The sequence below is a fragment of the Mya arenaria genome, chromosome 11 (assembly GCF_026914265.1).
Source record: "Mya arenaria isolate MELC-2E11 chromosome 11, ASM2691426v1".
NCBI lineage: Eukaryota > Metazoa > Mollusca > Bivalvia > Myida > Myidae > Mya > Mya arenaria.
This window is the reverse complement of record NC_069132.1, coordinates 23218887-23280190: the sequence shown is the minus strand read 5'-3', so window position 1 is coordinate 23280190 and position 61304 is coordinate 23218887. Positions and strand designations below refer to the sequence as shown.

Genomic DNA, 61304 nt, shown 5'->3' with positions numbered 1-61304 from the left:
GGCTAGAGTGTGGCGGCAGCAATGAGTCAGGCTAGAGTGTGGCGGCAGCAATGAGTCAGGCTAGAGTGTGGCGGTAGCGAGAAGTCGGGCTAGAGTGTGGCGGCAGCGAGGAGTCAGGCTAGAGTTTGGCTGCAGCGAGGAGTAAGGCTCGAGTGTGGCTGCGAGGAGTCCGGCTAGAGTGTGGCAACAGCAAAGAGTCAGTCTAGAGTGTGGCTGCAGCGAGGAGTCAGACTAGAGTGTGGCGGCAGCGAGGAATCAGACTAGAGTGTGGCGGCAGCGAGGAGTCAGCCTAGAGTGTGGCGGCAGCGAGGAGTCAGGCTAGAGCGTGGTGGCAGCGATGAGTGAGGTTAGAGTGTGGGGCAAGCGAGGAGTCAGTCTAGAGTGTGGCGGCAGCGAGGAGTCAGTCTAGAGTGTGGCGACGAGGAGTCAAGCTAGAGTATGGCTGCAGCGAGGAGTCAGGCTAGAGTGTGGCGGCAACAAGGATCAGGCTATCATCAACTCTGTGGAGTTTGGTGTCAATTGATCCCCAGAACTAATCATATGCGTTATCGGTGCGTAGTTTCCTTAATGTAGGCACGGTCACATGGGTAAGGTCGTGACCTTCAGAACGGCTGACATGTCTTTGTGTTGAAGAGCCTTGCTAAGGTGATCGCTGTGCTTCAACAGTTCATAACCAAGTGTCACACCATAGAGAAAGTCAAGTGAGGCCATCTGACTCTTCACAACAACAATGCGAGCTCTGGTCTCACTATCTTTTGTAGTCTCATATAGGTGGTATCCCATACTTTCTGCAGAACGGAATAATTGTCGAAGACACCTTTTTTAAACACTCCGCCCTAACAGTCACAGCACTCTAAATCCATGTGTGTAGGGGCTCATCTAACAGTTCTTCAAATTGTCCGTCACGTTTGGGTGAATCTGCACACGCTTAGATATCTCGCGTACTGCGTCCAGTGAGTCCCGCAGAACCTTACTGCCTCGTTTTGTATCTTAGTTCACTACATGTGATTCAAAACTTTAAATGTTTCACTATATGTTACGTAAGAATTTGTTATTGCCCCGAATAGCGGCCTACCGTTATCAGAACGTATGTCCGTCCATCCGTCCACACGGTCTCCGATCTATAACTGAAGAACGCTTAGACACAGGGACCTCAGACTTTTTGTAGGTAGGTTGGTCATGATCAGCAAATGATTCCTTTTGATTTTGATGTGAGTGTGTCAACGTCATGATCGTGGAGACCTAAAGGTGAAACCCCGTTTCCGATTTATAACTCGAGAAAACTGGTTCCAATGGATTTCAAGAACGCTCGATCACAGGGACGTCAAACTTGGTGAGCAGGTTGGTCATGACAAGCAGATGAACACAAACGCTTATGCGGTCAGGGGGTCACATGATCCCTATTGTCAGTGGGTCAAAGATTAAGGTAAATAACTGATGAAGACTTTGTCCTTGGAACCTCATACTTGATAGGCAGTTTGAACACTACCTGCGGATGACCCCTTTTAATAGTAAATACCAGGGTTATAATACAGTACACATGATCAAGCCATTTACCCTACATCACTCACCTTAAGTTATCCAATGGTAGTTCTTTTGTTTCTTAGTTCTTTCAATTCCAGGTTTTCATTAAAAAAATGAATCAAGAAAAATGACTAACATTATATGAATTGTTCACATACATATTTAATATTCAACTTATAATAACATCCGCTCAATCTTGAAGTTACTTATTATATATGTGTTATACTTAGCTTTTAAACATGTTAGCAATCAATAGTTTCAAACTGCATGGGAAGGTTGTCATGAAAATACATGTATGTTAGATGCTTAAGGCTACCAGCCAATAATATAGGTCATCTGTCCAACACAACGCCTTCAGGGGGCATTTGTCACATCTCCTACCCCAAATATTTCATGCAAATATTTTGTTGTATTCCCAACCCTACAAAACTCCACTGTCATGTTATATGTTATTACGTACACCAACTTACTGAATAAATGATAAAGCAGATTTAATACAGTGTATCAAAACAGTTTTATGTATGACTTCGAAGTGTTACATATACTGTATAATAAGATTATTGCATCAAACCAGTGACCTTTGTAAAATATATGAAAAATGCAAGCATGGTAACCATCATATATTTGAAAATAAAAATGTTGTTGAATGACCACTTTAAAATTGAACTGTTGTATAACAAGAAGTGAATAAAGGTTTTATAACTTTTAAAAACAGAAACATATTTGAGCTTGAATATTGACAAAGATGCCAATGTAAAATAGGCAAATTAACATACTGAGCTAATTAATTTATAAGCTCATACAAATTGCTTGCTTCATACTTGGCCGATATATTTAGTTTTGCATTCACTGATACATGTTAGGGCCAGTGAGAGGTCGAGTACTGGTTTACCAGTCTTACAGATAATCCAAGGCCAACACTTATTGGTTGTTATATTTGAATATCTATATAATCTGTGTGTATAGTCTTGTGTGGGCCGTACATTCCTTATTGAGAGTCTCTCTACACAGAGATTTTTAGGCTACCGGGCTTGTTCCCGTTTATTTTCTAGTCAGCAAAATGAGGATTTTGACAGTATCTATAACTTACTGTATTTAAAACAGGTTCATACATAATTATACTAAAGCACAATGGATTAAGGCAAACAGATGATTAAACAGTGATAAAAAAACACTCATCAGGTTCATCTGTCTTCGTTTCAGACAAAAAACTTTAATTTAATATAACATTTTATTTTGCAATTCAAATCACAATGTCACATGTTTTTCATCCATAGTTCACAATTTCTTACTTAAGTGTCATTTCCATTCTATACACAATATTGAATAGAAGATATAGAAGTTTCCTTACTTTAAATAAATTTAAATTCTCACAATAGGTTCTCTTCCTTGTAAATAATTGTGAATCTCCAAAGTATTAAAGTTGATAGTTATTTATAATAATTAAACATATATATATATATGCAACCACTCAAACCATGACTTTAAATCACCATTTTACTGTTTTTCAAGAACTATATGAACCACAATGAGAATGTTTACAGATAAAGTCCCTCTGGGGAGCCCTCGTTTTTCCTGTAGAGGACGTTTTCCTTTGCGTTCTTGAAATCTTCGTTAGTGACTTTCATACGACGCTCACGTAAGGCAAGCAGACCGGCTTCTGTACAGATTGCCTAGTAATGATAAGACACAGTATTTTTTATACTTAATTCATCAATACAATGTCATTTTCATGGATAAAATTTGGTTGATTGAAATCAAATATATTCTTCAAAATTCCATGGACTAAGGTATATCAATATATTCATACAAATACATTTTCATTACCATAAGCAAAAAATGTTAATAATCATGAGAATATTTGTTTTCATTTCTTTCAAAGTTTTTTATATTTTTATTCTACATCATGCTTCAATTTGTAAAAAAATCTGTCCCTTATAACAGTATCGAGCTTAGCTTACGGATTCTGTTTTTGTATAAATTATGTAATTTTCACATTCCGAGACTATTTAAGAAATTCTCTTTATGATAATCGCCAATAATTAATTTTTAATTTGTAAACTGAAGAACAAGTAAGTAAATTGTTTAGATGAATTAAGAGACTTAAGTTTGTTACATTGAAGACTGTTCAAGAAATTGCGTCCTGGCGCAAACTTTTATTATAAAAGCCAAATAAAATTGTCGGCATAATTAAATCACATAGGAGGATCAATAATTTCAAAGATCTCCATCAAAACGTTTTTGGTAACCATGGTGTGACATTTGTATACCTTGATATCAGCCCCAGATAGGTCATCTTTGGCCATTACGTAATCATCAATTTTCACATCATCAGCAAGGGTCATACGGCTGGTGTGGATGGTAAAGATTCGCCGCTTGGTCTTCTCGTCCGGTAGAGGGAACTCAATTTTCCGGTCAATACGGCCAGGTCGAATGAGGGCAGGATCCAGAGTCTCTATTCTGTTTGTGGCCATAATCACCTGAGGTAACCGGAATATTAAATCATAAAGAATCTTCAGCATATTAAACACAAATCTTGGATATAGAATAGTTTTAGCACTATATTTATTACTTTTCTTTTTTATTTGTCTGTCTTGGTTCTATGCCTTGAGACATTAGCATTTATAACTATTATTTAAAAGTCCATGAACTTATTGATCAAAACTGAACTTCAGTCCTGTCAAAACGAAGTGAAGAGTAGTTCACAGTGTCTGATAAGGTATCTATAGATATAACGGCAGCAGTAAGGACTGCATGTTTTTACTCCTGTATTATGAAAAAAGAAGACTAGGATTTACAGAGACTGGTCATCTGCAGAATGGTTAAGGTATATGTTCAGAAAACACTGTTGTACCCACCTTGACGTCTCCGCGTGAATCGAAGCCGTCGAGCTGGTTAAGAAGCTCCAACATTGTCCTCTGTATTTCTCTCTCACCTCCAGAGTTGGAGTCATATCTGTAAATGTAGCATTTCGTAAATAGAATGGCTTTGAACATTTCCACAAACATTTTTCTTTATACTACATGTAATTTGGTTGTATAGAAAGGCCACACAAGGCACATTACTAACTTTTGCAAGTGTGAAAACTGATTAAATACCAATTGTTCAGTGTCTGTGTATCACTATATGTACACAGTTTTCTTAAATTTTATAAATCATGAATAAAAGACCCTAAAATTAAATCATTAAACTATTTTTGTTTAAATATTATTTGAACAGGACGCATATCACATAATTGTAATGTAACTTATCTCACAAATAATTAATAGTATATGTTTAACTGCAATATAATTTCAATAGCTGAACACACGAACGAGTATCTATAGGCTGTAGGATAAACATTTGCCAGTTAAAAGCTGATTTTACTTGTAACCTTTTGAAGTAAACTACTTCTTGAGGTAAACATTTAACAAGACGAGCTACTTCTTGAAGTAAACATTTAACAAGAAGTGTTTCCTCTTTAAGTAAACATTTAACAAGAGTTTCACTTAACAAAATGAGCTACTTCTTGAAGTAAACATTTAGCAAGACGAGTTAATGGTTTCAGTAAATTTCTATCAAGACGAGAATCTTATAACAAGACAAGTTACTTTTGGTAGTAAATATTTAAGAAACTGTTCAGAACAACAACGTTAAGTTCCATACAGACCTTTTAGTACCAATAGCATCTATTTCATCAATGAACACTATAGATGGGGCATGCTCCTCTGCCACTCGGAACAGTTCACGAACCAACTTGGGACCATCACCCTGAATAAAAATAACACAGTTTCTTTAACTAATGTGAACTGTTTAAACTAATAATCAATTTTAATGAAATGCCATCACCCTAATCCCTGTAAAACTTGTCCTAACAAACATTTTTGAAAGTTTTAGAGGGACTTGCTAATGTTTTGGCCCAATTTTTTGTCCCGGTAATGCATATAATAACACGTATCAGTATATTACATCTATTTCATGTTTTAATTATTCTGCTCTTAGTGGGTTTGTGAACCCACACTGGTACACTCAAGGAAAATTAGAAAACTGACAACAACCTCTAGCCCACAAGGACTCATGGATAACTTAACCTTTAAGCCTTTTGTTGAATCTCACATTACTCATGCTTTACAAAAACAATGTGGATTTCAAAGATAGTATTTGAGCATATATCAACATTTTTTGAATGGTTCCAGTTGTCAATATCTTAGTTTTAACACTCCTAGTGATTTGCCACACTTTATTTCGTCATGCAAAAGAAACTGAAAGTGCATTTTACAAAAACATGAGCAACCCCTTCAACACATTTGGTCTGATCATTTTCAAAATTTTCATTGTTTGATATTCATTATGCATTATTGAAGCTAGATTTATTCTGAAAAATCCCCTAATAAAATAGACTTATAGGCACTAGTGTATTTTGTTGAAAACCATTACATATTTCTCAAAACAGTACATGTCAAATATAAAAAGGTTTAACACATTTCAACCTTTTTTTAAATAACATTTGAATTTTTGTTTTTCAAAAACCTTGGTTCTACAGTTAGTGAATCATACAATAATATAATAAGCAGTGGTCGATATTAACACAAGCCCGCAAGCCCTGCACTTCTAGTCTTGCTTTAATTCTGAATTTTATATTGCAGGGCAAGTTGATGCCAAGCAATAGTATAAGAACTTGTTCATCGAAAGGTTGATTTCAATGACAGAATTAGGTGTATAAATATCTTACCAGATATTTTTGAATAAGTTCAGATCCAACAACTCTTAAAAATGTAGCACTTGTTTGATTCGCCACAGCTTTTGCCAATAAAGTTTTGCCTGAAACAAACAATTAAATGTAAGAACAACGAATTATGGAGTTTTTGATAAGCATGTGCAGATATCATTTATGAAGGAAAAAAGGTGATGGTAACTCATGTATCTTTAAAACATTCCTAAAAATGCTTAATAATCAACTTTATCACACCACAATAAATGTTAGGAGACACTATGACAGGGTCAGCATCATTTTCTTGGAAGGATAGGATAACTCAATACAAGGAAATCAGATTTCAGGCCAGAGCATGCAACTTGAAGTCATCATGAAAGTAAACCCACCTGTGCCTGGCGCACCATACAATATAACACCTTTTGGAGGTTTGATCCCCATCTCTTCATAATATTCTGGATGGGTAAGAGGCAACTCCACTGACTCCTGGAATAGGCAATATGTAAAACAGTTGAAGTGTGTCACTTTGTGTTAACAGGTGTAAAACATAAACTGTCTTGCTGCTCTAATTATCTTTCCATCACACGCAATAAATGACATTGTTCATTGAATAAATCTAAAAATTATAATCAAAATCAATAATGCTTTCTCCAAGTATTTCAAGTGTTATTCAATATTACAGAAAATTCCTTAAAATTGAAATCAACTACTGCAGAATTTAAATTTATTTTCAATACTTTTGTTTAATACAATGATTAACACTTAATCAACTACTGTTGAGGCTTTATAAACAAGTTGTATGACAATGGGTGTATTTACCTTGATTTCCTGAATCTGAGTGTCGAGCCCCCCAATATCAGCATATGTCTCCTGTGGAGCCTTTTCCAACTTCATGACTGTTACCATAGGGTCTGTGTCATCTCCCAACACTCCGACAACGGCATGCACCTGCAGACATATGTACAGCATGTTTTATCCCACATTAGCTTATAAGTATCTATCATGTGTTTCCGGTACGGATAAAAAAATCTGACCCGAGTGCACACGCGTAAGCCGGTAACAAAGCTTGCCGAGTTACCGGTCACGCAGCGTGCCCGAGGAAAACATGATATATTTTCTTCCATACCTAAAATTATGAATTTGTGGAAAAATTGACGTAAAAAACGAACTTTTGTACATTTCACCAAAAAGCGCGTGCAATGTTGTGTACTGACATCATAAATCGCAGTAATTTTAATCACCATCGAGGTCAAATAGTTCCTTTAAAAATCGGGCTTTTACAATTATTTATTTTCAATTTTAATTAAAAGTATTGTATACTCAAAAACCATATAATAAAAGAAATAAGAAGTGGCGCGTTGTTGCACATGACTCATCTTACATGGGGGGTGTAAGATGAGCTTTTCCAGCACCAGTCACATGACCAGAAACACACGTCTGGTATGCGAGAATTACATCTAATCACTACAACATCACTGAAATCACTTTCTAGTTTTTGTTGTAACATATGTCCACAAACATAATAGACATTATTAAATTATAAGACTTCTCAGAGGTGGTTATTTATGCAATACCCATACTTTACACTAGGCTATGTTAAGAAAGTCACAACTCTTATTTGGAGTTTGAACCCAAGAATCTGTTGCACTCACAAACATGAACAATGATCCACCAAGAGAACAAACATTCATCTGTGTCTTCTCAAAGGAACTAAAACTATAACTCAACAATTATTAAAGTCAGGCCATGCTATACATGTGCAGCCACTTGCAACATGTTAACCAAGTTCCATTCACATTCATTCAATGGTTTCAGGAATATCTTTCAAGGTTCAGGTTCTAGCTTAACAATGCCAGACATGAAATACATTCACTTTCTCTCATCCAAAAATAGACAAGCTAAATAATATGAGTTTGAATCATACTCTTGAAATCTAGGACTCCTAAACTACTGTCTTTTACACAGCTTGTTTGATACCTTGTGATTAAGTAGAACAGAGCATCCAGGCTCCAGCTGGTCCTTGTCAACAAATGAGAGAATGGATACATAGTGCTCACTGCCCACAGAGGTGGACACGATGGCGTGGTTGTCGTCAATTATCTCCTCCAGATTTCCCACGGACATTGGAGACCCACGCAGCTCATCAACCTTTGTCCTCTCTTCCTGTTGAAAGAGACAAAAAATAGTGAGGCAAGACAAACCTTAGAATTGTGCAAATCCTATTCATTCAGTCATGGCCAAACATGTATACAGCTTCAAAAAACATCTTTTCTTTAGACATTGCTAGAAACAGCCCTTGACTTTCACAAATTCTTATAATACTATAACTTTTTATTTATGCTTATAAATCTACTAAGGCTTTTCTCCAAGTATTTATATATAAGCCTGAATGATTACTCTAGCCTGTGTTACCTCATGTTTCTCCTCCTGGGGCTTAAGTCTTTCCTGGTTTCGGATGAACTCTTCCTCCATCAGCAGATAATCTTTGATCCGCTCCAGCTTCAGCAGTTTCAAACGACACCGGGTGTGCGGTGTCACTGTGAACAAGGGTGTTTATTAATTTCGGGATATACATTGGTAAATGCTCAAAACAACTGCAATCTAAAGACATAATCTGAAAAGTTAATTTCTAATGCATGGAATTCTACTTGTACTGACTTCATCCAATATTTATACAAAAAAAATGTTAAGTTTACTCTAAATATTTAATAAAATGACATTTTCAATAGGAACAAGAGTAGTCATGGACATATCTCCCCAAATTGAAGTACAGAAAATGAGTCATGGTCTTATTATATTTTAGTAAGTTATGTGGTTATCAATTCTGACAGTAACTTGTATTTTGGAACTTTACATTAAAAGTTTATGGAGCAATATGATATGGGTATGCGAAAATAGCATTTACTATGAGTATAAAGATAAACAAAGGGTTATTACTCAAAAACATTGTTCCTGTGCACTGCACTTCTCCTAAATATGACCTATCTATGAAAGAAAATTTGAAAGTCAATTCATAAAAGACTTTTGGAGTTATGCTCTGGACATAAATAAAGTATTAAATGTAAAGAACAAAGGGCATTTGTTCAAAGCATATTGCTGCTAAAGTTATGGTTCTTGTTCACTGCACTTCTCCTCAATATGATCTATCAATATATGAAGTAGGAAGCCAAAATCTCAGAGACTTCTGGAGTTATGCTCCAGACAAAAATGCTAGGAGCTCATGCACACTCACCTACCCTTTCTATGCCCTTTTCACATTTCCCTTGGGGATAATAATAATATATATATATATATATATATATATATATATATATATATATATATATATATATATATATATATATATATATATATATATATATAAAGAAATAGCAAATACCTTGTGGTAATTTGCTTGCTGCATCTGGCCCCTTCATTTTCTTCTTTTTCTTGCCAACACGTGTTGGAATTGGTGGTTCATATTTCTTCTTCTTTTCCTGCAAAAGATTACATTAGATATTTGTAATTCACAAAACGAAAGTTTATTTTATGGAAGGAGCCATTAGTTTTAGTATAGAGAAAGCTTTAAACTACAGGGCACTTTTTAATGCCCTTTTTGAAAAAGTATATTCATTTCTCAAAACAGTTGAAAATTCCCTTTCCCAAACACATAAATTCTACAACAAATTTTTTGTCAAATACCCCTCTTGTAAGATGGAAAGTTAAAAGCCAATATTTATAAAGCTTTAACAGAGACCTGAAATAATACTGTCAGATATATAATGCATTCTATACTGAGCAAAAAAATTTGAAGTGTAACCTTTATCTATGAAATGCCTGAGACAGCTTTTGAGGCACAAATAGTTTTTGGAGTTATATAGAAATTTCTTTTATGGTTATGGAGAAACAAAGGTATTGCTAAGAAATCAAAAAAGGCAAGTATGACCTTCACCTTTCAGATGAGGGCATGGATTATGTAAGACACAACTTCCCACAGTTATCAACTATTCTGTGAAATCCCATTAGTTTACATACTTAAATTATGACTATGAAACATGATTGAAAGGACAGCTGAAACACAGTCAAAGTCAAAAATTATTGGGATACATTGACCACTCAAGATGTCTTTGACCTTCAAGTACAAAGCTGACACCTTACCATGCTGCTTTACAATTCTTTGGAATTTGAAAAAAATACCATTGAAGTTAAAAAGTTTTGGCTGAGACTGTATGTCACATTATGTATAGTCCACCATGCGCATTTCATACACATGTTTAAGCAGGCAGATGGAAGCAATCCAAATACATATGCTGAAACTAATCCTATTTTGACTTACTTTATCATCTTTCTTCTCCCCTCCTCCTCCAGAACCACCAGACTGTTGCTGACCCTGTAAAATAGGATGATTATATGATGCAAAAATTAAGAGATGTAAAAAAGAGTTCACGAAAACCTGCCCCACCAACCAACCCTGATAAAATTTGGTCAAACCTTAGTTATATTTCCTAAAAATATATAAAACTTCACACAGTTTGACAGCTCGACATTTACATGGTTCATACAGACTTGTCATCATCTAATTCCAGGACTTTTCCAGGACTTAAAAATATTTTTTCCAGGAGTGTATACCGTGTTCGATATAAAGGTGCTAGTGTTGGTTACTTTCCCTGCCTGACATTGTTTAAGAGCTGAAACATTGTTATTTTGATCCCTCGACATGTTATTTACATGCTTATCTCCCTTCGCATGCGATTTCAGTGCAGCTTCTCCCATATTTGATATGTCAAACAGCTTATCGCAAACAATACAAAGCGCTTTTGTCTTGTCGGCCTTAAATGGACGAAGCCATCGTCTATAGTTTTCATTCGCCTCCCATTCACTTCTAAACACATTTTCCTCGCGAAGACATTTTTATCGGATTATCGGAAGTAAACAACCGGAAACATGCTATTCTGCGCGCGGCACTATAAAGGCAGTGTTAAAAAACGGGTTTAAGACCGGGAAATTACAGCGCTTTTTACGGCGTCTATTTCGTCCGATGGTCAGCAATGTAAATATTCATGATTATTTTGAATAGACAGTGTTTGTCCGACCAATTTCAAGGAGAATTATAAATTTTCATGGGAAATTTTTATTATTCAAGGACATTTCAAGGATATTTCTGACAATGTCATTTTCAAGGAGTTTTCCAGGACTGATGCCGAATTCAAGGAGTTTTCCAGGACTTTTCCTATCCTGTGCAGACCTTGATTTATCAATGCACCAAAACAATTGTGTACTGTTTTTGATATTCACAGTAATAGAATACTCACATTAATAAAGACTTAAAAAATGGACAAACAATAATGCACAAATCAATTGTAACCCCCCCCCCCCCCCCCAGGTCCAGGGGTATACCAGGGATTGCAGAGGAAATGGGCTGTGTTTTTAACTTCCAGAAGGCCCCACTGTGCCGGGTGAATGTGGTGGTTTTATCTTCGCGCCAACAATAGGGGGGAATGGGCCTTACCTAGTGTCCCTGGGATGAAGGGGCATTTGGCAGGATTTTACCAGCAGTTAGTCCCCATAGGACAGGGATTTTATCCGAGCTTGGGTGGACCGCATATCAAAGTCCTTGCTGGTGGGGGCATGTTTACAATTGACTGATGTTTAACTGTATCAGTATTATACTCAGTATTTCACAATTTGTGCAGATAAAATATATGTTCAAAACTTTAAAAAATGAAAAATGCAGCTATGATGTCTGAATAATGAACATAACAATTAAACGATATAGGATACCATCCAAAACTTGAAATAAATTCATCATGACTTAGCAAAACCGGCGTCGCCTATTGTCACAACGTATATACTGAGAGTATGACATTCACATACTGCAAATTGTATCGATCTTAAGAATGAAACTATTATGTGTTCGTTTTATGTGTTTTGTTATGTTTTTAAAGCGTTAGGTGAAGACGGAATATCATTCGTAGTTAAACAGTTTGCTCACCATTTTTGTAACCGGAAGTTACTTTATTCTCTTAAGAACCGAAAGTAAAACCAAAGAAAAGTTAGACCTTCATTACATTGAACCTGACTGGCGGAAAATGAATTCTAACCAATGATTTCCACTTTTTCAGCATTGTACGTTAAGAGAGCTTTGTGAATTTCTTCATTATTATTTTCATAAAATGTATAAAAATGACCAATAACTGACACTACCTACTTTCAATGTTTTCAGTATATTCATGAACTGGTACACGTCCTAGGCTGCTCAATTTAACGTCGGTGTTGGAGGTTTGCGTCGAGCAGGTATGTCTAAAGCCGACGTATAACAAGTTAATAGTGGAAAAATGCTACTTTAACTGATTGTCTTGAAAGGTACACTCACACGTCAACGCGTGATATGTATATTAGTGCGTGTGGGCGCAGTATGAAATGCATACAACAAAGAAATAGAGTAATGCATACAACATATGCAAAGAAGGGTTTTCACATTTGCATACAACATACACAAAGAAGGATGTTGAGAAACGCATACAATATAGAATAAGAACAAAAATATTGACATTGAAATATTATTGTTTAAATCAATAAATTATTATGTTTATGAGGTTAGTCAAGTGAGAAATATTTTATTAACTTTATATTTGAATTTTGCTTTTAAAACTAAAACATAAACTTTTTGTTTTGTTTGAATAGGGATAAGATCCTTATATGAAATCATTAAAATTGGTTTAATAGCTTGAAGGAAACAAACAGTTTATGAAAACTTTGCAATTGGATAAAATAAAGATTGTATTCATTGTGTATACTACAAGTATATAAGTACATTTAGGAAACAGAAACATATCATGTCACACTGATTACAATACATCAGAAACTTGTAAAATAAATCTATATAAATAATTTCTCATAAGTTTAGTAAAGCACCTGGTACTTGATAAAAGACATACATGTATTTTTAAGAATTATTGTAAATTATATGTAACAATTATAAACTGTATCCGAAATGAACAACACATTTGCATAAATATATTATATAAAAAATAATGAATACAACAGAGAGGCATGTGGGATGTAAAGAGTTTACACATGATAAATGTACATTCATTTGTTTACTTTAATGAGTAATTTTTTACTTAAATATTGCATGAAAAACACAGAAATTCCTCAGTGGTTGTTGAATTATCTGAAGGTGTGTTAACACAATATTTGTTGGTCTTTACGGGTGTGGTGAATTTGACATGCAGGCGAAATTGTTGGGTCCATTTTAAAATTATATTTCCACCGTTCTTCATCCTCATCGAAAAGTGGGAGACATTATATAGTATTACGTACTAAGTAAATGTGTTCTATACAAAATATGTGCTGCTTCCATATGTTTCAAAGAAAGCCTTTTGTTAAGTTTTTGTCATTAACAGTCAAATTAAGGTTGACCAGTAAGAAACATTTCTGAAACTAGTTCATTATAATTTCTTATGTTTTCAAGATATACAAAGCTTTCACATTTTTCTTTTTCTGGTAATGGTTCTATTTTAGGGATTTTATTAATTCAATTTGCCTCAAACTTTAATTTAAAAAATCTTTTTTCCTGCTTTGTAGTCCTTGATGTTTAATTAGTAATTTTGGCGTTAATGCAGAGTAAAAAAGTGTTTTTTGCTTTCCCGGGATTTTGTGTTTTCTTTGGCGTTAAACTTAATGTGTTGTCTAGATTTACAAAATCATCAAATTCAATAAAGATTAAGATCAATACACAGAAACTGTGTACTATATACAGATTGGTAGGGGTCACTTATCCAATAAAATTAAGGGTCACTTGTCCAGTAAAATACCAGTTATTGGAGATTACTTATGTGTATTGTCTGCCATAAGGTGTCCAAATGACATAATCATGATTCATTATATATTTTTCATTTGTCACCTAACACCTATCTTTATGGCATCCCTTAAATTAACGATGTGTGAATAAAGAACAAACAAACGATTGCATAGCACCTGCTATCATGGATAATTGGAGTATTGTCTCAGAATTTTGGGGAGTTTATAATAAGGAAGTCAATAAATGAAATCAAAGGATTGTTATTTCTCGACTCATTTTATTGGAAAGAAAACACTATAACACGATTTATCCAAGCACTCTGACAAATATTTTGTCTGACTATGTCCTATCACTAAAGCCATTGTTTATAAAAAAAAGATAAATTTATTCCAATCACAAATATTGCAATCAATATAATATGCACATGTAATAACTACAAATTTAATCTAACAGAATAACCAAATTTACTACACGAAATATATATACCTACCCTTTTTACTCATTTTTCCTTTCAATTTATAATTTCAAAAGGATCATTTTATATATTTGGGATTGTTTGTTCTGATGAATGTATTGGATACGGAAAGATCAAATGTTGTTGTTTTTTTGCATTAAAAGTTAAACTATTAAACAAATTTAACATCTGAGGTTTATCCCTTTACAAAATATATTAATAATTGTCTATATTTCTCATTTTTCAATAATGTAAGAACTTTTAAATCCTATTTTCACCTATTACAATACAATTCATCAATTCAGACATTTTTACAACTACCAAAAATGGTTTAGTTTTTCATCATATGATGAAATGAAAGTTATTAAAAGTAATTCTGTGTTTGGTTTTAGGTTTTAATTCTAAAAGCAAAATTCAAAAATAAAGTGAATTAACTATTTTTCACTTGACTTAACTTCATAAACATAATAATTTATTGATTTTAACAATAAAATTTCACTGTCAATATTTTTGTTCTTATTCTATATTGTATGCGTTTCTCAACATCCTTCTTTGTGTATGTTGTATGCAAATGTGAAAACCCTTCTTTGCCTATGTTGTATGCGTTACACAATTTCTTTGTTGTATGCATTTCATACCGCCCCGTGCGTGTGCCGATGTAAACAAACAACTACAATGTAAGTAGTATTAAATATATATAATGGTAAAACGTCATCAAACGGATGACAATTAGTATCTACTTATATACGATTTAAATAAAAATGTGAAAGAACATGTCTCATATCGCCGGAAAACTTTCCTATAAAATTGGAAGATTTTAGGATTGGGCTGAAAAAAATATGCTTAATTGAGAAGCTGACTCAGGTTTTGGAGTCAGTTAATTGTTCATACACATAAATCTGAAAAGACTCTGAAGAAGTAAAATTTAAAAAATCGCCACTGAAGGGCAAAACATCATCATCAACAACAACAGCAGCAACAACAATAACATCAAGAACTATGAGAGTTGTCTCTAAATTGTTGAACCCGTGCGAGTTCCACACTGGAACCGTATTGTACCACAATGGCAATCACCAAAATGACGGTTATACGTTTGTGATAAAGTATATGCGACTATTGTTTACAGTACAGTTAGTTTGTATTCTGCAATCTTCCAATATAAAAAACAATTTTTGCAATACCGTCTTTTCCGTATACATTCAACATAATTCTTCTCGACTAATCGGCAAGCCATTGAATTCAAATGCCCAGAAAGAACGGCTTCAGCAGGCACCCACAATTCACGGATATCTTAATGGAACTTTAGTCACGTGTACTTATCAAGGCGACTTGCAGAACCCATTTTGGAAACTCACTGGTCAACGTCATGGCAAACATACTATGCTTTCATCCTTTATTTCACACCCACTCTATCTCCGACACAAATTACGCTTGATATATTGAAGTATATTGACCGACATCACATGTTTCACCCATCAATGGCGTGTGCAGACTCGCAAAGGTTAAGGTCATACTATTTGGTCATGTGTTCAGCCTTTATTTCATGTCTGCATCTATTGAAGCTTAATTATAATTGAGTCTAGTGAAATGCTCTACCATGATAACGCCGACATGCGTTGCCGTTGTGTGTTCTTATGATGTCGCTGGACAAATAAAGCACATTACTCTTTGGTAAATTAAATCAGTATATTCTAATATCTGCCTACCAAGTTTGAGGTCCCCGGGCCATATCGTTCTTCAGTTATTGATCGGCAACGGAATTTCACCTCGGTCACCACGACCATGACCTCCGACCCACTGAAGTCAACATCAATATGGTTACGCGATAGCTGCTGCTAAATACCAGTCTGCCTACCAAGTAAAGGGTTCCTGAGCCATAGCGTTCTTCAGTGTTTGATCAGAAACCGTGGTGGGGACGGACGGACGGTCCGATTATTATATGCATCCCTTCGATCGGTACCATAAAATAAAAGTCGGCATCAAGTAAAAGCAATGTACTTTATTTTTGCACTCTGAGAGAAGAGATTTTGAAAATGTTTGACATACATAAAGGTTAATATATGCAAACTGAATGTTCCATATACAGAGTCAACGTCATTTTATATTTATTGACCCTCGTTCAAATGACTGGAACTGGAAATATTACTAATCGAGGCGACCTACAACTGAAACAGCTCAACGTCAATGTCCTAGCACTGGGTACATGTTCCATATTTCATACACCCGTTTACCATGGTTTACGGATATTGAAGATTCTCGAACCATGTGTTTTACTCATCACAATTAGGGTTTCACAAGAACCCGGACCGCCGTTCACCGTAAAGAACACTGTTCATTTGAGGTTTTGAACTGTTTGACCTATTGTTTTCAAATGTTTGTCGATTAATTACAATTATCATGTCGCCTCTTTGACCTTTTGCCTCCAAAGGCAGTATGGATAATCTGCTGATCATGATAATGTGCATATTAAGTTTGAATACTACACCAAAGCGTTCAAATGTAATTTATTGGAAACAAAAGCGCATGGTATACTTCTAGAAAAGGTCACCATGAGTCATGACCTTGCCTTTTGACATACTGACCCAAAAAACAATATTGCAGGGGCAATATACTGACCTTAACAAATGTGAATAAAAGTCGTTTAAAAGTAATTGATCAGAAACATCCGTATTTTTACTAGTAAAAGCCCACTTATAGGGCTCATCTCTTGACCAAGAACTTTTTTTTATAGATCAGAAACGAAAGAGTGATGCCGACGACGACACAGACAACGACGCCACCGGGCAAAGTAACCACTCGTTCTCAATTAGTATGTATATTTACGAGTAAATCTATGTATATACATGTATCACCACTCGTTGCATGATTATCGGCGTTCATATATATATATATATATTCCATATTCTCTGAAACAAACTACATTCGAGTTTAAAAACCTTTTATTTCTTGTGAATCTGAATAATAAAGTTAGCATGTTCTGTTATTAAAATGATGTAATTAAAGAGAAAGCCACACATTCTATTATGAAACATTAATTGTAAAAGCTCCTAATGAACACAGGTATAACATTGCACAATATATATATCAAAGATCACATGGTTTATCTTCATCTCATGATGAGCATGTGTTTTACAGAAAAAGACTCTGACAGTACACTTTCAAATAATTGACATTTAACCTTGTAGACTCGCTGATATCCCCATACATCACATTGATTCCCAGTGCTATTTTACAGGTAATTCTGAACTGATACAACACACACAAACACCTGTATGACATAGTGTACACAAAGTAGACAAAACGTTCCTAGGTAGTATTTCTTACGATTGATAGATATATTTATTTCAGTAAGAAATGCACATTCATGGACAATTAAAATAAACAACATGTATAGTAAATAAAATAATACATACATGATATTATCAATAGCTATGACAGGCACACCAAACCAAGGATGACACAAAAAAGAGAAAACTCTTATTTCCATTGTGGTCCTTTGATAAGAATAAAGCCAATGTTGTTTGTGTAACTATGCATGCAATGTTTTGTAAGTACACAGTACTTAATTAAGACCTTATTAGTATAAGCATCGAAAACAATGATTAAATTAAGAACATTTTTGTGTTTGAAAATGCAAAAAACTCTTGATGGGTCCCTCGAGGCATAAATTGGCAATAAGGTTTTCTTAGCCTGAATCCAAGTATATTGAATATTGAACAGAAGAAACTCAAAGTTAAGCTTGGAAATTGCTACAAAATGTTTAAATCTTGTGCTTGAATTTGATGATTTTAAACTGCGTTCAGATTGTAATAATTCATGCTGAATTAGGTTTCCCAATCATTGCTATATTTTGGCCGGATAACTTGCTAAATATATCCATTTGAAGTGATCCATTGTTGATATACTGGATATATATATATATTGATATATTGATAGTGAGACACTTGTATTTTAGTTACATATTGACGACATTGATTTAAAAAGAATACTGATGAAACAAATACTGATGTGCTGAACAAATCAAAAAGCATGAGTTCAAAAGAATGGAAAAACGTAAATATATACCAGCAGTGAGTAGATCTTGGATGGGAGTAGACCTTGGATAGGAGTTGATCTCAGACAGTCAAGAGCTTTGCATTGTTATAAAAGACATATCAAGTGCATCTTCAAAATCAATCAGCCTATTTTGGAACCATAGAAAACAAAGATAAAATATTTGATTTCAGATAATTTTGTTTGTTTATAACTGACAGAGAGTTTAAGTTTACTGTTTTGAAGTTTTCTATTATATCACAACCGATCAGAAAGGAATCGTGAGCAAATTTCAAAAAGTGTCCAAAATCTATTCTCCTTCTGGTATTGCTATCAACATAATAAAAGCATTTCTAAGTGCTATGGTCTTTAAAAAATAAAAACAAGCACTCTAGAAAAAATGAATTGCACATTAACATTCAAAAATACTGTACAGTTACATTTCTATGTGATATATCCATAACATAACGCTAAAGTAATAACTATATGTAAATCAAAATATAAATAGTAAATTACATTTTAACAATGCTGCTCAATATTGAAACTGAATACTGGAAAATAAGTACGCCAACATTGAACCAAGAGCTCCTTTCAGGCCTTTTTTTTTTTTTAATTAAAACAAAATGAAATAGGAAAAATAATAGATCAATACATTTGGGTCTAAACTGTGTGAATTACACAGTGTTTCTAACAAGTGATAATTGTCAATAGTGAAAAATAGCCAGGGATCTGTTTGAAAATGAGAGGTTTATACAAAAAGCAGGGTAAAGGTGTCCCTTTTCAAATTGTTTCAAAAGTCAATTATATAAATTTATATTCATTTTAAAGTACATCCTTTTGTTTTTGATACAAATGTCCGAACGAAAACCAATCTTTACAATTGACCAATAGTGTACCAGTAATGTTAAACCTCTCAATCCTAATTTCAAGACTAAACCTGACTCTCAGAACCACAGTTATCGCAAAATGCTGATAATAATTTAAGATGGCCTTATTAACAAAAAGTTGTTAATTATTTTACTATACATTTTACTGATTATTGTTCACCAATTATTGTAAATCTGGCAACCAATGGTGATAATTATTGATAACATAGTCCGGGCTAAACAATATGAAATAAGCAACATGTATGTAAAATTCAAGATTTAAGCAAGTCAGACAAGTTTTACCAGAGCAGGACATGCAGGCTTTTTGAGAATTTCTATCACTGCCCCATTAACTTGTATACTGCAGCAGTCAATCATTTAAAGGAACCCACTCATGAATTTATATGTTTGCAGACATTGAAAAATATTATTGTTATTAAATGCTCTATTTGCTGAAAAGGTTTGGTAATGCTTTTTAAAATTGATTGACTTCATGCTTGAACTTACAAAATTTGGTTCAAAAGGATATCTACCAGTTGCTGTTTGTTAATAAAAATAAGTAAAATAACTCAATACGAAAAAGCATAAAAAAATGTTGTCAACATAAAACACTTTCTAACAGTGTTTGGAATGTTATTGCTGGGTACTTAAATATTGTTTCAACAAAATAAAACCAACAGATTAACAATACATCAAAAACATTTGGCATCTAAAATCACAAGAAACTAAACTTAAGCATCGGAACACAAAAAAATATGAAAGTATAAATAGATTTAAAAAAGACAAGAGCCCCAACTATCACAAAATACGCCCATACTTTTTTAGGACACGGAATTTGGTGATGAATGGGTGTAAGTAAAGCCAAATTTATTGAACGTATGTTTATACATTTTTTTGCCAATTCTAGGGTCAATAACTTTGGACTATAGGAGATGGCTGGTTATTGAAGCTGACTGAAATATTCTGCCCATCCACATTCTGACCAAATTTGGTGATGATTGGACAAAGGCTTCTAGTAATTGATCAGTCAAGACCGATTTTAGGTAATTTCTATAATTAAAGGACGATAAAAGCTCATGACTTGAGCAATATTGACAAACTTTTCCAAGATATTTTATCATTCACATTCTGACCAAATAATGCTTCATACGCCATTGATTGGACAATACGAAATTACGATTATTTCTTTCTATCGAGTGACTAAAGACTGATTATCAAAATGGTCCAGATACTATTCCTCTACATTATCTGGACCAACTTTGGTAATGATCTGATCTGACAAAGTTATTGATCAGACAAGACCAATTTTAGGAAATTTCTATGATTAAAGGGCTATTACTCTCGAGTTCCTAGAGCAATATAGCTGGTTATTAACCCTTTGGCTGCTGATGGCGATTTTAAAGGCTTTGCAAACAGCTTGGAACCAGACCAGACGCCGAGTAACTCGGCGCCTGGTCAGGTTCCAAGCTGTTTGCCACTCAGTCAATATATCCCCAAAGTTTTAAGTAAATTGAAAGAAATTTAGAATAAACCAGACGACATTTTAGAGCAGACGACAATTTACCCAGCATGCAAAGGGTTAAACTTGTCTGAGATATTATGCACATTCACTTTCTGACCAAACTTGATGATAATTGACAAAGGCTTCTAAAGTTACTGATGGGACAAAATACTAGCGCTGACCGCATGGCTGCAACCCCACCTTCCCAGGATCTATTTTAAATAAAATCATTGAAAGTTTTAAAGTCAACATGTCAGACTTTCTTTAAATACTTTTAAATGATATTGTACAATAATAATATATATATAATCATTATATGTGAAACGTAAAAATATGACACCCAAACCTAATATATTGCACGCATCCTTTCAAATAATAGCAACAACAACAAAAATAATCCAACTTCCTACACTGATTAAGTTCTGTAGAGTGCTTAAGTTTGTGTGGTCCCTTTCTTGCAATTGTTTGGTTTGGGCCATTTTTTTTAGCAAGGTATACAATTTGCGTTGCTATTGTCTAATCATCGAATAGGAATGAGAAATTGAAATTGTTGAATGATTTATGTTATTGAACAGATGACTTCACAAAAATTACAGTCTAGCAAAGTTAACACAATTTGCAGAACCTATGTTTACATTATTACTTTGGCTAGGAAATTGGCAAAACAGTTTTATACAGTATAAATACACTTCACTCAGTGATATAATGGTTATTGTCATAGTTACTAAACTGTTAAATAACGAAACTGACTAGACCAGATATAACACTCAATAATGGGCTATACACAAATATCCAAAATATGTAGGCAGAAACGGCATAAAATGCATAGGCAATCATAAACCACACTTTATCAAACGGGACTTCATGTGATATCACACGAGGTAGCATTCTTGGTTTTCCTGGCTCATTTTCTGGGAATTCCCCATGTTTGTAGAAATGCTCTAAAAGCTGTTCTTTCTCCGTGTATCTGTCATAAAGCCAGGACAGCTGGTCATCAATGGTGTTAGGAATATCGGATACGGGGTAGGCGCGGTAGTTCACATGCATATTACAGGGTTTCCACCAGCCGATGCATATCCCATGCATGTCGAGGGCTTCCCCTCCAGGATATGCTAGCGTCATGTCTACCACCCACTGCAAACCACCCTCTTTTTTGCCATCTGGGTGAAAAACAATCGACATCATAATTGGATGATATACAGGCAAGATCACCATATAAATGTAGTCGAGGACAGAGTCATATCATTGAACATGAAACAAGCAAATTGAATGATATCCCTTGCTAAAAATTCATAGTCTGAGAGCCAAACATCTTGAAATTATGGAAGTTAAATTGTAGAGTATGAGATTTGCCACTATGGGCTCACAATTGCTTTTAATATATGGTTGAATATTGTCTTCACAAACTTATATTACAACATTGGATGCCTTTGAGGCAGTTTTAAGGTTATGACCATTCAAAGTATGAGGATGGTAGGTAGAGTTTTTAATCATGTTCAGATGATGACTGATATTTGCAGATAAACATGTATCCTCTTAGCAGCAGGGAATAAGTAAATATGACGTAAAATTTAATGACCAATATGAATTGTGACCTTGACCTTTGACTCTATAAATTTAAAATCCATAGAGGTCATCTACTGGTCATCCCTAACCTTAATGTCAAGTTTAAGGGCTATGGGTGCAGGCATTGTCAAGTTATCACTGGGACAATCTTTTAGCATTCAAGGTCACTGTGACCTTGACCTTTGACCCCTAAAATCAATAGGGGTCATCAACTGGTCAGGACCAGCCTCCATGTCAAGTCTGATTACCATAGGTCCAGGCATTGTTGATTTATCACTTGGACAAGCTTTGACAAACCTTTTCCTGTTAAAGGTCATTTTGATCATAGGTCCAGGAAGCTTTGGTCTACCGACAGGCTGACCGACCTACTACTTTAAAGGGGGGCATAATTACTTAGTTCTAGCTGTAGTGAGCAGTCATTGGAATAAGACTTTTGGATGAACGAGCCCAAATTCTTATACTATTGCTTGGCATTACATTTTTGAAAAAACCCTGCTATATAAAATTCAGAATTTGAGCAAGCCCGAAAGACATTTTACCAGTGCACGGCTTGCAGGCTTGTGTTAATTTCGATCACTGTAGTGTTGACAAAAAATGTTTTTATCAATTAAAAGGCAATTATGCTTGTGACACCAATAATAATCTGATCGACACCAAACTTGTGAGCAAACAACCACCATACTATTGCTGTACAGTGTACACACATCATGTAAGTTTCGTTAATTTCTGTTGATAAGTTACAGTTATTGCTCCAAACCAATACCTTTTTTTAATCAATCAAATGGCAATCATTTTTGTTAAGATGACTTGCAGGTGCACAATTGCACATGATTATACACACTTCATCAAGTTTCATCAAAATATGTCTATATATGTTAATATAATATAATATGATACATAGTAATGACTCCAGCCGGACAGAGGTAAAGATGAACAGCGCCAAAACTATATCCCTCTGCCTAAACCTACAGTGGCTGGAAGTATAATAAAGCTGGAAGTATAATTACATTTGGAAATATATGAAGCAATATGAAGCATTACCTTTTATCGAGCCCAGTGTATCCATGATGGTATTCATTGCTCCCACCCTGGGTAAAGCCACATGGTTGAGAATAGGCAGATTATTCTTCTCTGCAAACCTACAATGATAATATCATGTACCTTTGGTTCTAAAATGAAGAATGCAAACATTTTTCCACTTAATTTGGTTGGTTGTTGACAAGCTGGCCAGTATTTCTTGCCATACTCTTCTCAACATTACAAGGCCATACGGTAATTTTGAGCAACAGTTTGCCAACAAATATGATTATTTTTGAAATACGTATTTGATCTGTCATACATTTGTTGTAAACTAGTATGTTCATATAATAAGTATAATTGTTTTCTCGCTGTTATAAAGACAGATATCGGTATATTCTGGAAATCTCCTCCATCACCTAGATTAATTATGTGCATAAATGATTTTCTAATAAAGCTTAAATGATCTGTTTACAAACTATATAACTCACTGGAAAATGAAGATTTCAAACATTGGCATCATCTGTTTCAATACCCCTGGTGTGGTTTAACTGGTGTGGTTCAAACCCACAACCTCTTTAGAGAGAGGCTTGGAGAAGTGCCCCTTGTGTGGCTCAAACCTACAACTTCTTTAGTGGGAGGCCAGGAGAGTGCCCCTGGTGTGGCACAAACCCACAACCGCTTAAATGAAAGGCCAGGAGAGTGTAAGTGAGAGGCCTGCAGAGTGCCCCTGGTGTGGTTCAAACCCTAAACCCCTTAAATGAAAGGCCAGGAGTGTGTAAGTGAGAGGCCAGCAGAGTGCCCCTGGTGCGGATCGAACCCACTACCTTTACGCCTGAGGCCTGGAAAGTGCCCCTGGTGTGGCTCGAACCAACTACCCCTTAAGTGAGAGGCCAGCAGAGTGCCCCTGGTGCGGATCGAACCCACTACCTTTACGCCTGAGGCCTGGAAAGTGCCCCTGGTGTGGCTCAAACCCACTTCCCCTAAAGTGACAGGCCAGGAGAGTGCCCTTGGTGCAGCTCAAACCCACTATCCCTTAAGTGAGAGGCCTGGAGAGTGCCCCTGGTGCGGATCGAACCCACTACCTTTACGCCTGAGGCCTGGAAAGTGCCCCTGGTGTGGCTCGAACCCACTACCCCTTAAGTGAGAGGCCAGCAGAGTGCCCCTGGTGTGGATCGAACCCACTACCTTTACGCCTGAGGCCTGGAAAGTGCCCCTGGTGTGGCTCAAACCCACTTCCCCTTAAGTGACAGGCCAGGAGAGTGCCCCTGGTGCAGCTCAAACCCACTATCCCTTAAGTGAGAGGCCTGGAGAGTGCCCCTGGTGCGGCTCGAACCCACAACCCTTAAGTGAGAGGCCAGTAGAGTGCCCCTTGTGCTGCTTGAACCCACAACCCTTAAGTGAGAGGCCAGGAGAGTGCCCCTGGTGCAGCTCTAACCCACAACCCTTAAGTGAGAGGCCAGGACAGTGCCCCTTGTGTTGCTCGAACCCACAACCCTTAAGTGAGAGGCTAGGACAGTGCCCCTGGTGCAGCTCTAACCCACAACCCTTAAGTGAGAGGCCAGGACAGTGCCCCTTGTGTTGCTCGAACCCACAACCCTTAAGTGAGAGGCTAGGACAGTGCCCCTTGTGCTGCTCGAACCCACAACCCTTAAGTGAGAGGCCAGGACAGTGCCCCTTGTGCTGCTTAAACACACAACTGCTTTAATGTGAAGCTTACACATTTGATGAGATAAGTTGAACAGAAAGTCATCGAAATTAGGACTTCCGTGAACGACCCTGAATTTTATAACAAAGAGACGAAATATATAAACTAAAAAAATATCAAGATTCTTTTAGACATTTTGATCAGATGGTAATATTTACTTTTGACTGCTGATTCTGCGCTTGTAGAGAAAACCGCCCTCTGGGAAGAGCACTATCCACCGTTTATCAGATGTCAGGTAGCGCTGTAATAGGTGGTTATTTAGTAGGTCTAGCTGGGACTCCCTGTACTCCTTGCCCTGTAACCAGTATTGTTATTCTTTAAATGATCAAATTATTTAACGAAAGCAAAATAAAGAAGGTAAAGATACTGTTTTGAAGAGAAAAAAATAATTCTTTTTTCTTGAATTAGTAGAGCAGCATTTAAGTTCTAAAAATCACATGCACACATTTATCCTCTGACAAAAATAACAGCTTCAACTTTGTTTTATTGGGTTTCAGCTAGTGTTGTGCCGATGATTGATTATAATCGACAATTGAGCGGAAAGGCCTACGTCGACGATAATCGATAGTGAAATTTGAAAAATCGATTATAGAAACAAGGGACGTAACGCTACCGACTAATTTACATATTTCTGGTTAATGCTAGTTAATGTTGAAATGCTAAGGTGTTACTATGTTAAGTTATCTACTCATATTCTTATCAAGTCAGTTAGTCACAACATCTTCTTACAAATTTTCTTTGTAATTTAACTTCTCATGTTTGTTGTTTAAAAGTGATTTTTAAAACATGTTACCATTTACTTCTTACCATGTAAGAAATTAGTTTCCTCAGTTTTCTGAAAGAAACTGTTCTTGTAAAACATATAAAATATTCAACTGCTTGTTGTACTAGTTACTGAATGATTATTAAACAGAAATTGATATCTTTCTTTGCGTTAATTTTACACAAGTATACAAAACTAAATGTAAGTCAAAACTTAGAGCCTGTGGTCTCATGTTCTGTAATAGTAACTTTTAAACACTAAAAGATAGTCCCGTTCTGAATAAATAATGTAATTTATACAAAGAAATCTACAAACAATATTGTAAGGGAACATTACGGGTAGTGCTTAAAACTGGTGCATGCACTGTATCTGTATGCCTTAAATATGATGACCAAAGATATTTAAATAATGATTATAATCGATTAATAATCGATCACTGATGGGTTTCATAAACCGATTATCGATAGTAATTTTTCTGTCCGATTCCCAACACTAGTGTCAGCAATTACCTGCACAGAACTAAACACTAGTTATTGAAAACAGAATGCTAAGGAAGTTTCATATGATTAAACACAAATATATACTGGTAGGATTAATTGTTTTCATGTAGTATGACAGTTTTAAAACAAACAAGAAACGCCGCAATGCGACGAAACCAGGTTTTCAATGATTGACAGAAGAACTTCAGCCTGTGTCTGTTTTTCTATTTTTAGTAACAGTGACCTTGACCCTAGGGACCCCAAACGCAATCCCATGAAAGGTATCAATAAACTCTTCCTTTATACCAAGTAGGGTCAAGATATGTCAACCCTAACTAAAGTTATTCAGTTTAAACCGTTTTTTGTTTTTTTAGTAACAGTGACCTTGACCCTAGGGACCCCAAATGCAATCCCATGAAAGGTATCCATAAACTCTTCCTTTATACCAAGTTGGGTCAAGATATGTCAACCCTAACTAAAGTTATTCAGTTTCAACCGTTTTTCTATTTTTAGTAACAGTGACCTTGACCCTAGGGACCCCAAACGCAATCCCATGAAAGGTATCCATAAACTCTTCCTTTATACCAAGTTGGGTCAAGATATGTCAACCCTAACTAAAGTTATTAAGTTTCAACCATTTATCTATTTTTAGTAATAGTGACCTTGACCATGACCCTAGGGACCTCAAACGCAGCCCCATGAAAGGTCTCCATATACCAAGTTGGGTCAAGATATGCCAACCCATATTAAAGTTATTCAGTTTCAACCGTTTTTCTATTTTTAGTAACAGTGACCTTGACCTTGACCCTAGGGACCCCAAACGCAATCCCATGAAAGGTCTTCATAAAATATTCCTTTATACCAAGTTGGGTCAAGATATGTCAACCCTAACTAAATTTATTCAGTTTCATAGGTGAGATTGCCGCCCGGCCACCCAGCCACCTGCCTGGCCGCCCACCCACCCGAACAACGACGTTCGTCATTCTAATAACCAGGTTTCACTTTGTGAAAACCTGGTTAAAAAACACTTTGCCATCAAGTTGAAAGCAATAGCACTGGTATAATTCAAATGGTGTTGAATGAGATTTATCACTTGCTTCTTGATTTTATCAAACATTAACACTTCCTACAGTAGTTTGAAAGTTATTTTAAAAATATCAAGTAACGTAGAAAAGAGCTTCATGTTTGAACATGAAATATGGAGTATCTTTATCAGACGGCAGTGCATCATTAGAACCTATGCTATACAGTCAAAACCTGTTGGCTCCATATTGCTTGGCTTGAATTTCTTGTTGGCTTGAACTTGATGTATAGGACTGATTCTTTTTACACTAAGAAGGCATTCCCACATGGCTTGATATTCAGGAGGCTTAAAGTATTTTGGCTGGTCCCTGGTTTATCAAAGCCAACGGGTTTAGACTGTATTATCCTTATTACTTTATGGACTACATGTTTATAGTAGGGTAAAAGTCTAGTGAGACTTTATGTCATATGAATATTCAATTTCTCAGTTACATGTAGTTTCATTTTGCCTGAGGTGTTTATCAGTTCAGGAATTAATTAATTATTCATCACAACAAGGTTACTGCAGTGGGTTCGCCCAAGATATACAATGGTCTTACATTTGATTGCACATTTGAGACACACCACAGGCAATATGAACTACGAGAAGTTATTGTTGAACATAAATATTAATGCATAATTCAATATTGTTAGCTTATTTTCCAATGGTATATTCCACAGAGTAATATTCTGTAGTGTCTTAAATAAAATATGGGTATTAACTTTGAGGGTAATGAAGCCAAGTGATGGTCGGGAAAAATAGACCCAAGTTTGTAAACATCAAATCAATGTTGAAATTTGAAAAGCGTATTTGATCGACAGTTGTAACAGTGAGTGCCAAGTGATAAATTGTGTCATAAAAGCTTCATCTGAAGGCAATATTCTGCTATGAATGAAGACTTTAAACAAAGGTAACTACCATTTCTTCATCATTTCAAATGAAAAATTGCTCAGTCTACAAGGACCATAGAGCCTTGCCTTTGCTATTTTACCAGAGTTTGATTAAACTACGGCAATAAAACTACATGTAATGCAGGGCTCTTTAAGAAGCAAAATTTGCCCGTTGTTTCGTTTAAAATGGTGAAGAAAAAAAAAGTTACCTTTGTTATAAGTCTTCATTCAAAGTAAAATGCTGCCTTCCATTGTAGCATTTATGATGTAATTTATCACGTGGTTTAAACACACTGTGTGATAAAGGAACCAAACCTGCTGTATAAAGAAGTCCCCGTGAAGCAGGGCAGCCCAGCCAAAGTTGGTGTACATGAAGATATAGTCCATAATCCACATGATCTGGCCGATAACGTGGGATTTGGGCAGCAGGGCAGACATGACACATGGAATGTCGGCCGTTGACTGATGGTTTACTAACAACAGTACTCGGTTGTCATAGAGACTACTAAGGTCATCTCCAGATTCTATAACTGCAAATTAAACATTAAAATATATAAACAATTTCATTGGAGATCTTTTTCAAAACATGTTTGTGCTATCATTAGTCTTTTATACATGTGCTTATTTCATTTTAAAACAGAGCTAATAACAAGAAAAGTTATTTTTTCTAAATAATTAGAGAATAATTGATTATTTCAGTGTAAAATAGCAATATATTTCACTGATTGAGCACTTAGAGCCACATTTCACAATTTGTATACCCACAAGTAAAGTATTTACTTTTGGTGTTCAGAAATATTTTGCAACTAACACTGAAACAAACACCATATAGAATGTAACAAGAGATGTTTGTCCAACATTATGCCCCCCCGCCTCCTCTGTGCGCCATGTTGTCAGGATTATTTGGACAATTGAATGAAATATGCATGGACTGAAATGAAAGCTGATTTGTCATTGACATTGGATGCTTTTGAGGCAGTTTTAAGATAATGACCATTCAAAGTGTGATAAAAAGTAGGTACAGATTTTAATCATGTTCAGATGATGACTGATATTTGTAGATAAAACAGTATCCTCTTAGAAGCACTGTGACCTTGACCTTTTAACCAATGACCCCTAAATCAAAAGGAGTAACCTACAGGTCAGGCCAAACCCCAAAGCCAAGTTTGAGGGCCATGGGTGCAGGCATTGTTGATTTATCACATGAACAACATTTTCAAGGTCACTGTGACCTTGACCCGATGACTCCTTAAATCAATAGGTGTCATCTACTGGTCAGGCCCAGTCCCATATCAAGTTTGATGACCATAGGTCCAGAAATCGTCGAGTTTGTCTTCAAGGTCACTCTGACCTTGACCTTTGACCCGATGATCCCTAAAATTATTAGAGGTCATCTACTGCTCAGGCCCAGCTTCCAAGTCAAGTTTGAGGGCCATGGGTGCAGGCATCATTGAGTTATCTCTCAGACAACCTTTTATCATTCAAGGTCACTCTGACCTTGACCTTTAGCCTGATGACTCCCAAAATCAATAGGGGTCATCTACTGGTCAGGCCCAACCTTCATGTCAGGTTTGATAAATATATGTCAAGGAATTGTTGAGTTATCACTCGGACAAGCTTTGGTCTACCAACGGACCGACCGACCGACCTACCAACCGACCAACCGACTGACGGTCATGTGCAAAGCAATATACCCCTCTTCTTTGAAGTTGGGCATAATTAGATAGACAACTGCGGGAAATAAATGTTTTTTTATAAACAATCAATTAAAAACAAGAGCTGTTACAGAGACAGCGCGCTCGACTATTCCGCCGCTTTTCATTGTAAGAATTGAATAGTATTGGCGAAACATGCATGGATCACTGTATTAAGTCTAAATTCGATAAATCAAGTAGTTGGCGAGATATTAACTTATACGTACTTACATGCAAAACCTTGAACAGAATTTCTAAGTTGAATAATAAAGGGGCAAAATTTACATTAAATGCATGTTGCATTATCTAACTTGATTAATTTAGAAAGTTGAATGGCTGCAGCCCTAAAGTTTCAATGCAATACATGTTGTATATGCTGAGATATTAAATGTGGTTACATGCAAAACCTTAATCAGGTTTGAATAAAAAAGGGTAATTATTTGAATTCAAGGCAAAATAGAGTTATCTGACTTGGTTATTTAAGTAGATTGGATGGTTGAGTACCATTGTATAAAGTCTCAATGCAATACGTCAAGTAGTTGCTGAGATATTAACCTATGTGTGCTTACATGCAAAACCTTAACCAGAATTTCTAAGTCAAATAATAAAGTCCCATAATTTGCATTATATTCAAAAAAGTGTTATCTAACTTCATTAATTTAGTAGAATAGATAGTTGGAAATACATATCTAAAGTTTCAATGCAATACATGATGTATTTGCTGAGATATTGACTTAAATGTGGTTACATGCAAAACCTTAACAAGAATTTCTAAGTCTAATAATAAAGGGCAATTATTTTGCATTAAATGCAAACTTTAGTTATCTAACTTGGTTAATTAAGAATGTTGGATGGTTGAGTACGATTGTATAAAGACTCAATGCAATACATCTTGTAGTTGCTGTGATATTAATCTATGTGTGCTTACATGCAAAACCTTAACCAGAATTTCTAAGTCAAATAATGAAGGGCAATTATTTGCATTAAATGCAAAGTAAAGTTATCTAACTTGGTTAATTAAGTAAGTTTGATAGTTGGGAATAGATATCTAAAGTTTCAATGCAATACATAATGCATTTGCTGAGATAATGACCAAAAGGTGCTTACATGCAAAACCTTAACCAAGGTGTGACGCTAATGCCGACGCTCGAGTGAAAAGTATAGCTCTCCTTATTCTTCGAAAAGTCGAGCTAATAACATTGCCAAGATTGGCTTCACGATCTATTTTCACAGTTTTAAATCAAGAAACTTACACACTGGCTCAATGATGACTAACGTGTATTGCTTGTGTATAAAGTTACATGTGGACATCTTTTACAATTCCAGAGACTTGTTGCCCAACATTTAAGTTTTTGCACAACGCCAATGACAATTATATACGAAACCGAAGACCATACCTTGTTTTGTTCTCTAAACAGAAAAGAGTACCGGTACTAAGACTTCTTCTGTGGTTGATACCTACTTTTGTATCCTCCAGAGTTGGTCCACATCACAACGAAACTTATCAGCGCTTTAAAGAGGACTCTCTCGATCTGCCAGTAAATGGCTGGGCAGAGATGCCGGAGGGGCGTGAGAAAAAACAACCACACTGTGTACGCTGGAATAGCCATCAGGTTGTTGACAATCAGGTGGAGCACCCTCAACACATAATACATCAGTTGCCTTAGGCTCACCATCCTGCTGCACAATTCTGTGTTATTAAAAAAAATTGGGTAAACTAGGGTAATAATTGCGGGAATAACCACAAAGACTTTTATTTCATTTATTCAAATCCATCCTACCAGATACTATAAGTTACAGGGTTTGTAGGTGCCTCTAACATATATTTCATGTCAACAACATGTTTACATTGATCAAGACACCAACACTATCACAATATATTTATGACTGGAAATAAATTCTGGTACTGGTTAGTAACCTTTTATTTGCCAAAACCAATTATACGCAACCTCCTATGAAAAGCCAGTAAAGATGATATAATTTTAGAAGAAAAATTTCACCTTTTATTGAAATGACTGGTAATGACTAATATAATCATTTTATGGATATTGATTCCAATAAGTTTCATTGATCATTATCAAAAAATAATGAAAAACATCCTACACTTTTCAGGCAGATTTACCAATAAGCCCCGCCCCTTTAATGATGAAGTCACTGGTACTTGCGGCGGTGATATGCCTTATTTGCCTGTAGAAAATATTGGTCATTTTGTGCCGTTGTAGTCTGTAAATGCAGTCAAAATACCAGCAATTTTTTTAAATACCCAACAAGGAAAAATGGCCATAGATTTTAATGCTGATCAAATATTTACAAAGCATCTTGCAATCACTAAAAGGTACCAGTGACTTTATAGTGGTACCCCATTATGCATTGTTAAACAGAGGGGACCCCGGTTTTCAGATCCTATAACTAATAAGCTCTTTATATAAATCTGTAAATGATAATCTCTGTTTGGTGTAAAATAATGACCTTTTCTTCCTTATATCTCATGAAACCAGTTGATTTATATTTTAAAGCAATATCACCTTTAAAGAAACAAGTCTGGCTTTCTGTTGAGGCATCATTTTTTGACAGATTTCAACTGTATTCTGTTTACCTGTGCATTAATTTTCCTTATCCTCCACCTCCATATTCAATAGTATAGGTTTGTTATTTTAAGGTGGTTAAAGAAGGAAAATTGATGTGCACATGTCCTTATCCAAAATCATTTTAGTTCATTATGTATTTAAGATGAATTTGATCCGACCCCCCCCCCCTCAAATCGTCCCAAGTTTAATTTTATTACTGTATTTCATATTACAGTATAGGGTATTTTTGAATTTTGTTAAATCTCATTTTTTGTTTATGGCGATGTATTATATTGATGATATACATGTTCAAGTATGTATCAAATATAATTTTGGCTAGTTGAAATTATTTATTGTGACTTTAATGAGCCTTTGTCATCAAGCCACTGTGAAACCACTCTACCAACATTTTAAACCAAAAATAAATTTCTATTCGGAGGGAGAGGCTCAAGTCAAAAGGTTATGCCCCTAAGTAATGTAAAATCCTTGATTCAGACCTGCTGATGCATAAAGATTTAACTGTGAATGCCATTATTTAACATTTGCTAACTAATACCAAATGAGAAAATTTCATTATTAATTCCACTAGCACTTCATTATCATACATGCACACAAGCTTCAATATTACCATTGGAATAAATATTGAACCTTTTAAATGCATTATTGAAATATTTACTTGGTACAAAAGTTAGAACATGTGGACATGTTATTCACCGTAAACTGAAAACTCTGTTGAGACTGACTAAAATTTTTGTCTGACAAGAAATTTTGAGGTTTGGCGGTGTCTGGCCAATGCATGTGATATCGGATCCTGCTCACTTTTCAATGAGAAAAAAAGTCAAACTACATGTTTTGGAGAAACCTACCTATTTGTGTATTAAGTTTCATTCAAATAGCTTTCTTGTATCAATAGTAATAACGTTAAAACTGATTCACAGGCAAAAAGGGGTTGCTAGTAATAATATGTATGGTTGTATTAATATTTGAATCAGAAAGTCTCTTTAGCCCAATATTTATAATTCGAAATTATTAATTCAACAAATTATTAACATAATGAAACAACTGGCTTGTTTATTATCGAACAGTATCATTATATACATTTTGTGGTCTTATATATTTATCTTATCCGAAATGTATCGTCCGAATTTGATGTGAAATAGTAAACACGGCCAGTACACCTTCTAAAAGTGGTTCTGCGACACAAAAAATATAGCAAATGTGATCTATGTACATATTTTACTCATAAATCTTAATTATATAACTCAGTCGTAATATTAAATCATAGCATAATTACATTTCATACAAATATTCTGTCAGCCCAATTCCAGCAGCTAGGTAGCAGGCAACGGTTTTTTATCTAAATATACTTGCAGCACTGCATTTTATCTTGAACCTACATGTACTTACAATATATTCACAGTCCAAAGTTTGAATATGTACGCTTGGTATTTGATATTTTATATGTCAATCCTGCAGAAGAGCATGAGTAACCGAAGTGATTATTATCTTATCTACAATACTCTAACACCACAATAGACAATGGATTACATTGTATAACTTCCCTTTTAATAACCATAAACTCTATTGGCTTTTGCATGTATTATATCATGTATATGCTGATGATGTACACTTTGATAGCGCTTGTTAATCGGACTTCAAACAGTAAACATGTAATTTAAAACTTTGCGTCTTTATACATCTCACGCCTATTACAACAGTCTTAACATGATACAGTTTATCTTGACTTCCACTGTTGCTCGTGTAAGATCATCAGTTTCTTCCATAACCGCCTGTGAAAGATAGGATCATCCCAACCCGAGCGTATCTAGGGAAACGACGTTTTCTGAATTTCCGTAGTGAAATTAATTCGCGTAAAGATATGTGATACTTGGTGCATGGTTGTCATAGATATGAACGAAGTGTGATTCAAAATATCAGATCGTTCTTTAATGGTTCGGAGGAGAGAGCAGCATTATTTCTTATATGCAGCGTGTATTTTTTTTTGGTGCCATTTGAAGCGAGAAATGTTGTATTTAATTTTAAATAATGCCACAAGACAGGGTTTGCATGGTGCTACAGACGATGGTCTTCAACAAGAGAGGTAATTGACAGATACTTTTTTGTCTTTGCCCATGGGCAAGATAATAATTTCTTGCATACCGGACGTGTATTTCCGGTTATGTGACCAGTGCTGGAAAAACCCATCTTACATACCCCATGTAAGATGAGTCACGCGCAACAACGCGCCACTTCTTATTTCTTTTATTGTATGATTTATGAATAGTATATTATGCCATTTCAATTAAGCGCAGTCAAATATATATGTTTGCAAGACTTTTAATTAAAATTGAAAATAAATAATCGTAAAAAACGCTAGTTTTAGTTATTTAAAATTACTGCGCTCTATGACGTCAGAAAACAACGTCGCACGCGCTTTTTGGTGTAATTGTACAAAAGTTCGTTTTCAACGTCATTTTTTCCACAAATTGATAAATAAAGATATGCAAGAAAAAATATCAATCATGTGTTTCTGGTACGGATAGAAAATCCGACCCTCGGGTACGCTGCGTGGCCGGTAACTCGGCAAGCTTCGTTACCGGCTTACGCACGTGCCCTCGGGTCGGATTTTTCTATCCGTACCGGTAACACATGATAGATACTTATAATCCAGCATGGCCAAATATTTGAAGCATATGAAGCGATGAAATTCAAATTGTAGGGTGCTACATCCAAATTAACGGCCGTGTGTGATGTATCTGACTCCTTCCGCTGCCTCTGCCGAGTGACAAATGTTACCCACTTTAAAGTATCAATAGACACACCAAGTTATTTATCCTTTTTAGAAAAAATGCACCCATTACATGACCATTGCATTTATTTTGACAACGCATTGATGTTATTGATTTACTTTTACGTTTGAGTCCAATATTTGGGTGTTCATATATACGAGCTCAGTTTTCCCCAGATATAACGTTATTTTGAAATCATTGAAACCAATTATCCTTCTAAAACTTGACAACATATGAAAACAGGTACATTTGTGGCCATGGGGACTATACAACAATACGGTCGACAGCATAATTATAAAACTGTTCTCGTAATAATGCCCGACGTAACAGATGAATAATACGTGCCTAAGAGTACTCCATATTTTACAGCATTAGTTTGAGATGAAGTTTCGCCAAAATGAAACCGACATGACTCCAACCAGATGTAGTTAGACATGCATATATTGCTTTGTATACTATATTGTGACAGACATATCAAAGGCTTTCTATTGATCAAACATGGTCATTCAAGTTAACAAGCTTTTTTATAATTTTGAATTATAGGTCTTTAAAAATATGACCGGAAATCGTGACATTACAGATAAAGTAATGGCGAGTCGTTTCTTTTTTAAAACTGAAATCGAAATGACCGATTTCAATCTTTCGGGGTTAACAGCGTAATTTAATATTTTTATCGTATTCACATTTACATATTCTTCCTTTTAAAATCCTTTCAACAGAATCGCAAATAATATGGTTTCACAGGGCAACATAATTTCACAGTTTAATGTATCGGATATCGATATACATTGTATATTGATATCGGTGTACGCTCAAACATCGGCTAATTATCGGGAGAAAGGAGGAGCACAGCTAGGAGTTTCCATCATATGTCTTTATTTGTCTGACGATTTCCGCAAACATGTGACAATAGAAATATACTGATTGGCATTGCTAAGTGGCTTAGCTCTTGTGTTATTACATAAAAAATGTTTCTTAACAATTTGTTTGATAGTTTAAAGGAATATCGTTAAAATCACTTTAACGAACGGAAACTCATCGATGTATATTTAAGTTCAATCTAATTTGAAAAAGTCGTACTTTTTTTCTTTGTAAACCACATGGCAATGTCAAAACTTTAATGTAAAGAAAAATATACAATGAAGAAAAATTGAACTTTCTGAAAAAAGCAAAATCATATGCAACTTGTACAGTTTTTCTGATATTTATTACAGAACAATCATAATAATATCAGTTCGTTTCATTGGTAGAACTACTTCATATGCGCCAGCATAATATGGCATCCACTTACTTGTTTATTGTTGTAAAACCTAGGCTATTGAGCAAGAACTTTATAAACTGTATAAATACAATCTCATGCTATCAATTCAGTAGGTACCAAAGAACACAAAAGAAATACTGTAACAGTAGCATTAATTTTCACTTCATCATAAATATCATAAATAGGTTTAAATTATATTATTGAGAGCTGCAAGTTGACGCTGTCTACGGTTACATCATAGCTCTAGGTGTAGTGTTGTATTCACCTGGGCAGGGTATGTATCTGAAAATAGGAAGAAAGGACATGCATCAGAGTGAAGGGATTGACGTATACCACAAAAAAACAAGGGACTTATCTATTTACATCGTCGGATACCCTCGATACACTCTACGTTAGGCTTCGTATGTATGAAGTGTAACGGAAGAAAGTACCGTGGTTGCCGACGATGACCTAGTTTTAGTCAGAAGTAAGGTCTTGCCAAACACGCGCGGATAGGTGTTACATATATATGTGCCAAGTTAGATAATGACATTTGGAATAATGTTCATGCTATGATTAGCTATACTTGAATTTGAACATCAAGTTCTAGTTTATTTTTGGGATCTACAGAAAATGGAGCGAGGCCGCACATACACAACACATATACATGGTGAAGCACAGGGCGTTACCAAGTAACGGTTTTCTTAGACAGCTCAATCCGGAAATTTCCTAAGTTTATTTGAATAAATCGTACACTCGACAAACATAAAACCATTAAACTAATCTACTGGTTCGTAGCGTTCAAATCGTATGAAAGCAAGAAAATGAAATTCAATCCGAAAACAAAACTGTATCGTTGACTTACTTGATGTCAATCTCGACCTTGCCAAGCGGCCGTCTCTCGCAACAGCACTCCAGGGGATCCTCGGTCGTCGACATGTCCGTACTACCCATGGTGTTCTACACGAAATACAAGCGAGTTTACACTTTCTATGATAGACACAAATGAGAAGTGTGGGTGAGAATATTAATGCTGCACTCTCACAGATTACCCGTTTTAACAGCTTTAAAAATATTGTCTTGGATTCAGCCCATTTTTTATGTAAATATCATAAAACCAGTAGTATAAGTCTGCTGACAAAATATCACATCGCAGTTTTTCATATTTCCGTTCAAAAATAAATGTTTTATGGCTATAAGCGTTACTAACGCTTTAAAGTACATATAACATCATTTTTTGAACATAAATATGAAACTCTGTGACCTGATTTTTGTAAGCAGTCTTATGTCACTTGTTTAAAGACAATTACCCCAAAATTGGCTCATTCCTAGACAAAATAGTTGTCAAAACGCTCGATCTGTGAGAGAGCAGCTTTAAAGAAAGGTCTATCAGTATAAATGCCTGTCCTATACCTATGTTGTTCTACACTAATACACTTGAGTGCTTATATATATATATATATATATATATATATATATATATATATATATATATATATATATATATATATAATAGTAAATATTTTAACGTTCTAGCCTAAAGTGAGGGCGGAGCCCGAGTAAGTCACTCTATCATATGTAGTGAATGCAATTCGCCAACTCGGTGCTATATATAGAGGATAATTGTTTGTTTCAGTGTACAATCACAATAAACGTCTCAAAATGAGCACCAAAAGCTAATTTTACGTTTGGTTTTAACAAGATGAACACTATTTTTCTTATTGTATGCGTTAAAAGGATATACAATGATAGTTAATAATTGTAATTGGTTTTTAAGTATCAAAACACATGCGTGGTCAATCTCTCAATCGTGACTAATGTATTCCTGACACATGGCTGATACTCTTTCGGACCCCCAAAGCTGTCCCTTTAAAGACACTATCAATAGATTGGTAAATAAATAATTGGGATGGGATTCTTGCTCTTAACCCATGAGACCAATCAAAAACAAGTTTCATTGAAAAGTACATATTGATTAGTACAGATATCAAGATCAACGAGAGAGGGTTAGAGTGTGAGTGCTATAGTGGTACAGATATCCAGATCGATGAGAGGGTTTGAGTGTGAGTGCTATAGTGGTACAGATATCCAGATCGATGAGAGAGGGTTTGAGTGTGAGTGATATAGTAGTACAGATATCAAGATAAACGAGAGAGGGTTTGAGTGTGAGTGATATAGTGGTACAGATATCCAGATCGATGAGAGAGGGTTTGAGTGTGAGTGATATAGTAGTACAGATATCAAGATCAACGAGAGAGAGTTTGAGTGTGAGTGATATAGTGGTACAGATATCCAGATCGATGAGAGAGGGTTTGAGTGTGAGTGATATAGTGGTACAGATATCCAGATCGATGAGAGAGGGTTTGAGTGTGAGTGCTATAGTGGTACAGATATCCAGATCGATGAGAGAGGGTCAGAGTGTGAGTGATATAGTAGTACAGATATCCAGATCGATGAGAGAGGGTTTGAGTGTGAGTGCTATAGTGGTACAGATATCCAGATCGATGAGAGAGGGTTTGAGTGTGAGTAATATAGTGGTACAGATATCCAGATCGATGAGAGAGGGTTTGAGTGTGAGTGCTATAGTAGTACAGATATCCAGATCGATGAGAGAGGGTTTGAGTGTCAGTGATATAGTGGTACAGATATCCAGATCGATGAGAGAGGGTTGGAGTGTGAGTGATATAGTGGTACAGATATCCAGATCGATGAGAGAGGGTTTGAGTGTGAGTGATATAGTAGTACAGATATACAGATCGATGAGAGAGGGTTTGAGTGTGAGTGATATAGTAGTACAGATATCCAGATCGATGAGAGAGGGTCAGAGTGTGAGTGATATAGTGGTACAGAGGTACAGATATCCAGAGCGATGAGAGAGGGTTTGAGTGTGAGTGCTATAGTGGTACAGATATCCAGATCGATGAGAGAGGGTTTGAGTGTGAGTGATATAGTAGTACAGATATCAAGATCAACGAGAGAGGGTTTAAGTGTGTGTGCTATAGTGGTACAGATATCAAGATCAACGAGAGAGGGTTTGAGTGTGAGTGATATAGTAGTACAGATATCAAGATCAACGAGAGAGGGTTTGAGTGTGAGTGCTATAGTGGTACAGATATCAAGATCGACGAGAGAGGGTTTGAGTGTGAGTGCTATAGTGGTACAGATATCCAGATCGATGAGAGAGGGTTTGAGTGTGAGTGATATAGTAGTACAGATATCAAGATCAACGAGGGAGGGTTTGAGTGTGAGTGATATAGTAGTATAGACATCCAGATCGATGAGAGAGGGTCAGAGTGTGAGTGATATAGTAGCACAGATATCCAGATCGATGAGAGAGGGTCAGAGTGTGAGTGATATAGTAGTATAGACATCCAGATCGATGAAAGAGGGTTTGAGTGTGAGTGATATAGTAGTACAGATATCAAGATCAACGATAGAGGGTTTGAGTGTGAGTGATATAGTAGTATAGACATCCAGATCGATGAGAGAGGGTCAGAGTGTGAGTGATATAGTAGTACAGATATCCAGATCGATGAGAGAGGGTCAGAGTGTGAGTGATATGGTAGTATAGATATCAAGATCAACGAGAGAGGGTTTGAGTGTGAGTGATATAGTAGTACAGATATCCAGATCGATGAGAGAGGGTTTGAGTGTGAGTGATATAGTAGTAAAGACATCAAGATCAACGAGAGAGGGTTTGAGTGTGAGTGATATAGTAGTACAGATATCAAGATCAACGAGAGAGGGTTTGAGTGTGAGTGATATAGTAGTACAGATATCCAGATCGATGAGAGAGGGTTTGAGTGTGAGTGATATAGTAGTACAGACATCCAGATCGATGAGAGAGGGTTTGAGTGTGAGTGATATAGTAGTACAGATATCAAGATCAACGAGAGAGGGTCAGAGTGTGAGTGATATAGTAGTACAGATATCAAGATCAACGAGAGAGGGTTTGAGTGTGAGTGATATAGTAGTACAGATATCCAGATCGATGAGAGAGGGTTTGAGTGTGAGTGATATAGTGGTACAGATATCCAGATCGATGAGAGAGGGTTTGAGTGTGAGTGATATAGTGGTACAGATATCCAGATCGATGAGAGAGGGTTTGAGTGTGAGTGATATAGTAGTACAGATATCAAGATCAACGAGAGAGGGTTTGAGTGTGAGTGATATAGTGGTACAGATATCCAGATCGATGAGAGAGGGTTTGAGTGTGAGTGATATAGTGGTACAGATATCCAGATCGATGAGAGAGGGTTTGAGTGTGAGTGATATAGTAGTACAGATATCCAGATCGATGAGAGAGGGTTTGAGTGTGAGTGATATAGTGGTACAGATATCCAGATCGATGAGAGAGGGTTTGAGTGTGAGTGATATAGTAGTACAGATATCAAGATCAACAAGAGAGGGTTTGAGTGTGAGTGATATAGTGGTACAGATATCCAGATCGATGAGAGAGGGTTTGAGTGTGAGTGATATAGTAGTACAGATATCAAGATCAACGATAGAGGGTTTGAGTGTGAGTGATATAGTAGTACAGATATCCAGATCGATGAGAGAGGGTCAGAGTGTGAGTGATATAGTAGTAAAGACATCCAGATCGATGAGAGAGGGTTTGAGTGTGAGTGATATAGTAGTACAGATATCAAGATCGATGAGAGAGGGTCAGAGTGTGAGTGATATAGTAGTATAGACATTCAGATCGATGAGAGAGGGTCAGAGTGTGAGTGATATAGTACTAAAGACATCCAGATCGATGAGAGAGGGTTTGAGTGTGAGTGATATAGTAGTACAGACATCCAGATCGATGAGAGAGGGTCAGAGTGTGAGTGATATAGTAGTTCAGACATCCAAATCGATGAGAGAGGGTTTGAGTGTGAGTGATATAGTAGTATAGACATCCAGATCGATGAGAGAGGGTTAGAGTGTGAGTGATATAGTAGTTCAGACTTCCAGATCGACGAGAGAGGGTCAGAGTGTGAGTGATATAGTAGTATAGACATCCAGATCGATGAGAGAGGGTTTGAGTGTGAGTGATATAGTAGTATAGACATCCAGATCGACGAGAGAGGGTCAGAGTGTGAGTGTTATAGTAGTATAGACATCCAGATCGATGAGAGAGGGTTTGAGTGTGAGTGATATAGTAGTACAGACATCCAGATCGATGAGAGAGGGTTTGAGTGTGAGTGATATAGTAGTAAAGATATCCAGATCGATGAGAGAGGGTCAGAGTGTGAGTGATATAGTAGTACAGACATCCAGATCGATGAGAGAGGGTTTGAGTGTGAGTGATATAGTAGTACAGTTATCCAAATCGATGAGAGAGGGTCAGAGTGTGAGTGATATAGTAGTAAAGACATCCAGATCGATGAGAGAGGGTCAGAGTGTGAGTGATATAGTAGTACAGATATCCAGATCGATGAGAGAGGGTTTGAGTGTGAGTGATATAGTAGTACAGACATCCAGATCGATGAGAGAGGGTCAGAGTGTGAGTGATATAGTAGTACAGATATCAAGATCAACGAGAGAGGGTTTGAGTGTGAGTGATATAGTAGTACAGATATCCAGATCGATGAGAGAGGGTCAGAGTGTGAGTGATATAGTAGTACAGATATCAAGATCGATAAGAGAGGGTCAGAGTGTGAGTGATATAGTAGTACAGATATCCAGATCGATGAGAGAGGGTTTGAGTGTGAGTGATATTGTAGTACAGACATCCAGATCGATGAGAGAGGGTCAGAGTGTGAGTGATATAGTAGTAAAGACATCCAGATCGATGAGAGAGGGTTTGAGTGTGAGTGATATAGTAGTACAGATATCCAGATCGATGAGAGAGGGTTTGAGTGATATTTCAAATTCGAAATTCTGTTATATTTTAATAAAAAGGTAATCTCGGTTTTCGACCAACCGGGGAGTAGATCCCCTAATTTGATAATTTCATATTAAATCCACACGTTTATTGCATATTGCCCGCTCGGTAGTAATGAAGAGCAATACCCTAACGCATTATTATATTTCTTATAAAGCATGCCTACCGGAACAGGAGTCGTCGTTGCTGCTGTCCTAAAACAAGAAATAAAACAGTGTTACGTTATAATAATACTATATGGTCCGTATGCAAAACTTAAACTATATATATATATATATATATATATATATATATATATATATATATATATATACAGACATTTGATAAGCAAGTATTAAGACATAACGCATCCAAAGCTATAGATTCCATTTCCTTTACAATGTTGGGAAAACAACAACATTATATAAAAAGGCAATAACAAAGTAATTGAAAAAAATGGGACTAGACCATAAGGTAATTATCGAATGTCCTGTGGATATATTTATAGCAACACATATATCTTACGTTGACGTCGTAGTTGATGTTGTTGTTGATGTGGTTGATGTTGTTGTTGATGTGGTTGACGTCGTCGTTGATGTAGTTGATGTCGTCGTTGATGTAGTTGACGTCGTCGTTGATGTAGTTGACGTCGTTGTTGATGTTGTTGAGGTTGTAGTTGAACTGTAATGCACAAATACATGTCACAGATGTATCAGAGGTGACTATGAGCCGATCATTACATGTAGGTAATACAGAGTAACAGGGTCCAATTTCAGTCTTTTTAAAACTACCAATATAATTTAACCGATTACCGATCAAGACAATAAAATAATTATAATCACAAAGAAAACACCTACTTTGGTTGGTATCCACATCCGCCAAGACGGCAAGCCTGAAAAAGGGCAAACAGAACATGTACATACTAGATTATAACAAGATGGTTTGAGGTTACCAGGCGTCAACAACTTATAATCTTTTATTGATGGGAAATCCGGATATACGTTAAAGATGCACTCTGACTCCCAAATAAGATTTACCACAATTAATAATATAGTTTTAATTTTCCAAAAAGGATGGATAAATGTCGAAAACAATGGTTTTTATGAATGATATTGAGATTAATTTGAAAAAAAAATGAGCATAAAACTCAGTATTTCTTTCCCATGAGACTACAGTAGACCACAGTAAATCTTTTAGCATTCACCAATCATTTAATACTTTTGCGCTTTCTGCTATTAAATACACGGTTAAAGTATTGTTATCAATAATTAATATTTTCCATAAATGCATTATTTAGTAAGTAGTCAAAGGTTTCTCAGTCAAACTTGATGTTTGTTATACATGTGTATGTATTGATTTTGAATAAGAGTGTCACGTTAAATTGATGAGGAATCCGCATATGGGTTAACTAAATAACTTAATATATTATGTGAATACCTTTACTACAGGAGAGTTCATGTACACGAATGTAGGTCACAAGTGGCTTTTTTTAGCCTAATACCTTTTATAACGTGCAATATATACGTACAGAATAACACTTATCTGTAACTTACAGGCTTTCGTAACATCCCGATCATTTCCGTCGAAAAGACAACAACACTTGTATGGAGAAGCAGGTCGTAAAACATTGCATTAAAACCTATGAAATATTTCTTAGCAAAGCTATATTTATGTTGACAGCTCTTTCTATCATGTTATAGGTTAATGGTTAAGCATTCAATGGCCTTATTCGGCCTGCTATTTACTTCTTTATATAGTCCTGCTTTAAACTCACCAGTGCAACTTTGAGATCCGGGTTACACACGGTGGAGTCGGCCATGATAATTCCCAGGTCACAGTTTCCATCAACGTCCAGGCAATTGACGTTCCTGAAGCATCGTTGGTTGTAGTTGCCGTCTAATCCCTGTGGAGCAATAGAAAAAAGTTGTTACTAAGTTTGAATTGGCTTAGTAGAACTTACTTAAACTATATACTGATATTCTGATGAGATTTAATCGCTGATTCGCGAAGGGTGTATACCTCCAAAAGAAATGTCCAGCATCATTGTCTACATTGCAATGAATTCATAAGGTTATGGCTCTAAGGCTGGATAAATACTGGACAACTATATACAAATCAATAAATACTTGAACAATCCAAAAAAAAATAACGAGTTGTATACTATTGGCGACTGTTCCATTTACCAAATGTCTTTATTAGAGATTGATTTTTTTAGGCTTTTTTAAGTTAGAACAATTCTGTTCAAATTAGTAGATTTTTGGATTATTATTAATTGGGTTTAATTAAATTCATGAACTGAATACATTTGAACAAATTTTTCGACAGTTTTGTCAACAGTATATGTATGAGAGAGTGTTTTAAATAGAAACTTAAAATAACTGCCACGAAAGTCTTACGGAGCAAGTAGCTGAGAAGTCCCCATATATGTATTGACATTGCTGATCCGGGGTCGCGAATTCACCGTAGTATTTTGATGTGGAAAAAGCCTCGAAGTCATACCCAGCTGTATCTTCAGTTAACATACAGTGACTGCCTCTGTAAAAAAATAATTGGTCATTTTAGTCATTAACTTTTTTAAAACTAAATGTTTTGGTATTGTAATGATAAATTTTGAATGGCATTGTCAGCGGAAAACAAGGCTCATAGTGGCTTCTGTTATATTATAAACGTTTTATTTTACTTTAATTAGAAATTAGGATCGAGTTTATATAAACAAAACGACACATACTGTAAACGTAAAATTAAACCCTGCGAGTTTGCTGATACTTTATTTTAACTACAGCGCGTTGAATATCTATGAATTGACGACACAATACTTTTAATATTAATACATTTAATATTAATATATGTTAACTGTTACATATCCCATATCGTATACATGTCTTAGGCGTTACTCCAATTGCAACAAATCGAAAATTTCAGAATTGGTTCGTAAATTGAACTCTATCTTCGGTATGGTCATTTTAATTGTATCTTATATTTCATACCTTAAAAAACTCACGTTTACATCTGATAAACAAGTAGTGTTTATAAAACAGTTCACATAAAACGTCATAAACACTAAGAATTCCCTTTTCCAAAACTAACCAATCGTCAACCGATTGGTCTTATCCTTTACCCTAAGCCGGAGATGTAGCTGGCTATTGCGGCTTCATTGGCGCTTTCGAACGACCACAATTCCGCGCCCAAGCCGGTCGGGATGGGAAGTGCAGGCTGTACCTTTGACATTATGTAGTTATCGCTTGAGGCCGAGTAGTCGGCGCCTAACCTGCAAACACCCATGATTGTATCAATATATAGTTATATTCAAATATACGTTATTTACAGTTATCTCTGTCTAACACATCGGCATTCGGAACTCCTCGGCCATTTTATCGAAAACAACCTCGGATGTATTTGGACGGTTTACATACTCAAAAAGTGGTACGTTTAAGTCCGCTGCAAATAGATCGCGTAGTAATCTGAATTAGTTGTTAAACTTTATGACTTAACTCTTGGGAATCTTAATCATGTTTGCAATAATACACTTCACTGGCAATCAATTTAAACTGAGAGCAATGAATACAACTCTTAAACACTACATTTAATTAATGATATTATTCAAAAACTTACGGACTACTTCAACTGATGTACCGGCATACATCCGAGGTTGTTTTTGAAAATAATGGCCGAGGAGCTCCGAATGACACATCGGTTAATTGTCGTATTAACAAGGTTATCAAATACTGTTATTGTCTGTTGAACTGGTGAAGGTCGAGGTCTGAAAAACTCATTCCTTAAATCTAGGTGTTTCCTGTGAAGTGGCGTGTTCTTAGTAACTCGAATATGCGACTCGCCCGGAACACATTTTACATGTATTAACACAAACACATTCCAAAGTCTTACCCAAACCCTATGGCTTGTGAAATAGCCTTTCGATAGTAGAAATTAGCATCGCCCACTTCTGCAAGGCCGACCCGTGAACCGGCGGCGCCTCCACATATTGTTCCTGTCGCAGCCGCTGTAATGAAAAAGGGTGTGCACATTTATTTACGATGTCGCTTGACTATCTATATGGAGACTCAGTCATGATAGGTTATGAGGCATAGCACAGTCGTATGTATATGCGCGGCATATTGCAGTCGTGTTAGGTTATGAGGCATAGCACAGTTGTATATATATGACGTGCATATTGCAGTCATGCTAGGTTATACGACATAGCACAGTCGTATGTATATGTGGGGCATAGCACAGTCGTATGTATATGTGGGGCATAGCACAGTCGTATGTATATGACGTGCATATTGCAGTCATGCTAGGTTATACGACATAGCACAGTCATATGTATATGTGGGGCATAGCACAGTCGTATGTATATGTTGGGAATATTGCAGTCATGCTAGGTTATGAGGCATAGCACAGTCGTATGTATATGTGGGGCATAGCACAGTCGTATGTATATGTTGGGCATATTGCAGTCATGCTAGGTTATGAGGCATAGCACAGTCGTATGTATATGTGGGGCATAGCACAGTCGTACGTATATGTTGGGCATATTGCAGTCATGCTAGGTTATGCGGCATTGCCATAAAATGGCCAAGGCTACATTAGTATCTTATTTATACAAAGATTATTTAATATAAGACATAAAAGAGCAAATTACCGATTCTCCATGCTCTGGCTCCACCCGTGCTTGTTGCAATGTCGGCCCTGAAAGTAATGGGCGATTAGGTTAAATTTATTTTAATACGCAAAACAGTACGCAAATAATTTATATAGCAATCAAATATATGTTAACTAGTTTAATGATAGGTAGTTCTATACATAAAACGCAAATCTGTACCAAGCAATCATACGTTTAATCTCCTACCAATAGGCAAATTGGTACCAACCAAATAGTCTTTTAAAAGTACGCAAATCTGTACCAATCAATTACATATTAAATCTTCAAAAATACCCATACTTCTACCACGCAGATATATGATAAAACCTTTAATAATACGCAGATATGTACCGAGTAAATAAATGTTGTGTCTTCTAATGTTACATAAATCTGAACAAAGCAGTTATTTGTTAAAACTCTTACGATAAATAATCTGAAGCAGGCACTAATTCCAAAAACTATACCAATCATCTTTACGTTAATTATTCATATACTACGCAATTGTTCCGAGTAAATAGTGAAATCTAATGATGCCACGCAAATCTTTACCAAGTAGTTAAATGGTAAACTTTTTTATATAACCATTTTATAGAACGTACTTTTTATATTCACAAATACGTACCTGACCAAAGCAATAGCGAAATCGTAGGCAACGGCAGTTGATGCGGTGTATTGCGTATTCAAATATACGGTGACGTCAGTCAGCGTGTCCGCTTGGATCTGGAAATCGTTTATATTGTTGTCTGCGAACCAAGCTGTACTTAATTGCTGAAAAGAGAACACATCTTGACATTAATTTCTTGTGACTTGTACAAATACTTGTAAAAATATACGACCAAAAGTGGATTTTTTGTTTATTATGTGTATCATAGAGTTTAAGAACACATTTCTTTTTTATAATTCTCAGTCCAAGAGATCACTAAAGGGAATGAACCGCTCCAATCAGATAGCTCGACTGGCCAAAACATGCAGTCCAAATACCAGGTAACTGTGCTTTTGACATATTATTTATTATTGTAATAAAAAGTGAAATTCTGCAGGCAAGTTCAGTAGAGTGAACTGTATCAGCACAATATGCTTGAATCGAATAGCATGAGTTGTTTTTACAAAAAATCATCTTGATTTTTTTTTACCTCCGGATAGGAAATTGGCCTATCCATATATGGTAATACAATATTCTCATCAGGTGCAGAGTCATTTGAAGGGAATTAACTCCTGCTTTAGTGTCATATGACCTGTATTTGGTTCAGTGACATTTAACTTTTTTCTTCAGATTTATCAAAGGGATCACTCCTACCAACTATCTAGCATAAAAGCATAAATAACTATGAATAACTGCAGTTTAACAATGTCAGAAAAACTCGAAAGGCCTTAGTCATTTGACACCATAGCAGGAGTTCATTCCCTTCAAATGCCTGTGGTTAGTGCATAATATGTAATTAATTAATACCTGCAAAAAAACTTGACAAACAAATGAAAACAACATCGAGAAATCGACCGAACCTTGAATACTGTTACAAGCAATCATTCATGGTGTTTGAAAACTGAAGCGAATATTTCCGCAGTCATTTTTGCATTTTGGATTTTCAATATGTTCACAATTTTAAACGAATTCCGAGATATTAAAGGTACAAAATCATTTGAAACTGTTTTTTCAATACAAATGTATCCTTGATTTTTCACAACCCCTAATTGATAAAGTTACCTTTTCAATGAAGTAAAGAAAATAATGAATTCCCTTTTTTTAAATCCCGCTGATATAGTAATTTGCGTTTCCATATGAACATCGTTTGTTGTTTTCATTACTTATGAAATATGCTCTTTAAAACAAATGATGTTAGTTTTCCATTGTTCATTTGATTTACATGTATATTGTTTTCATGTACTCTGCCGATGTTTCCTGCATAGCAGCACTCTGCGATTAATCGAGTTGAGTAGAAGAAAATTAAAGCCTTAAATTGAAAAAAATATTCCTGCTATATTTGCGTATTTTTGTAACATAAATGAGAGAATTGGACTTTAGTCAGAATTAAAAATTCATGTAAAAAACATGTATGTAACAAGAACATCACGGTGTTGACATTCTTTTTATAATTTTACAGATTCCAGATTGTTGAAGTAGCGTCAAATCAAGTAATTGCTAAAGACGTACACAATAAACAGTTTTATGCGACGCATATTTTGTGTGAGATCATCCTAACAATCTATATCAATTTAGTGGTCTACATAATATTTTCTAAACTACTCTTTAACTGGGCCAGCCACTGTGTATATCTACTACTTCACTTGATTAAAATCAACAACGCTGACTGCTGATTTACTGAAATAAATGTATTTGAAAACTTGTGAAATACTGTCTTCTCAATAGACAAAATATTATGTTGACCACTTACAACCTTTAAAGCTGCACTCTCACAGATTGAACGGTTTGATAACTTTTTGTTTTGCCCTGGAACTAGCCAATTTTTGCGAAAATCCATGGAAACCAATTAGGTAAGACTGCTGACGAAAAATAGAACGCAGATTTTTATATTTAAGTTCAAAAATGATGCTTTATGCATTTTTTTTAAACCGTTAGGCCATAAAACATTCATTTTCGAACGGAAATATGAAAATCTACGATCTGATCGACGCTAAAATTTGCTCTTTCCAAAACATTTTTTTTTTTTAAAGTTGTAAAAATGGATAATCTGTGAGTGTGCAGCTTTAATGAAACGGGCGTTGGGTAGAGTGTGTACTAACCCTGTCGTTTCCATGATCAGCAAAGTAAATTCTCACACCAAGCTGCCTGAATGTAACATCAACCTGTAAAAGAGGAACGAATGTCGAATTTGTAAAATGTCAATGAGACAATTAATTAAAAATTAATAATAATAATAATAATAATAATAATAATAATAATAATAATAATAATAATAATTAATGATAATTATGATAATAATAATAATAATAATAATAATAATAATAATAATAATAATAATAATAATAATAATAATAATAATAATTATGAAAATGAACATTTTAAGTGAAATGTGACAACGGATTGTTGTATTAAAGTTATTTATTAAATTGTTTTTTTCAAAACTTTTAGTGTAATTGTGACAATTAAATAGTGTTTTTTAGCTACTGTTGAAACTTTAAAGGGGAACAATAATTAACTCTTGATTGATGCATCTTTTTAATTTAAATGCATTATTATCTTTAGCTCATTTGACTTAAATTATAAAAGAAAACACACAAATTGTGATTTGTGTATAGACAAAAAATATTAATTAAGGCTAATTGTTTTGACCGTTAGGGTCTAATTAGTTAAATATAATTATGCATTAAATAAGAAGTGTAAACCTACAAGGTGACTCTCAAGAATGAATTAGTGTAATGGAAACTCACATCTCTGGTGATTGCCTTTGCCCAGTCAAACAGGAACGCCTCCGTGTTAGCGTTGTTAAATCCCAGAGTTGACTTAAAGCTAAACCACGTAAAGAAACAAATACGAATGATAATATAATTACATGTACTTGTTTGTAGGTACAAAACGGGTCAGACGTTCGCTAAGGTATCCGCTCTGCAGAATCGCCATTGGCGATAAGGTAAAAGATGCACTTTTACTCAAATATACCAGTACCACAATTAATACATTTTTTTTTCGAATTAAGCTTAAAGGATGATGAATAAATATGAAACACAATGGTTCTTATGAAGGATACCTTGTTAAATTTGAAAGAAATGTGCAGAAAACGCGGTATTTCTACCTTTTCAGACGATAGTTGATCACTGTAAAGTTCAAATCTCTTAAGACCCACTATATTTAATGGTTGAGCGTTTTCAGCTATTAAATACACAATTACAATCATGGTATAAGTAATTAATATTTTCCCTAAATGTAAAACTAGTATTAAGTAAGTAGTTAAAGGTTTATCACCCAATATTTATGTTTGTTATACATGTGTATGTATTGAATTTAAATACGAGTGTCACTTCAAATGGTGATCCCCGGTGAACCCATATAATTTCGGCATCATTTGTAAACGAGTGTCACTTCAAATGGTGATCCCCGGTGAACCCATATAATTTCGGCATCATTTGTAAGTGTTTTGCTTATGCATCAGTCAATTGTTTCAACGCCCCCCCCCCCTCGGTCCGTGGAAACGCGGGGGCTTTGACTTTCGTTCCAGCCAATCCCGGGTAAAATCCCCCCCTTCCGGGACGAACTGCTGGTTAAATCCCCACCAAAACCCCAGCACCCCGGGGACATCCTAGGTAAGGCCCATTTTCGGAGCATAACACCCGCATTCACTCAGCACTGCGTGGCCACATGGAAGGTAAAACACGGCCCATTTACAACCGCTATCCCCGGTATATCCCCGGACGTTTTTTAATGATTTGATCGGATTAATATAAATCCTTTTTTAATAGCTAGTATACAAAATAATGTTGGATTACCACGCATAAAAAATGCTCATACTTGTACATCGAATACATTTAGACTTTTGTGACTATTAATGTACATCGTCTACACAGGCACCGGATTTTCAAAATTAATCATTTTTTTAAAAAATCAAAAAAAATCTTATAATTCCTTACTAAATTTTATAATACCGAATCGTTGAAAAAATATTGAATTTTTTTTTTTTAAAATATGCACTTTGTACTGTATAATATTAGTATATTATACAGTACAACGTGCATGTTTAAAAAAATATTTTTTAAATATTTTTTACATATTCGGTATTATAATTTTTAGTAAAAAAATGATTGAGTTTGAAAATCCGGTGCCAGTGATCGTCTAAACACATATGAAATCATCAGGAATATGTTAAGTTTCTTTTTAAAATGGTTAGTGCAAACATAAGCATATATTTTGTATTGCATCATCACGATATATATAAGTGTGTTTGTATACTAAGTAGGTCTGTGTATAGGTCTTGTTGGAAAAACTTACGGCGATATATTGCGACATTTCCGTTGCGTTTTGGTGTATCGCGATATATCGTTCGAAAAAGAAAGCAATGAACTTGTGTGATTTTTTTCGACATCCGTATCTCCCCTTTGGCCACTGTATTTCATGTTGGACAATGGATACTAGTAATTTAAAGAACTATTGTTTGTCTTTGTCAAACTCGCCCTTTTAAGGCCAATCAAAAATAATAAATCATGACGTTTTATATGCCATACAATACTAATAAACGGGAGTTTATTGTTTGTTAAATATTTCAGAAGGCATCCAGGAATCTTGATTCCAAACAATATCAAAATACCTTTACAGTATGATACAAAAAAACAAGCAGTAAAATCACGAATTCGCTGAAGCGCATCGATTCGTATCACTTTTATTCGCAACATATCGAATTATCGATTATATATCGTGCATCCCTTATATCAATTAAGGAGCTCAATTAAGGTATGAACATATACATACTCGTAAAACAACAATATGATAGTATGAGAAACACGTGGCTGTAAACAAAACATGTTCATTCTGGTAAAACCCCCACCGTATTATTCTTAAGCAGAATTTTGATTAACATGTAGATATAAACGGAAAATGTTTTATGATTAACATGTAGATATAAACGGAAAATGTTTTATGATTAACATGTAGATTTAAACGGAAAATGTTTTATGATTAACATGTAGATATAAACGGAAAATGTTTTATGATTAACATGTAGATATAAACGGAAAATGTTTTTTTAAAGATATATCACATAAATAATTGTACAGAGTTATGTTATTTATGAAATCCTACTCGCTGATATTCAGAGCTTGGATACTTACAACTGGAATACGTCTGGACCGGACCACAACAGAAGCTCCACAACGGGGGTAGAAACGGCCCTCCTCACACGGTTGTGCTCTGTCAACAGTTATATCAAACATACATTTTAATAAAATAAGCAAGTGTTGAAGCTTAAAGAGAGAAACATTTGTGTGTTTTTTACTAAAATTCATACTGTTTATTTAGTTCGATTGGGACAAAACGTGACAGCCTAGAAATAGAATGACGCTCGGGTCCGTTTCGCGAGTAATAACCCGTTCACCTCTCGGAATCTCCATGTTTTAAATGACCTTGAATGTCATTGAAGCCAGGCCAATGACGTTTAAATAGCTATTTAATACCAAACTCGACGAATCCAAGTGCTTCTCGTTAAAGACACATGTCTGACCTACTTAGGCTATCGTAAAACACCATGTAAATGACATAGGAGAACATCCAACAAATAGTTCAGGTTTTGGACACGGTTTAATAAAGCAAATAATACGGAATTTTAGATTAAAACACCGTTATAAAACTTGAATGTTCAATGTTCAATCTGTTTAGGTTTTTTAGTATTTAGAACTTATAGCTTAATGTTCAAAAAAAGGATAATCATTGCTTCAAATACATGAGCTAGTATCACAAATTAGAAGGTCAACAAGAAAGGCAGAAAATACACCCGCACCCCAAACCCAACAGAAAAGACCATTGTACTCGCTTGGAAATATTTCGTTATAATTCAAATACATGTAATGTAACATTTTCATACCCCTCAAGATATATCCCTCACACAAAACATGTTTTATATAAATAACATATATTAACACTAGTTGAAAGATAAAGTAAACGTTGTTCATAGTTTACCGTATTCCGTATCCCTAGTAACGCGGTGAAGGCCATTTCCAGCAGGTTCCACCAAATATTTCGCCCCGTTAAGCGTAACCTCGCCGAACTAATAATAAATAAACAACAACAATGATTATTATTATTATTATTATTATTATTATTATTATTATTATTATTATTATAATTATATTTTATATAAATGCTACTACAAGTACTCTACTACTCCCGAATTTTTTACATTCTCCTTCCATTAGAACCGAAATTTAGATGGTGTAAAATGTTGGAAGGGGCGGGGTAGTGGTACTCCCTCTTGATTTAAAAAAATATAATTTCTAGTCTGAAATGTTGCATTTTGAGCGTAATTTATTACTTTGTATGCTCCGATATTGACAAAAAGAAAATTTGGACGATTTTAGCGGGACGCGCGCCTGGTGCGCCCCGCCCTAAAATCGCTAGTGAGGTCATGCTACTACTTGTACTACTAGTACTATTTATAGTATGTGAAATCATAATTTAAGAGAAGTTATCACTGCTCGTGCATTTTTCAAAAACTGGTTCGTGACTCCGTGATATACAGCTTAAGTAAAACGAGGAACTTACACACTCAGCCGCGACATCAGTACTGGGGCGACGCAAGACGAAGTGGACACGGCTGTCTGAGAATCTGTCTTCTCCGTTACTGTAAAACGCGAACTCCTGAAATATACGTACATCAGCCTTGACCCTTCTCCTCAAATTTATTCATACCTTTTCCACACCTGACATTTATTATTTGTGTTATGCTTATAATTCAAAATATTGAATGTACGATTTTAGCGATATTCGTTTGGATACCCAACATTATTGTGGCATAATTTGAACGTGTGATGAGTAGGGGAATAATATGTGAAATTTATAAAAAATATATGTCATTTTTACAAAAGAACAGTTTTAGTATCAAATAAAAAACAGAATAGGCATTTTTCCGGTTTCATTTAAAATAAAGCACAAATTACATATTACAATAACTTTATCTTTAGTGAATATTTAGTTTTCACACCAGTTATCAGCAAGTAACACGCCTTTACGAATATACCAGATTTCATGCATGAGATGATAAATCTACTATATAGCTACATGTGTTAGAAATTTTAAGGAAATTTATCACGCATCTTATTTCTATTTTATCTTGATCGGATTTGAATATCATACTGTATATGTTTATTGAACGATATAACTATTTGGAAAGGAATTTACATGAGTTATTAGTAACTTTTTTTTCAATCTTTATTATTTTTGTTGTTGTTAAAAAACCTTGTTTATGTAAATTTGAAATAAATACTGTTTAAACTAAATATATATATATATATATATATATATATATATCTCAATAAAAATTCGGCGCCCAAGACCGTAAAGACTGTTGACCAGATATTCGACAAAAAAAAAAGAGAAATATTTTCAGATTTATTTATTTTTTCCCCACATATATTCGTATTGCTGTGAGGATTGGGAAAACAAACACAAACGCGCTTATCTGAGGTCCAATATAAATCAAATGGTCTGTAGAAGTGCATTGTCAATGAATACGCAACAAAAAAGAATACTCGGGATATCGTCTCCTTGTGAAAATATACTCGCACAATTATAAGTGCTCAGTAACACTGCGTACTCAAAATAACACATTATATGCGTATATGCAACACAATTTTGAACAACATATAGACATTCGGAGCTCCTCGGCCATTTTCATCGAAAACAACCTCGGATGTATGCCGGTACATCAGTTGAAGTAGTTCGTAAAATTTTGAATTATATCATTAATGAAATGTAGTGTTTTAGAATTGTATGTATTGATCAAAGTTTAAATTGAGTGTCAGTGAAGTATATTATTGCGAACATAATTAAGATTCCCAAGAGTAAAGTCATAAAGTTTAACTGCTAAATAAAATTACTACGCGATCTACTTGCAGCGGACTTAAACGTACCTCTTTTTGAGTATGTAAACCGTCCAAATACATCCGAGGTTGTTTTCGATAAAAATGGCCGAGGAGCTCCGAATGACATATAGATTGACGTGGTTTCCATTTATGATTTTTTTTATTTTACCCTAATAGCGATCGGCTGATAGTCTAAACGAAATTCACAGTCGCTCATTGAGTTTCAAATTAAGACTCAACAGAATAAAGAAACGAGCGTTTTCTGGTACAAGCCCCCTATATTTTTGGCTGGCCACTCACTGTAAAGGGAAATAATCGTTGCGTGGAGTTCCGTTCAAACTTATCAATCGCGTTTCCCGGCAATTTTCGCATTGATTTCTAAATATAGTCTAGCGTGATCAGATTGCACCCTTATAAATATCAATATCGATCTCAAGCTTACCTCCATGTTGTCATCCGTCATGAGCTCATCCGGGAGGAATTTGGCCATCCGAAAGATGCTTGGGTTGAGAGAGTTCGACATGTCCTCGTCCTTGTCTAGGTCAAGAGTGATCGGGTAGCCGTCGATCACGAGCGACAGTGAGTACTTGTCCGGAAACACCTCGTCATTGCCTCCAGGATATTGGTCCACTCGATGGGGATCTGGTGTTTTAAATTGATTAATAATTCAATTATATTCAATGCATTTCACGATGTTTTTTTTATAAAAATAAATCCTCAAACTCAAAATTTGATTTTTGATAAAAAAAAGAGTAAAATTAAGTTCTTATAATACCATTAAAATTGTTAATATAGCTACTTCGTCAGTCCTGAAGTTCGAAACTTAACATTTATAGAATTAGTAAGAGCAAATCGCAGTTTTCAAACGATAGATGAAATTCAAACTGAAGAAGGCTCGCTATATCTCTTCGAGTTGACATTGATGACTAACTTTTAAGCTGCCCGGGTTACGTACACGTTTCTTTATTAGATACCTCTAAGAACTAAGGTTCCACTGAACCCATGTTCCAATGTTTGTCAAAACTGTTAACTAGTGAGAGTGCAGCTTTAAAAGCACTCTTCTGTAACCATAAGTAGTTTGCGTATACATTTTTATCATAAAACAACATACTTTTAATTTTTAAGTTAAGTTGGGAGTAAGAAACTTTGAATTAGTTTATATAAGAAATTTGTAATTTTGAACGTTTTGCCATTATAAAAAAATACAATCATATTTACAAATAACATAATTCCAGTTTTAAGTTAACTCGCGAGTAACAAACTTTGAATTAGTCTATATATATATTTTTTATTGTTAAACGTTTTGCCTTTATAACTAATATTACAATCGTATTAATAAACAACATACTTTTAATTTTAAAGTTAACTTGCGAGTTTCATTTTTTATTTAGTCTTTATAAGAAATTTCTAATGTTATTTTTAACGTTTTGCCATTATAATTAATATTACAATCATATTGATAAACAACATTCTTTCAAATTTTAAGTTAACTCGCGAGTTAGATACTTTGAATTAGTCTTATAAGAAATTTGTAATGTTAAACGTTTTGCCATTATAATAAATATTACAGTCATATTAAGTAAACTTATTTGAAGAAAAAAAACAACAACACACATATGAAAACAAAATTACCTGTGTTGCCGTTGCCATAGTTGACAATAGGTCTGTAGTCAGCCTCACAGTTAACATAAAGTAAGAACGCTAAAAGTAATTTAAATATCATTTCTAAAGTCAAGTTTTTTTTAATCTTAAAAAAATGATTATATTTAAAAACGTCGTCCTCAGGAGAGAACTTGTGTTACTATGCCAAACTGGCTGCCTTCCAGTTGTATTTATTATAACTACGATGTTCGTAAAATAGCTAAAGGCAAATTTTCAACGATAATTAATTTTCATATCAAAATTAAAATCATTTGTTTTTAAATTTAATAATTAATTGTTTTACTCCTGGCTATACAGACTACATCTTAATTTGGACACGCGCCCAAAGTCTTGCAGGCATTTTTCGGGGATTTGATTGGCCGACACAGCAGTGACGTTTTGGAATGGTTACGCAGTTGAATTAAAAATATACTAGCGGAATAATGAAACTGCATGCAAAAAATACTAATCTGAAAAAAATCAATAACAAATAGAAAATAGCATTTTTTTAAAGATGACTCAATTCTGAACATGGTCAAAATATTGGGTAGTACTCGTCTTTATTACATTTACAGTTATGCCTTAAAGCTGCATTCTCACAGATATACCGTTTTTACAAATTTTTTTATTATTTGTCTTGGAAAGAGCAAATTTTTGCGTAAATATCTGCAAACCAATGATAAAAGATGGCTGACAAAAGATCAGAGCGCAGATTTTCATATTTCTGTTCGAAAAATACTAGTAATGTTTTATAGCTTAAACCGTTACTAACGGTTTAAGGAAAATGCATAAAACATCAATTTTTGAACTTGAATATAAAAATATGTGATCTTATCTTTTGTCATCAGTCTTATATAACTGGTATCCATGTATTTTCACAAAAATTTGCTCGTTCCAAGACAAAAAATAAAAAAGTTGTCAAAACGTTTAATCTGTGAGAGTGCAGCTTTAAAGTGACTAGCTTTTTTGGACGAAAAAAAGGTTTTCCCGATAATTCATCAGAAAATTATTTACGGCTAACATGAAGTAAAGCGATAGATTTGTCAAAAGCCGTGTACTTTGCCTTAGATTTCAACTCTGAGAAATCAGTTGGTCAAGATTTTCAGCAAAACTTTAGGATATTAGAGAAAGTTCTTTATTACCGTGGATAGAGCTCTTAAATGCGGGGTTTATGGTCTTTATTTCACAAAAATTCTCCAAATATTAAGAAAGTTATCTTTAAAAACCTTACCTGAATCGAAACTTGTTGACATTTGTCGCCATGCACTTTACCAAATAAGTCACGTGGGTTCTCCACCGTGCTTCATACTTGTTTTCTCTCTCTAGAAACTGTGCCCTTCAATGTAATGTTTACAGGACAACGCATCTACGGGCATTTTCCCCGGGGGAGCATGAGCTCGTACCACACCCCACCCTACTCCATTCTGCCTTACAAGGCATATTTGGCACGAAGATCAGTATAGAGACTTTTATTGATTATACAATTTTGCAGCAAAGTAGTGCGCTAAACTGTAAACGAAAACAAATTTAAGCAATAATAATGAACATTTAAAAGAAGTACATAATTATATTAGAAAAATGCTTTAAACATTAAAACTTTAAGTCACCATTAAAATTACTTTAAATGATAGTGTATTGTAAACAAGTTGGCGTTAGTAGTATCAGATAAAAATGTACCATTACACATTATCGATAAATTATATCAGAAACATCTATGACCATATCTCAAACAATAAAACTGCCTGCGGAATTATTTTATTCACATACAATTAATTACTGATCGTTATATTGTTTTCCATTGAATTCTTACATATTGTCTCGTTCTTTCTAACAATTATATGAGTAGGCTGTAAAAAGTAATTACATTTTTCAACTTTGATACTAGATTGTTTATGAGAAATACTTATTCCACGCTAATGCGCACACAAATCATATTTGTTTCCACTAACCGTGACTGACCCTTAATTGTCCTCCCGATCCTACTCTTTTTTGAGTTTTGATCGATATGTGGATGTTCTATTAATTTCCTTAATTAAACCAATTACGTGAGAAAACATATTTAAATTTGACCATATTTTTTTAAAAAACCTACAAAAGTGATATACTCTGATATAGGTCGTTTTGGTTAATGTTATTTTTAGTATTTTTTACACATTTGTCTACATTTTTAAACTCTTCTTAATTAAATAGGTTTATAAAATTCAATAATAACCCAATTCAGTGACGAAATCCCTTTCAATTTTCGAACACTTCTAAAAACTATACAGCCATTTAGTTTTCAGGGGCACATATCTCCACTTTCACCTAAGGGTGTTATGTAAACAGGGGGTCAGAGGTCATGTTCAGTTACAAACCCAGATTTAGCTTATATTTATTTGTAGAATCTGAGAGTTATTGTCGGGAACTTATTGGCCGATAGACTGAATGCAATCATTGAGGCATGTCTTGTTTGTTTGTTTGGGTTTATCAAGGTCTGCCCACGCCCATTGGCTGCATTATAGCTTGACCCCGCCGTGACGCCATCACGACTTAAATTGTGTTTAAATGCCATAAGTAACATAAGATGGAAGTGACAGCAATTCGCAGTCATATCCAGACCTTGACTTGGAGAAACAGTGAAGGACAAGAGATCCGGGTGCGATACCTTAGCTCTTTGCGAAGAGACCTCTTGGTTCTTTAACGTGCTCGGTGTAAAGCACCAATACACGGGAAACAACTTTCCTGAGTTAAACTAGTACTGAGTACACCACTTTTCCAAGCACAACCATTTTAAATGCCGAGCACCAGGCAAGGGAGCTACTTGTACCAACTTTTTACGCCTTCGGTATGACGCGGCCAGGGATCGAACCCACGACCTCCCGCTCCGTAGACGGATGCCTTAACCACTCGGCCTCGGAGATGCATATCTTAGGATGAGGATGAGATTTTAATTGAAACAGGCCCTCAGCCCCATATCTCGGAGTTACAGAAGCATTAACTCGACCGAGATCATTATTCAAATCTTGAGTCTAATCTAAATTTCGCATTTAATTTGGTATTTATCCTTATCCATCCATATAATATATGCATTTAACATTAATGTACATTTTTGTATTACTCCAGTACATACATTTTCTCTAAAATGTATGTAATAAATTAACACGACGCTGTCAACCATTCTATGTGCTGAAGGAATTGTATTTGGTGATTAAATGATAGCACATTGTTATGTAAACCAACGTTTTACTCTCAGTCAGACCGCAGGTTCGATTCCCCGTCGGATTTAACAATTTTAATTAATATTGTGTTGTTAGATTGTCCTTACACAATATAAATGGTTATGCGACTGTGTCGCATCAAACCATTTTATTGTGTAAATACATACTCACAACCTGAAACCATTACTTAATGCATATTATACACATTTACAATTAAAATCAAACCGCTTAATGCGTATGACTTGCTACAATATATAAGTATAGTAAGGTCTTTGATTGTGTCGCGAATGAAAATGGTTCGTCTCTCAGGGCGACTGAAATTATCAAAATACACTTTTATAAAGATATGAAACAATAAAGTTTCCAAATTTATCCAACGATGTTTACGTCTCCATCGACAAAATATGAGTGCCAATACATCAAATTACACAAAAGACAAATTCACACAATGCCAACATGAATATTATAGTAATAAATCATACCTGGAATTATCCAAATACACTTTTATAAAGAAATGAAACAATAAAGTTTCCAAATTTATCCAACGATGTTTACATCTCCATCGACAAAATATGAGTGCGCTGTGCACGAGGAAAATACCGCCACCAGCTGTGCACGAGGCGAACTACTTTAATAAAAATAGAAAGTGAAAGCGAAAATGAAAGTGAAATTAGTATATGAAATGATAGGAATGACTAAAAGGAATGGAAGAATAGGAAAATGGATTATCACAAGAAAGATGGACTTGGAAAGTACGTGTACTGGATAAACATACATGTAGACATATGACACTAACACAAACATATAGAGCAGGGCAAATTGACCCC

General features: G+C 35.2%; 2 protein-coding genes across 4 annotated transcripts; both read right to left on the bottom strand.

The window, feature by feature from the left end:
• Positions 1 to 2702: 2702 nt before the first annotated feature.
• On the bottom strand, positions 2703 to 12227 carry LOC128209722 (26S proteasome regulatory subunit 4). The gene is made up of 12 exons (XM_052913896.1): positions 12186 to 12227; positions 10530 to 10583; positions 9594 to 9690; positions 8627 to 8751; positions 8192 to 8377; positions 7034 to 7162; positions 6604 to 6700; positions 6236 to 6324; positions 5174 to 5274; positions 4383 to 4479; positions 3795 to 4004; positions 2703 to 3197 (listed from the first exon to the last, which is right to left on the bottom strand). The coding sequence occupies exons 1-12, from the start codon at positions 12186 to 12188 to the stop codon at positions 3063 to 3065; spliced, it is 1323 nt and encodes a 440-aa protein (XP_052769856.1). The 5' UTR covers positions 12189 to 12227; the 3' UTR covers positions 2703 to 3062.
• Positions 12228 to 17378: 5151 nt separating this feature from the next.
• LOC128209171 (acyl-CoA:lysophosphatidylglycerol acyltransferase 1-like) lies at positions 17379 to 34139 on the bottom strand. 3 transcript variants are annotated; one of them, XM_052913078.1, is made up of 6 exons: positions 34005 to 34139; positions 31493 to 31720; positions 28652 to 28866; positions 25300 to 25436; positions 23458 to 23555; positions 17379 to 22010 (listed from the first exon to the last, which is right to left on the bottom strand). In XM_052913078.1, exons 2-6 carry the CDS (start codon positions 31704 to 31706, stop codon positions 21583 to 21585), a joined length of 1092 nt encoding a protein of 363 aa, XP_052769038.1. In that variant the 5' UTR covers positions 31707 to 31720; positions 34005 to 34139; the 3' UTR covers positions 17379 to 21582. The 3 variants fall into 3 exon arrangements, with proteins under 3 accessions (XP_052769038.1, XP_052769040.1, XP_052769039.1); XM_052913080.1 differs by lacking the exon at positions 34005 to 34139 and adding an exon at positions 33901 to 33951; XM_052913079.1 differs by lacking the exon at positions 34005 to 34139 and adding an exon at positions 33892 to 33949.
• Between the last annotated feature and the right edge of the window lie 27165 nt (positions 34140 to 61304).

Coding starts and splice junctions, on each gene's coding strand:
- LOC128209722 (XM_052913896.1), bottom strand. Junction 9,691..10,529: donor GGGAGAAGAAAGATGATAAA/GTAAGTCAAAAT, acceptor AATCTTTTGCAG/GAAAAGAAGAAGAAATATGA. Junction 4,005..4,382: donor ATTCACGCGGAGACGTCAAG/GTGGGTACAACA, acceptor CGGTTACCTCAG/GTGATTATGGCCACAAACAG.
- LOC128209171 (XM_052913078.1), bottom strand. CDS start 31,706: ATGGTGAGCCTAAGGCAACTGATGTATTATGTGTTGAGGGTGCTCCAC. Junction 23,556..25,299: donor CGCAGAATCAGCAGTCAAAA/GTAAATATTACC, acceptor TTATCATTGTAG/GTTTGCAGAGAAGAATAATC. Junction 22,011..23,457: donor TACACTGGGCTCGATAAAAG/GTAATGCTTCAT, acceptor TTTTTCACCCAG/ATGGCAAAAAAGAGGGTGGT.